At 39.4% G+C, this 71,411-nt stretch overlaps 3 protein-coding genes across 4 annotated transcripts in view; 1 reads left to right on the top strand and 2 right to left on the bottom strand.

The window, feature by feature from the left end:
• Positions 1-19,808: 19,808 nt before the first annotated feature.
• Positions 19,809-50,751, top strand: IL16 (interleukin 16). Of its 2 annotated transcripts, none has more exons than XM_041418667.1 (21): positions 19,809-19,858; positions 23,904-24,309; positions 32,208-32,344; positions 33,013-33,121; positions 34,644-34,737; positions 35,196-35,338; positions 37,151-37,261; positions 37,638-37,752; positions 38,046-38,119; positions 38,212-38,425; positions 39,455-39,572; positions 40,727-40,859; positions 41,610-41,697; positions 42,401-42,876; positions 44,353-44,491; positions 45,719-46,814; positions 47,322-47,505; positions 47,700-47,801; positions 48,491-48,743; positions 49,631-49,756; positions 50,005-50,751. In XM_041418667.1, exons 1-21 carry the CDS (start codon positions 19,809-19,811, stop codon positions 50,196-50,198), a joined length of 4,362 nt encoding a protein of 1,453 aa, XP_041274601.1. In that variant the 3' UTR covers positions 50,199-50,751. The 2 variants fall into 2 exon arrangements, with proteins under 2 accessions (XP_041274601.1, XP_041274600.1); XM_041418666.1 differs by having other exon boundaries at positions 33,013-33,145; positions 44,350-44,491.
• A 1,531-nt stretch (positions 50,752-52,282) lies between these two features.
• Positions 52,283-57,467, bottom strand: STARD5 (StAR related lipid transfer domain containing 5). Its single transcript, XM_041418999.1, has 6 exons — positions 57,211-57,467; positions 57,058-57,107; positions 56,824-56,956; positions 55,379-55,496; positions 54,298-54,391; positions 52,283-53,754 (listed from the first exon to the last, which is right to left on the bottom strand). The coding sequence occupies exons 1-6, from the start codon at positions 57,298-57,300 to the stop codon at positions 53,607-53,609; spliced, it is 633 nt and encodes a 210-aa protein (XP_041274933.1). The 5' UTR covers positions 57,301-57,467; the 3' UTR covers positions 52,283-53,606.
• Positions 57,468-58,344: 877 nt separating this feature from the next.
• TMC3 (transmembrane channel like 3) overlaps positions 58,345-71,411 on the bottom strand; it is a 20,934-nt gene continuing 7,867 nt past the window's right edge. Inside the window, exons 8-23 of the mRNA XM_041418428.1 lie at positions 70,194-70,341; positions 68,871-68,914; positions 68,570-68,717; positions 67,714-67,823; positions 67,483-67,561; positions 67,401-67,429; positions 66,724-66,931; positions 65,046-65,174; positions 64,304-64,371; positions 63,917-64,045; positions 62,988-63,098; positions 62,469-62,594; positions 61,053-61,131; positions 60,813-60,855; positions 59,909-60,206; positions 58,345-59,185 (exon numbers count right to left, since the gene is read on the bottom strand). Coding sequence (XP_041274362.1) covers positions 58,345-59,185; positions 59,909-60,206; positions 60,813-60,855; positions 61,053-61,131; positions 62,469-62,594; positions 62,988-63,098; positions 63,917-64,045; positions 64,304-64,371; positions 65,046-65,174; positions 66,724-66,931; positions 67,401-67,429; positions 67,483-67,561; positions 67,714-67,823; positions 68,570-68,717; positions 68,871-68,914; positions 70,194-70,341 — 2,590 coding nt within the window. The remainder of the gene's footprint in view (positions 59,186-59,908; positions 60,207-60,812; positions 60,856-61,052; positions 61,132-62,468; positions 62,595-62,987; positions 63,099-63,916; positions 64,046-64,303; positions 64,372-65,045; positions 65,175-66,723; positions 66,932-67,400; positions 67,430-67,482; positions 67,562-67,713; positions 67,824-68,569; positions 68,718-68,870; positions 68,915-70,193; positions 70,342-71,411) is intronic.

Genomic DNA, 71,411 nt, shown 5'->3' with positions numbered 1-71,411 from the left:
ACAGTCCTGCTATTGCCAGTTAGAGTCACAATATTTCTGTGGATAAGGCAATGGAGACCTGAACCACACCCGAGACCTGGCCATTGTGTTGCTTTTTCTGGTCCTAATACTCTGTATCATGAAATAAGGGCAGTGATGTTTCCCTCCTTTGCAATGCACTTTGCTTTTTGGAGGTGTATGGCACAGTCATGTATTTAAAAAGCTTTCAATGTTTCTTCCAAATTCCACCCAATATGGATAGCTCCACAAAGTACATTGTGGGAGCATAAAAGTCACTTTGCCTCCATTCCAGACAGCTCAAAAGCTGTTAGCATGAAGCTGATCCTGAGCTATTAGTCCTTGCTGAGGGCCAGGGTACATTAGTCCAAATTTAGTGCAGTGTTACAATAGCCTTTCACAGACCTGAGGCACAGAGAGTGCTCATATCTGCACGTTTTGCTGTGCAGTTGGCTGTTAGCAGCACAATATTGAAGTAAAGAGGAGAATTCAGTGTCAGCAAAGAAAAGCTGACTGGTTAGCTCACACTTAACACTGGAAAATGAAAATCCAGTTTAAATATGCCTTTTCACTTCCCTCTCTTTCACATTCTTCCCCAGCTCATATTTCACATCACATCACTTCTCTGCCATGTTGTCTAGCCCAAATGTACTGATTTACTGTGGTTATAAAGTGCTCTTCCAGCACTCAGCACAAGTTCTTGGCCTCACACCTAATCACATCAGTATCTTCAGAGCTGTTTTTCACTTCAGTGATTGTCACGAAGTATTGTTTTAGCTCAGACAGCTGATAGAGGAGGAAGCCATATGCAGGTTTAGTAACCGAATAAAACATCTGAGGGGGAAAAAAAGGCACAGAGAACATTACAATAAAATTCTACACATCAGTGGAAGAAAATATCCAAGCACTGGAAAATTTGGTGGAGTTGGTAGGTAAGCGTGTGATTTTGATAACATCTGTGCCCACTCACCCATAATTAATGTTGTAATTTGAGTGGGGTGGGTGTGAAATGATCTTTTAAAACTATAGCTGTTGTTTTAGAAACACTTAAGACTTCAATGTATGAAAATTAAACTAAGGAGGCCACAAAATAAAAAAAAAAAAATACATGTGATATACAAAATACATTACAGGTGAAAATTATGAAATCTCTGTGTCAGTTTGTCAGCTACACTTCTAACTATATTCTGTTTTAGACTTTGTCCCAGGTCTTGTATCCACTCTCTGCCTGACCTGCCTTGTTTGCTTGCCTGAGCACAGCACAGAGGGGCAAGCCTTGCTCTGTCAGCTCCCCCCTTCCTGCTGGTTTGACTTTGCCCTGGAAGCTGTAAAAGGGAGTCTAATCCTCAACACTCAATGCTCCTGGCAAAGAGGAGGAGTGGGAAAATCTGTCACCTTGGTGGATGTGGGCTGTGTCAGCAGGGATATGAGCAGCCATAAGGATATAAACTGCAGGATTTGCATGATAAATTAGCATTACTGACAAGAAGGATAACTTGGCATAAAGACACAGGGAGATCCACTTTGGGGTTTTGGGGATTTTTTTGGTCAACACTGTGTGCAGACGGTATGTAATGAAACAATTGACACTTTTCTTCCCCTTCCCCCCCCCCCCCCCCCCCCCCCCCAACTGCTGGGCCTGTACAAGGCAACATTCACTCAATAGAAGAAAATTGTCAGTATGGTGCTAGAAAGTATTGCTACAACTGAGGCACCTCCTCTTGAGAAGTTTTTATACATTCTGGCAAGGAGGACTCAAAGTACAGCAGAATAGGCACAAACATTTAAAAATGCCTGGTGACATTAATACCCACATTCAGTGATGAAATTAATTCATACACATGAATCTCTGCTCTAAGTTTATACAAGAAACTCAGAGAGCTAATTTCCCAACCTCTGTTAAATGCTGCTTCATACAATATGTCAAAACAAAACTAAACAGACCATCCAGTTAGAAGCCAGCTAGAATATATGTTTCTATAATGCTGGTCTTGTTTTAATTATAGCCTCCTTGAGGCAGGGACCATATCTTCATCTTCATCATTTTTTTCCAAATACAAAGAACTACAGCAGAGAACCCCAGTAAGTAATAGCATAAAGCTGTTATTAAAAGCATTTGTAAGACAACAAGAAACTGAAGTAAAGCTGGTGCAAATAACCAGAGATATGGGCATATGAAATCTGCACATAAAGACATAAAGTAGTGCCAAGTAGCAGGCTCTTAGTGTGGGATATGAAGATTCAGCTGCCCAAGAAATTCTGATGTTAGTAGGAGTTGCTAGGAGAACATCCCACAAACCACAGTGCTGTCCCTGTGGGTCTGACAAACCCACAGAGGGGAATAGAATTATCCATGGTAGTATTTATTTTTATGCATATATTTAGTTTTTTAATTATATGGCATACAAGTAAAAAATACCTACCCAGCTCTTAGCACAAGTCCCATTCGCAACAGAGAAACCAGTCCTGAGAGACTGAAGAGCTGTTTCTTCAGTTTGTTCACATTAAAATTGTCAGGAATTATGTTGCACATACCCTTGGAGATCTTGGTCTAAGAAGATAATTTTCCAAAATTGTGTTTAGATGTTCCTGTAAACATTAGTGGTACAATTTATAAAGATATTAAATTCCAAAGCAAAATGAAAGCAAGAAACTAGTGAATAAGCAGAGCACTGAACTGAAGTTTGAACTATCTTTCCTTTATATTGAAATCTCTTATAACTCTTGAAATGCTAATAACTGTGGATTATTGTTTCAGGGTCTCTAAAAGATCAAACACAGAGGTTTGTGAAATCCATGGCAGACAGAGATCTCTATCCTTCCTCCCTGGTTTCCTACCGCTCATCTTGCTTGGACTTTCTGCCTCTTCCATATCCTGAAGAAACAACTGAGCAGTTGTTTGGGGAAAAGTTTAAGGTTCATCAGCTTTTCCGGTCTTTTTGCTGACAATTTTGGCAGCATCAGTTTAGCCAGAACACCCAAGATGTATTATAGTCTCAAAAATAACCAGTGAATGTAACTGTGCCATGAAAATAAACACATATAGAGAAATATAAATGAATTGCTGCTATATACACATACACAGTCTGGGAACTTTTATGCTAGCATGGAAATCACATCCAGTTCAGCCTATGCAGAAAAAAAAAATTCCTCATGAAAGGGAATTAACTGATTTCTTTTGAAGCTACCTGAAATAATTAGTTCTTTCACTGTAAACTGTAGTGGTCAGGGACATATTCAGGTCTGATTATGAATGGCTCCATGGCATCACATGGTGATTCTGAATAACACGCTAGCTATTGTTTCACCATGCACTCTTTTGCCTTTCTGTCTTCATTCCCCTTTCTGCTTTCTCAGGTTCTACTCACAGTGTTACAGAGAAACTAAAAATTTGCCTAAAAATGGCCCAGGATATAGAGCTGTGCTCTTTGGTCATCCCAAGCCAGTCAGGGTGATAATTCTCTCCAGAGCATATTGAGCAGAGGACCTAGACCACTTTGTGGTCAATAATTCATAATTACAACAAAAGCAACTTTTAACCTTGTTGGCATAATTTCTGTGATAAGCTCCCAATTTATTTTACTGTGTTTTGTGAATTTGCTGCCAAAATGGCAGCTGAACTTTACTTTTAAGACTTTCTTATTGAAACACCAGCTTTGGATCAAATCAGGAATTCTGCCAAAAGTCACCATATTGTAGGAAATGTTTATGACCAATAAAACACTTTTAGTTCTTGAATCAAACTAACTTACATTAATAATTTAGTCAGGTTGCTGTAGTATTAGTTGAATACATTTCAGGAGTCTCAAGCAGGCACAGCTGAAACCATCAGCATTCAAACTCTTGGACAGAATGGGCAGCTTGAAAGGCAGCTAAAGAATGCCTCCTGCTTTGTTGCCTTGGAAGGGGAAGCCAATCAGGATAAAAGGGAAGGGCTGAGTATGAAACTGTAAATCTTAAGAGTCTTAATGCAGCTAGCTCTGGCCTGGCAAGCCCTTGAAGAAAGCAGTCAGCCATGGTAATCTCCTAGACAGCCTGCATGGCATTACAAATTCATGTTTATCCCTGCTGTGAAGTAGAATGTCTAATAGGTAATAATTACAAATATGGGGGCTGGGTTCATTTCTTACATAGATGGTAAATTACTGTAGCTCAGGTAAGGAGCAGTAGTTAACTTTGTCTTTTATTTTTATGGCAACACTTGTACACAGTGATCATGGTAGAAGTAAAAAACAGAGACCAGCCAAGCCAAAAATCCCCTCTGATTCAGCTTTGTATCTCCAGCCACTGTTTCAAAGGAAGACAAACCTCTTTCCATTTCCCTATCACAGGTAATGGTGTTCTGCTCTGCATTTCCTCACGTGTCTCTCATGTGTCCTCTCTTCTTTCATTTACCATATCTGTGCATCACTAGCTGGGCATAGCTATTTCATAAAGGTAGTAAGATGTAGATTGTGGATGTTTATTATGTGCTAATAAGAAAAACAAAGAAATATTACACAGATAATTTTTTCATTTCATTTCATTTTTAAGTATGTTGGCATTCCAAAGTTTTCCATAAAATGTCTTCACGTACTTGCTCTCAAATGGCACCAAATTCCACAGATTGAACTAATAAAATTAATAATTTTGATTAAGTTATCAATTTATCCAGACACAAGTTCCCTGGATCTTGTTTTTTTCTCCACATTTGTTTTTCAGAAACAAATTACAATTTGTCTAAAAGGAATGCATGTAGCTATCTCAATAATTACATGACCCCTGTATGGCATCACATGCATGACCTTTGATACAACATGGCTTATTGTTCTCATTGCTTGTTGGAAATTTTGGTGCTTCCAGAAGTACTTGAAATTCAACATTTTTATCTGCCCCTTGCTAATTAATATTTAACCATATATCAACTGATTGTGCCCTGTTGGGTGGTTATGGAATTTTGTCTGTAAGTGCTAACTGATTTTAAACAGTGCCACACTTTGGGACTACTGAATGGTTTCTTCTGAACACTGGGCTTTATACAGCACTCAGAAACACCAACACAAATTCCTGCTTCCTATGAAATTAGCTTAACAAGGATTTGGGGAGTAACCATTTGCACTCCACAGTTGATGTGTGCGACCTTTTCATCCAAGCAATTATTTCTGAGAACAGAATGTTCATTCATCACGGAAAGAATTGAGGCAAAGTCAATTTATACCACACATTTGGCCTGTTACATGACACAACCATTTGCTGTGTGGTTTTAGAAGTTAAGTACTACATAAAATCCAGCAACTGGTGAAGGTTTTTTGATTAGCCCATGTAATCTAAAACAATCTTAGGTTTTCTGCAATAATATCAGATTATTGTTATAACAAAATATGTCAGAATTGGTATAAATGCCTAATAATAATTTTTCAAGTATATTTGAAGGTATTCTACCAAAGAGAACTTTGTATCACGCCAGGGTAGGTCAGCAATTTTTTGCAAATGAGCAGTGTAATTAAGTGAGAACAGTCCTCCTATGTAACTGTCATGAAGAGAGTATTCATCACCTGGAATTCTATGTGCTTCAACATAACAGCATGTTTGGTAAGTTTCCTGAGGGTGGGACAGTGAACTTGAAACTGAAATGATAAGCAATAAAGGAGTTCTTAAAGAGTTCAGAAACCATCCATGAAAGCAAATTTACAGAGAAAGAGAACAACATAAACTAAAGCTCTTCAAAATATATTTAAACTTGCAGAACTACCTTTCCCTGTGGAGAATCCAATGTAATAGTAAGTTTCTACAGGTGAACTTAGGTTATTTTCCCCACAGAAATAAAAAATGATCATTACAATTTAGTAGACAAATATAGCCACAGTTATATTCTTCAAAATCAGTCTACAAAGTTTTGTGTTGATACATTTCTCCCTTGTTCATTGAAGCTAAAAAGTTTGCTTGAAAGAGCATATTAGAGAGCAAAGAGGATTCACCTTTGCCACAGTTAAAAACAGTTTGTCTCATACAGTTCCTGTTACTGCAAAAAATATACTGGTATTATAAAGCCACTGGTTATGGAATAAAAGTGTATTGGGTTTAAGTCTCACATTTCATTAAGCTACGTAACATTTGTATGTTGAGTATAATCAGGACAACACATACTAAGTTACAATTAATAACTTCACTTAGGTAAAGAAAACAAACCATTAGGGAGGTGAATTCATTTCACCTGATCCCGCCAATTACTACATTGCATTCTTCCAGTCCTTAATGCAAAATATGAATGAGTGAGCAGGCTTTTGAAAAAAGAGCTAAACAGAAACGTAGCTCCCAAAATTGATTAGGAGGGCATTAAATGTTGAGATGAAATCAGATCAGCCACTTTTCCAAAACCTGTATATCACTGCTGTGATAAATTGCATAGAGCAGAATAAACATTCCAGGAAGTTCTAATTACCTTAATGATGAACTTCTGTGTAACCATATTTGTGATTCAAATGCATCTGCCTTCATGTTCCCATGCTCTGAATTCTGCCTCATGCCGGTATGTACACGGACTGCAAAGACATCACATTGCAACAAACTGCTGGAAGAAAATAAAACAAATTCTTAGTCTCTTACTGCAAAACACAATCCTCTGACTTCTTATAATGGTTTTCTGAACTCTTCCCACCTTGCTGCCATCTGTGCTAAAATGAGTGGATGCCAGAACTGGACACGGAGTGCTCATTTAATGCTTTATTCAGTGGTAAGGATCCTGTTCTTCCTTGATGCTTTTTGGCATATGCATCCGTTTTCAAGGCTGCAACCAAGACCTCAGTGAAGGTGGGTGGCCTGGGGATATCTGGAAAAAAGAGTTACATCCTCAAACCCCACTCCAGTTCCCATTTCTCTTTGCTTGAGCAGTTTGAGATCAGAACAAGCTGTTCCACTGTGGCCAAGGAGGCCGAAAATGGAGAGGTGACATTTGGTGCACAGAAGAGCAGGCTTGAGCTCAGTATTTAGACTAAGAGCACCTGGGAGCTGCTTTTCTGAATTCAGCTGTGAGAGGATTATTCCACACTGCTCTGGAGAGACTGAAAGAGACTTTTCTGGCAAACTGAGGTTTTGAGTTCTTCTGTCTTGCCATTCTGCTCTTCTAGAATTAATTCTAAACTCTAGCTTTGACTTTAGGTACTCTGGGTGTACTTGACCCTATAGAGTTTCAACAGCCAATTATGATTAAATTCTTTTTAAAAGACATTAGAATAATGGATAAAAGTATAATCTTAGGGGTATAATGTAGTTAGTTATTTTAAATATCATAAAATGTCTAAGGGTAAAGAATAGCAGAGGACTAAGAAATATATTATGACTCAGAAAGTTGTGAAGACTAAATAAAAAAAATACAAGTCAATGGTTATTTTGAACTGGGAAGTATATTAATAAGTAGAGATCCTAATGCCTCCAACAAAAATGGGGTTAATTTAATGTATTTGCTACTCATCTGGAAAGGAAGCATTCAGCAGCAGAGACAGCATATTTGGGAATTATGTGATCATTTAAAAAAGCCATGACTTAAAAAAGGCCCAAGAGCAAACAAAACAAAACAAAAGCCTAAAAGAAGGGACCAAAAAAGATGGTAACTGAAATTCAGTGTAGGCAAGCATGAGGTAATGTGTACTAAAAGGAACAACGTGAACTACTCATATACACTTGATGGTTTGCAAAATCACTCAAGAAAAAGATCTAGGCGTTACTGCAGACAGCTTAATGGAAACTTCTACTCAGGGCACACTAGTGGTCAAAAAAAGCAAACAAAATGTCAAGCTATATTAAAGACGGATTGAAGAATAATACTGGAAAGAACAACAATGCCACCAAATATATCAACAAAGTATTCTTCATTTTAAGATTAGGTTATTTTGCTTGCATTATATGAAAAGAAATAGGAATCGCCTAGAGAAAGAAATTAAATGAAATTTAGGGACATTGATAAAGTACAAAGTGAAAGATATTTATAGGGTATCAAAATTATGACATCCTTCAAATTAAGGGGTTTTTTTCTAAAGTCTCTATTTCTCAGTCCTTGAGTTTGCAAAAAATGTTAGTAGGAGCATATCTGTCTCTTTGTCATATCTACTGAAATAAGTGACATACAGACTGTGGATGAGCTTCTTTTGAGCACAAGGCTTAAATGTAATTTCTGTGCAGCTCTAGAGAAAAATGCAGAGGGTCAGCTCCTCACAGAACCTCCGTGCTCTGCTAAACCCAGTCTGCAGAGCCCAATCCAGCGCTGGGTCTTACCCAGCTTAGGCTCACCTGCTGCCTATACCCAGCACCTTGTGTTCAGTTTTTACCCATTTGCTCAAATCAGCCTAGCACCCTAACTGAATTCTTTCCTCCTTCAATCCCTTCCTTCCCCTCAGTCTCTGCACTTACATCCCCAAATTACCCTTGGCTGCTTCCAGTCTCACACCAGTTACTCCCTGCTCCCCCCATGGAGCACATTTTAGCCCACTTTCCCCTCCTGCAGGCACATTTCCAGCTTAGTTCCCCCACTGTGTGCTGTCAGGATTATCAGCTCTGCCAGACCCCCAGGAATTCCCTCCCCTGCAGTACCTACAGGAACTTCCCAGGCTCTGCAAACCCATGGCAGAAGCCCATGGTGCTGTTAATGTTATCAATTACTATTCACAGTAAACATGAAAAACTACAATCAGAGATTAATTCACAGCAGATGAGCACCCCCTTCTGCCCCTACACACACCACCCACCTTGGGGCTTTATCATGCCCCAGTGCATAAATTGCTTAGATATTAATTAAGACAGGAGATTTCTCTCCTAATTATGTGACATGCCAAGTTGAAAGCTGGCCTGTGGATTAAGGACAATGATATACACCAACCTCTGTGGTTCTTAGGGTAGAGTGCCTGCTATAAATAGATGTTAGAATTGTAAATTTAACATTGTTTAGTCTAAGTGAGGAAAATGGGAAACTCATTTGCTCAGTAGTAGCAGGGTGTGGAGTGTTGTTTTCTGCCCAGGATTATTTTTATTTTTATTACTAAACTCTTGAGAGCCTAGAGATGTCACAAAGTCCTTTTGCTGTTCTGGGCTGTGAAACCAGGAGAGGAAAATATGAACTTACACAGTTTTATATAACTTACAAATGTGTTTAGCATTTTCTGTGACAGTGAAGGCAGTCAGAAAATTTAACTGTTTCCTTTGTGAACTTTATTTTGTTTGTCTGGAAGTTTTGACCTGTTTCATAGCAGGGGCAGGACATTTTCCTACATAAGCAAAATAATGTCTAATTACAATAAAAAGGGGAGAAGAAAGAAAAACTGAAGTTATGCTGTGAAATGGCACTATTACTTCTCTAACAGGAAGCATATGGAATAGTAGCATGCACATAGGTCTGAGAGCCAGGAATAAATCAGTCTAGACATGCTGATTCCAGCTGTGGTCCTGAAACAAGCTGTTAGGCCTAGAACCTGATTAATTCTAATGTCCATCTGGAGAGGATGATGAATGAAGGCAGAGCAACTGTCCCATCAGAGCTGCTGGGAGAACAAGGGCTACCCGCTGTAATCCCTTTTGTCTAACAGGGGCTGGATCCACAGGCAGTATCAGAAATCAGGGTGGTACATCCTATGGAATAGTGCCTTATCACATAGCCCCATTCTCTGCATTATGGAAGAAGAAGCAGAGGAAATGTCTTCATTTAATCCTTTTTTCCACTTCTTAGTATTCTCATTTGTTGTTCTGCTTGTGCTTTCCCCATTGTGGTTATAATTAATGGGGTTAACTAATATTTATAGACACCCTGAAGATGGAAAGCCTATATATTATCTATTTAGGATAATTACCTCACTAAAGGACCTAAATAAATATTGACACAATTTCAGAGAGCAAGGCACTCACTACACTCACAAAAATACCTCCTCTCTCAGTCCTGCCTCTGCTCAAAACAATGACTCCATCTCAATTGATCTCATATGAATAAATAACATTTGCACCTCCTTTGCTATTATCTTATTTTCTCACAGCAAGAGGATCCTAGTTTGTCTGTTTGCTGTAGCCTAAATTCTACCATCCTCAGACAAAACTCTTCCCTCCACTACACAGACTTTATTCACCAAAGAAAAACCTCCCAAAGCCCTTACAGACCTTATGAAAGACGTTTTCACTCACTTGGGTTAAATGAGCACTGTGTGTTTTCTTTCTTCCTTCTTTTTTTTTTTTTTTTCCTGGGGGTGGTGTAAAAAGTAATAAATGAATCATTTCAACTTTGGGCGAGAAGTTTAGGTGTTGTATTTGTACCATGCAACTACATAAACACAGAAGGAGCCAGTTAACCAATGAACTGCAGGAATGAGAAGCAGCGAGATGATCTAAAACGTTTTAACACATTTTCCATATACTGGCGCTCGGATTAGTTGTGTTTTGCTTTCTTACAACAGACACAAGTCAGTAAAAGTCCAAAAGGAAAGTCTGAGGTTTTATATTTCTGTTTGTGGTACAGGAAAAGGGTTACGATCTCAGTGGTTGATTCAGTGAAATAACATCTCTTTTATACACATCTGCCTAGCAAGTAGGGCGGTAGTTGGAAATACCCAATCTAAAGCATTAAGGATTTGCTGGCAAATAGCAAGGCATTTTCTGCAGAGGAAAAGTTGTTATATAGAGTAGTCACTTTGAATGCTTAGGAGTTACAGTCAAATATCCAAACACTGTGGAGTTACACTGCATTTATTATTTTCTCAAGTATTTAACACACTGGGAATGGACTATGCTGCGTATTTCATATCCAAGAAGGCATGATAATAGCAGATTTAAATAAGAAGATACTTGGCAATGTCAATGGTAAGTGATATTTTTATAGCAAATTATTTAGGCATCATGCAGTCAGCTCTTTTTACATGTCAGTATGTATTATTTTCAACTGCTTTAATTTCAGAATTTGAAAGAGAGGAATAAGCAGATAAGAAGTACGGCACAAATTACATTTTTGTCTGTCTATTCACTGTTATCACTGCTTTGTCTTTAAATTCTCTGAGAAATTTGAAGCAAATTATTATTGTTCAATGATCAGCATTATGAATTAAACAAAGAATCTCTTCATGGAGTACCTTAATTTAGGGCACTTCTGGTGTCCTGTAAAATATTTCTCCTCTTTCTCTTGATGTATATAAAAGCCTGCAGAGTGGACCTGAGACCTTTGTGAGTTCACAGCTTTCCTCAGTTTTGAAGGCCCCTGTATACCTGCAATATTATAAGAGGCAGAAAAGAAACAAAATCACATCAAGATCAAATGATTCGTTATGCAGAAACATTTTAAAAACTACAAAATATCTCATTAGCAATTAAATTTCATAAATAAGATTAATTAATTTCAAAACCAGATGGAAAGGAGAAGATATGGGGTTTTAATTAATCTTTTTTTAGCTTCTGCTAAGTCCATTTTCTTCCAGAATTTTCTCTAACCTTTCTACTCATTTCCACTGTGCTGTGTAACTGAAGGCTATATTCTTTGAATATTCTATTTTTCTATAAAAAAGTAATACAGAAAAATTTATTCCTCTACAAGAACTAGATAGGGCCAGTATCTAATAATCTGAAAACAAATTTTCTAATAATTTTAAAATTAAACATTAATATGATTGTCTCCTACAGCTCCAGAGCATAGATCCAAGCAAGACATTCAGATGCAGTATTTACTCAAATCCCTGTATGAACTAGCCTATACAGGAAATCAGTAAATTGCTCCTGAGTCTGAGTCTCAAAGGGAATACATATTTGTTTAGTCATGTATTATAAATAACATCTGTAGACTTGAAATCTTGCCAGCATTATTAATGCAGTGTTCACTTAATAGTATTTGTTATTTTGCGCCTCATTAGTAACTGATTGAAGCAGTGTGAGCCCACAGAAAGAGGTGCAGGCTGGTGTAGCCCAGGGTGTTGGTGCTGGGCTGTCCCTGCTGCCAGTGCAGCCTGCTTGGAGGAGCTGGGGAGCCCAGATTTGGGCACCCAGCTGCTGGCCAGCAGAGCCTGGGACACGCGGTCACTGCAGGGGCTTTGCAGCAGGATTGCTCCCAGGGTGGAGGTGGGGACAAAACCCTCCCCTCTCCTCCCACTGTACCAGCTTGGGAACAGATGACATAAAGCTGTGGGGCTGTCAAATTGCCTCAATTTGTGCTGAAGGACTGACCTGACAGGCAGGGCCTCTTTGCTGCTCTTACAGCTCCTGGCTCTTAGAGAGCACCAGGGCTGTGATCTGCTGCTTTATTTGCCTCCTGCTGTTATAATATTTCTGCTCTCTGTATTACAGCGTGGCACATACTGCACCCTGAGAGAGTTTGCATGCCTTATCATATGGAATAAGCTTTATATGCAAGAGATTCTGCTTAATGGGAGGTGGGTTGAAAGGATATCATTACTTGACAAGAGCAAATTCTTGTTATTTTCTAAGAGTAGATTTTGTCCATTGTCCCATAAAAAAAACAAACAACAAACATTTAATTTTCTTATATTTTCATCAGAGAAATTCTCACTACACATACCCAGAAAAGAAGGTGACCACAAGGCCATAACCATCTTTCTTTGATGAGGACAAGGATTCAGAAGTGAGGAAAGCAAGCCTTGGGTCAAACCAGCAGGTCACCATCAGAGCTGGAAGGAGATCTCCAGACTCAATTAGAGTGTTCAGTCCAAAATGAGCTGGGGCAGATTTTTACTGCTTTATAGTGCATTAGATGTGGTTGGTAAGATTCAGCTATAGTTAGTTTACTTCTTTGCTTAAGATTAATGCTGAGCCTAAACTGATATTGTCAAAGTCTTAACATTTTTCTGATACCAATTTTATTTATTTAGGGTCCTTTCCTTATGACAGAAATAAGACAAAAGCCCCTCAGCTTATGCAAACCTCAAATGTTGGGGCATTCTTCAGTCTTTATTTGAGTCGAGTCTTTAAATATTCAGTCAATAAATAAAAAGACAACATTTATAGTCAGTTTAAAAGGTGTTGAAATAAAAAAGAAAGAACCAGAGAAAGAAAATCCTGGGTAATATTGGTGGTCATATTTTTGTATTGGAACATGATTTTGGACAGTTACTTGGGAGTTAAATCCCAGAAGAGGCTGCTTCTTTTGGGAAATCCAACAGAGACAAAGAATATAGCATCAGTTCTTATGGAAATCATTATTAGGTATTCTCTGGATCAAAAATGAGCATACATAAGAAAAGGACACTGGAAAATTTGACTTCCCTGAGCACATCTGTGCTTGAGGGTCAAGGTCATTCAGTGGCCAGGTGCACCACGGCTGCTCTAGGAGATGGATTGTGCTGAACCTCAGCACGCAGATTCACACCAGATCTTTGAGTGTCTGCAGCCTTTCTACAGAGTCATTTCACAAGTCAGCCCCAGGTCTGCAGGCAGAAATTCTGTCCCACAGTCCAGTTTATAGGTGCTGTTCCATGATTCCTTTCACGGCATGGTCCGTCTACTGATTGTCATAAAAAATGCTGGGGAAGTGATCATAAGTATCTACTGTGCCATAACAGCAATAGTCAAGCTCTTTTGGGCCAACACAGAATAAAGGCAAATGAAGACACAGTGATGTTTAAAAGAAATGGTAACTAAGCAGCATAACAATCTGTCTTAGTGTATAGCAAATTTTCAAGACTGGTGTAATAATGTCTTTACATTCAGATTTGGTGCTTATTTTAAAAGATAAGCTTTACCTGGAGTAGGAATTATTTTCATCAGTAAAAATTACATTTTATCTTCAACAGGTTAATCACACTAGTTAATTAGAACAACAACTTCTGGGCTTGAGAACTGATTCCGTAGAAAAATCAAAACCCAGTTATCAGGAGTCCTCAGCTGAGATGTCTCAGGCACTAGCTCTAAACTACTTAACATTAGATACTGCTCTGGAGGTGTAGGCTGATTTCAAAACATGGAAGAAAAGTAATCTCCCACAGACACTAAATCCTAGAATGGCTGGAATGCTGCAGCTGACCCCAGCACTACTTATCACACCTATGACAATCAGATCTCATGAAGCACTAGAAGCATTATGTTTTGTGCCTTACCAGGGACCTATTTATGTGAGAAATTCTACTGTTTCCCTCATGGGAAACCTGTGAAATACCCTGATTTTTCTGTCATGTGAATGATGTATGTGATGTGCACTGTGACTAAAGTCAGTGTTAAAAGCTACAGCATTGCCAAAAACCAAGAGAGCTGCCCTAGGAACTTTATACTGTTATCTTCAACACCACAAACAAAACCTGTCTGCTCAGCTTCATTCTGATTGTCACAGCCTTAGAGATAAGGTACAGCAGCAGAAATATGATGGGTCCTCAAGATTTTTCTAAGGCAGAGTTAAGAAGCAGCCTTTGTTAAGTAGCTTTGCCTCTGCCAAGCTCTAGGGATGACAAATATCAGAAATAGCTCCTACTTAAACCTTGTGCTTAAAATGACAACTCTACAAACGTGGTAAAGTAATTTTATTAAGACACTAATATCCAAGAGAAGAGGTTGTGTAATTCATCACCAATCACTGACAAAGCTAACTGAAAAAAACAAAGAAACAAACAAAAAAAAAGTCCAAAGCAAACCATAAGAGCACCCCAAAACACTCTGCAATACCTTTTCCCCCTCAAAAAAGCCCTAACAGACAACCTAACCACCCAGAGAGGACCATGCATGTTACCTGTGAAGTGCTAAGGGATGATAAGACTCTGGTGAGCCAGAGATCAGACTGCTGGAGCAAGTAATGCCTGGACCAGAGTGTGAAATATGGAGTAAATTCTGCCACTGGTACTCAGGTGGACTAAGTATATTCACCTTTTCAGTTCTTCCACTCATTCACATCTGTTCAAGGAGTAAAGAAGGCAGCAGAACAAATATGACAAAATCCAATGTGAATTCACAATAACAAGTTAAAAAAAAAGGCAGGTCTAAATATACCTTTTAACTGAACTCATGAAAAATACATAGAAAATTTTTGTATCATTTTTTTCTAGGTAGAGTCAATTCAGTTTTCTTTTGCTGCTTATGTTTTTTTCCTTATAAATCATAGTTTGGCTATTGATAATTCTCCTTTCATTCAGCCTAAAGGGGCCTTTATGTATGCCTACAGTTTAGGGAACTATAAATTAAAGGAAATACTAGGTCAGATGAAAAAGGAGCATTATGTGGAAAGAAGGTAAAGTCATAACTTTTAAAAATATTTGTTTAAATTTGAATGACACCATACAGGAGAGCTCACATAATGCTTTTACTACTCTGGTGCTGCATTAAATTATAAACTGTGTATTGGTCAATGGTTTTTAAAAAAAAGAGATGGACCATTCCTTCAGTACTAGATATTTAGCAACTTCATAGCTGACATAAATATTTAGTGTTTCTCAAAGCCCAGCATAATGTCACACATACCCTATATGCACACTATAAAAATATTACAATAAATTTACAGTGCACAAAATTAGCTGAAAGGGTACAATTTTTGCCTCATGCATCCCTCCATGGCTACAGCCAAAAAACTTTACACTCATAGTGCTGTACTTTTTCAATCACACACTCTTAACACAATCACTTATGTAAATCACATGGGCTACTTTGTAAACAAAGCATTGTATGCATAAAGAAACATATTCTTCATGGAGTTCAAGGATATGTTCTCAAGATGAGGTAAAAATACTTTTTATGGGTGTACACTTAGACCTCTTGCATAGAAATATATAAGCAGTATTTTACTGCTCATCTCTGGGGCACTGCAGCAAGAGAGGTTGGTAATCACAGAGTGGGAGTGCAAGTCATGAAACACAAATGCTTCTGGCAAGACAAGGTCTAGGAACTTTTATTAATTCACAGGAAAGTAATTCACTTGAAAATAGTCTAGGAGATTGCAGAGCTGGATACCATCATAAAATAGTCAGGTAGTAAAGTTCACAAAAGGAAGTGAGTTTTTTCCAAAAGGATCTGAAGCAAAAGGAGGAGTTCCAAACATATGAAAGCAGTGTGAAGCTGCAAGGAGGGGCAGAAGACAAAAAGATAAAAGTATGCAGAACACAGAGGATGACATCAGTACAGAGATCAATGAGAAAAGTATTCCATGGAGATATGAAGATCAGAATATTTTTCCTAGTACAAGAACTGAACAAATCTTAGAGGCAACAAATTTCAAACAATTACAAGGAAGAACATTTATATGTAACACATGAAACACATTGCCTGTGCATACTCTTGAAATCAAAATCTTAATGGGAGCCAGAAATGGATAAATTACAGTTATATTACACAGGATTCATTTCATGTGTAGAAGGGAAAAAAAATGTCTTTGTGCTTCCTGACATAAATTAGGTACTCAGTAATGAAAGGAATTAAAAAGAGATTTACCTAATTTAACATTATGCAATACTTATCCAAAATGGGGCAGCTGTAACTTCTGCTGAAACAAGACTATCATATGATATGATATGATATGATATCATATCATATCATATCATCATATCATGATATGTCCAAGCATTTTGGAATAATATACAAATCTCACCCTACTCTACCAAGGTACTCAGAAATTCTTCCTGAAAGCAAGCTCTATCTTGATTTTTTTTTTAAAGTTAATCCCTTTAAAACAATTGCTGGAGAAGGATACTGGATTAGCTGGGATAATATGGTGACTCAACATGCCATGTAGCTATGTTTTCAGGGATGGAAGAGCAGTGTGAAAGTCATGAAACGCAAGACAGAGATGACTAATCCAGCCTGGCTTAGCAGCAGTGAGGGGATGGATTGTCCTGTGCAACATAACTCTAGTCTGGAACATGGCAAATGTGAAAAATGTGGCTGTGTTTAAGGCAAAAGTAAATTATCAGTTTGCTGAACAATGTAAGGACAGGATAAAAACTTGAACAGTCCAAACTATTGGCTTTCTTTCACATTAACACAAGCAGTATTTGGGGTTGGGTGGAGATCAGGGCTGAGGCTGTTCCATCATTACTTAGATCTGCTTTGCCCAGTACTAATGTCCTGTTTAAATTTATACATTCCTTTTTGGAAAAGGTTATCACCAGTAGCAACAGGCAAAATATTTAATACTGAATAGTCTGCATATTTGTCCTCTACAACCCAAACCTGTGTATGTGGAAAATAATTTGGGGAAAAGAGGGATCAGCTCCTGTATCTGCTATAGTTCCAGACACATCCTGATTTTAGTCATGCAAAAGAAAAGACTTGCCATAACTATTGAGTGCAGTGGCTCTTCTCTTTCCTTTACCCACTGCCAATAGATACTAACTCCAGACGTCAGAAGAGTTACTCCATTTAATGGTAACTATCCCATGGCAGGAGTATTGCTCTGTCTGTAAACTGTATTGTTTGACTTTCATTCTGGAGCAGGAGTTGCTGCCCCTTCTGCATGCGCTGTTCCCTTTATCTATAGATATATATTTTCATCAATTCACCTCTTGGGGTAAAATTTCTGTCTGACTGAAATCAAAGACAAAACAGCTAACTTCAAAGTGCTCATGATTTCTGCTGCCTTCTTGTTCCACACATTCATTATGGTTTAGATTTTAAGTATTTCCTTTTATTTGTTTGAACACTCTTTATTTTACCACATTCTTTTCCTGTCCCTCACATGAGAAGGAAATAAAGAAACCACACTGATTTGCCTTATATTTCCTATTATTTCACAAACTTTTATCAATATAGTTCCTTTCTGCATAGGAAGTCCACATAATTTCAATCTTTTAATACAAAATTACAGCCTCTGATCAGTGTTCATTGCCCTTTTCCTGCTACAATACCTTTGAGCTAAGTAATGAAGATTGACCACAGTATCCAATATCAAAGCATACCATTAACACAAGAGGCAGGCACAGTAGAGGTTCTCCCTCTCCTTGTCCTCATGGCTTCTAAAAACCTGCTTTTCTGTTCACTACTGGGCACTGAACAATTACTGTACAGAGAAGATGGAAAAACTGAAAAGGTTAGAGTAAAGCAACACGAAAAAACAGCCCCTCCTTGTGATATTTATGTTTCTGCTGCTGGCCCTGGCAGAAGCCCAGACTTGGAATGAATAAAACTCCCAGTGGCTTAGGGACTACATTATTCAGCCCATAGTCAGGAAATGCAAAAGCATGTGACAATGGGAAGAAATAAAGCAAGCTTTCCAATGCTTTTGAGCTTCCAGCTCAATCAGCTTGGATCAGAACTCAGGGACTGTTGAGATTTTGTGTGAATGAGTTCTCTATTGCTAAACAAAAACATGTGTGTGTTGTAGTGAAAGACAGTAAAGTGGTAAACAGTCTGTGGCTTTGCTTCCTTGCTGATATTTCTTTTTTACAGTACTAGCACTACATATAAAACCCCATTTTATCTAGAAGGCCACTGTGCTCTCTTTTCAAATACAGTGACAAACTCTTTCCCAAAATACAAAGTCAGCTCCCTGTTTCTCCCCCTTTCCAGGAGAGCTACTTCGTAATTGTTGATCACTAGTCAGTGCCAAGGCTTGGTTCTTCTGAAAGAGTTGGGTAATGTTCCATGTCATTTGTTAACCAGTGAGTCAGGTATAACCTCTGTCTTTTAGAGAAGATTTCCTTTGGGGAAAGAATATCCCAATAACATAATGTTAGGAAAATAATGTCAAATTCTCTCAATAAATGTTTAAAATACAGAATTATCACTGACAGAGTTTTCTAGGACTCCTGTAGACACTGTACAGAGCAGAGATTTCATCTTCCCCGTTTCTCCCAGTATGGAATAATTGTCATGGGACAGATGTTTGTCTTTACAGTCCATGTTTTTCCTAGAAGCCATAGGATCACTAAACATGAGCCCCTATCAGTGCAAGAATTTAAACCTCTTCTGTAATTCCTCTTCCTCCTTTGGAAGGTTAGTAACAGAGCATTCAAGACACAGAACACAGTGGGCAGCAGGTGTCTAAGCACTCTCATATTGACCATTTCCATGACCAGACAGGGTGAGGTTTATGGTTACATTTTCCTGAAAAGCATGAGGTTTATGGTTTGTGAAAACACTCTAAAGAGGCCTGACTATTTCAATAAACTAACATTAACTGTTCCAGGTAAAATTCTTTTATGGATTTTTTTAAAATTTAACAAACACCCTATGAATCTTATCACACAATTTCATTGAGAGCAAGCAGGTTTTTGCAGCAATTTCGTTATGTCTGTCTGAGCACAACTGAGGATCAACAGGTGGGGACTGACATGATCTGTATGATAAACAACACTTTTCTGAGTCCTTGATCAGGTGGGATCACAAAGTTGCAGTCTAGCCCATAAAGGGGAAAGTATTTAAGAACTGGTTAAAGAGATTGTGTTCATGGTGAACAATACAGAGGTCTGGCATTCAAAAGTGGCACCTCTTATGTTTTGCTCCTGGAGCAGAATTTGTCTATGAAACTCCTACTAGCTTAATGTTAAAATATCAGCTGAAAAATACAAGAAGTATGCTTGCCATCTCAGCCTCCAACAGAAAACTTTCTTCACTGGATTAGCACAGACTCTGCTGTTGCCCAACTCCCCTCAGGTGGGTTTAACATGCCTGAATCCCATCAAACCTTGGGCCAGAGAGTGACGGGTGAAAACAAATGACACAAACTCCTTAAATGGTCCTGCCATGTCCGGGTAGCTGGGAGCCTGTTGGAAACAGCTTCCCCAAAACTGCATCCCATTGCTTTTGTTTATCTAGCCTTGCTGACATTTTCTTCAATTAGGAAACAATAGCTCCGTTCCAATGTACTGAGCACAATTACTGAAACTGAGTCACGTGGCACCAGGAGAGTGTGTTTTCAATTATTCACTCTGTCTTTTTTTGCCAGGCCTATGAAGAGGAACAGCCTTCTGCAGGAGTCAGGTTTGTCTGCCTCGCTGTTGTAAGTTCCTCCTTTTAAATTTTTATTTTACCATTAGGTTTTTTTTAATTATAATTTTTTAATTCTGCTCTCTGAGAGTTTCTTACTCTTTATTAGAAAACTTCCAAATCTTTAGCTCTGCCTAGGGTGGGGAAACCCCAGACATGTGCAACACTTCAGTGCTATAAGTACTGCGTAGCAATGAATCTGAGTAAAATGACAAGGTCTAGATTAAATTAGGATGCAAGATCTAGATTAAAAGAGGATGCTGCTAGCACTTGCTAATGTAAAATTCATCTTGTTCTTGCTAGTAAAGTCCTGTGTCTTCTACTGTCTGGTTAACAGCAGAGCATTCACATTCAATCTGGGAGATACACCAAATTATTTGTATCTTGTAAATGCTTGGTTTAATATCCAACCAAAAATTTGAACCAAATGGCTACAGCTCAGATCATGTATTTTGTTTGCAGAAGACAGTCTAAGTTTGGGCTTTTAAGATTTAAGGCTGGAAAAATAAAGCTTGGGGAAAAAAAAATGAAACATAGAAGGAACATTTGGTTTGCATTACAAACCACAGACAGCTTCCATCAGGCAAGCTGGAGGTATAAGAATGGCAAAAGAAAATGACAAGCAGTGAGTGCACTGGAGAAAAAGATGAATCGTTTGGAGAATTGACTTTGAAGTAATTGTCCATGCCATCAATATCTCAAATTAAATTTGGTGGAAGATAGCAATGAATCACAAAGCTTCTCTGGTACTTGTGATATTGTATGCTGTGTAAAATAACATTTCTGGATATTTTTATTGGAAAACTTACAGACTATGTTTTTGATACCTTCTATATTTTTGTCACTTATGCAACCCTGAATCAGCAGCTCTGGAAAGAATGTTGTCTTAGTTAGGACTTGTGATCTAATACTTATAGTAAGAGCAAGTATTTAACTGGAAGTCTTCGGGTCTAGTGGGTTTATTTTCACGTCAGCCCCTGTCTCACTGTGGGATTGGGTAAGTCATTCAGGGTTAAACTTGGTCTTTGAGTGGATGAAGCTCTCATGGGGGTGGGGGAGGAGGAAACAGCTGATGGAGCAGGGCAAAGAGTTCTCTCTGCATAAGATAAAATTCCTCAGGAGCATTACAGCGGGATGGGAAAGCAGGATGCACTTAGACCCGCGTTTCCTTCACTGTTTCAACAGGTGCTTCCATCATCCCTGCATCCCAGATGTTTAGCAGAACCAGAGAGGCACCTCTTGGCCATTTAGTACTGATGGCAGTTCTCCCTTAAGCCCACTAGCTTCAGGCAGAGCAAGAAAGGACTTCATTCTAGCATGCCAGTCTCCAGAGAGCTGCATTCTGACCATTAAGCTATCAAGTCCTCTGCTTATCCAAATGCTTAATAGCTCTTTTAAAATTCTTCCTCTTTGAGAAAAGTAAGAGTGTGTTTAATGTTTGTACAAAATTGAAATACTTGAATGAAAAGTGTTCTTTCTTTTAGTTTCCCCACGCAGGCAGGATTGTTTAGGTCTGAATGTGCAGCTTGGGAACATTTGTGATGGTGTTACCAGTCTCTAATAGCAATTTCCAGTATCACAGAAGAAGCACTGATTCCTATAGCAGATTTTCAAGTGATGCAAATTCCACTCACCTCCAGCTCTGTTGCTTCCTACCCAGGTGCTTAGAGTAGAGACTTGCAGAAATTCTCTTCACCCCAGCCATTCTTTCTTTTTCAACTCCACATTCTGGTCTAATGGGCCAGATTGCATTTTTACATTTAGACATACAGGGAACACAACATCGCAGACTTTAACAAGATTAATTTCCTAATACAGTGGAGATGCTAACAGGGATTTCCAAGTTGAAAAATTTAGTTCATATATATGATGATAGACTAAGGCTTTAGGCTTATCAAAACACTAAAAGGTGCATTTTTAAAAAAGTCACAAACAAGATCTCCAAACCTTACATTCATGTGCTCTGTGTCACAGGAAGAGAGCATGGCTGTGCAGTTCTCAATCACACCAAACTCTTCATTCATAAGAGAGGCTACTCTGAAAAAAAGAAAAAAGTAGAATGTTCTGTGAATTGAAGGGGATGGAGAATATGCAAATCCATTTTGACCCTGAAAGCTTCCCTCTGCCAATGTCAGGGAGGCTGGGATCCCAGTGACTTCCATTCCCCTGCTCCAATCCAATGGGGTCAGACTCCCACAGGAGCAGAGGATCCCCAAGACACACAGAGAGGGGCAGAAAGCACACCAGCTTTAGGAAACTTGACATTTTTTGGCTACTTTCAAAGTTTGCCCTGAAACAGTGTCTTGCTAGGAAATCTCTGGAGTTCCAATAATCAGGGAATGAGTTTCTGGAGAATTAGGGATTTTGTTTTGGGAAAAGAGACATAAGGGCTGAGCAATAATAGGACTGGTGTGACAGAAAACATGATGGAATGCTGTAGAATCATTACCTATTCAAAAAGCCATCCTTCTCCCTGGGACATCTCTGCTGCACCTGAAAATTGTTTTATTTTTACAAATTCAAGCAAATTCAGATTCATTCTGAACTGTGCATTTCTCCAGCAATGCCATATAGCTCCTTTAGGCAGATGCTCAGTGGCATAGTGTTTATCATCTGCTTTTGTTTTTCCTGTTTAATTGTATAAGAAAAAAAACCCAAGAAAAATAATCCTGCAGCTTTCTTACCATGCTGACTTGGATTTATTATCCTGGCTTGGTCTGAGTTTGTAGGCCTGTGTTTATTGTCATGGCTGTAAGGAGCCTTTAGAAAATCTGCCTTTCTTTCTGTATCATCAGTGGAACTTCAGGTACAAAGTGCATATATATATATATATATATATATATATATATATATACACTTAATTCTGCATAAAAACAGGGGGAAAAAAACCCCAAACCAAATGCAACAACCCAATTTAGAGCACAACGGACAAAATTTTTCTCTCAATAGGATACCTGAGAAGTGCTTTTCAAATTACATTGATTTTCAGTTTTGTGTATAACCAGCATCTTTGATTTATGCAAGTACTTACATTTCAATTGTTATTTTCTCTAGAATGGCAACATTAGCATCAGTTGGGTTCTGTGAGGAGAATAGAAAAGTTTGTGTAGTAAATATTATGATAAAACTTAGGTGAGAGTGTCAAAGTAATTAATTTAGACATCCTCTTGTCGAATTTTTAGTGCTGACACATACCTACCAAAGCATTTCTATAAGGTTTTTTTTGAGACTTTTAACCCCTTTGTTATCTTAAAATGCTCATTATGTTACTCATTTTACAAAAGCTCCAAGTTTTGCTGTATTTTGATTGTATTTATTTTTTCTAATTTACCTTAATTTTATATGTTGAATCATGTGCTGAAACAAACCATTTCTGTAATAGGACACTTTTTGATTGATGTACTGGAGCTGTATTCCTTTATAGAATTCAATCCCTAATCAGATATTCACATCTTAAGTGCTTCACTGGATCCCTCTGTTACTCTTAAATGCACAGTCTTAAGTGAGTTCTGGTTTGAAAAGGTGGAAGCTTTATGGCAGCCTGACATTCCTTACTCTCTCAAGGCTAAGATTGACTTTTGCTAAAGCACTTACAACTCGGATGTGCCAGGCAGAGAATTTAGAGTTGACAATTTGATTAATCTTCTTTGAATTATAGTGGTTTCATGAATCAAACTTCAGAAGGAGCTTCTTCTTTCCAAATAATATTAGGAGGATAGAGTAATGCTTTTAAAGTATCTTCCTTTTCAATTTGGGATTTCAACATGCAAATTCAGCAGATGCCCAAAGCAAGCAGACAATGCCAGTATCACAAACATTTATTAAAAGCACTCCACTCTGCTTGGGTAGCATGGCAAGAGAATGAAAAGGTGAAGGAGGATCTAGGAGAGCTCTGCACAGAAGCAGAATTAGCAAGTCATGAGATATCACGTGGCTGTTCTCAGACTGAAAGGCTCTGTTGATTTGATTTATTCATTAGGGCTTTCCAGTAGCGTAGGTTATTAAGTGGGAGAAAGTAGGGTATATTACAACTTACTTTTATATTTCCTTTCCTGGAGGATATTTAGCACCACAGAAGCAGAGAAAACTACTGAAAGTATCATGCCACATAAATGGGAGAATGACAGAAAAAAGAGCAGCAGCTCTCTGAAGATGGATCAAAAGAGCAATGCTGGGAACAGGAAGTCAAGAAAGTTTCGCTCCATTTCAAGATCACTCATACTCTGCAATGCCAAAACCAGCGATGATGGGTCAAGTCCCGACGAGAAATGCCCTGATCCCTTTGAGATCTCTACCAGCTGGGGTCAAGAGGATTTTGACTGCTGTCCCAAAACTCAGCTGCCATGCACATCAGAGGCAGAGGACAGCCCACCTGATCCTCCACGTGTGGTCACCAGCATTCTCCAGTCCAAAGCTGCAGCAAATGAGAACTGCAACAACACGAGAAGAAAGTTCCTCACCAAGGTAGGCAACTTGTGCTGTGTATTGTAATGTTTCCTGCTGCAGTAGTTCCTAAGTTTCCTGCTGCAGTAATTCCTAAATGGATTAATTAATATTTCTCAGGAACTTAGGGTTCTTCTTGGCTTTTTCAGAGCCTATGAATGGGGTCAAGAGGATTTTGACTGCTGTCCCAAAACTCAGCTGCCATGCACATCAGAGGCAGAGGACAGCCCACCTGATCCTCCACGTGTGGTCACCAGCATTCTCCAGTCCAAAGCTGCAGCAAATGAGAACTGCAACAACACGAGAAGAAAGTTCCTCACCAAGGTAGGCAACTTGTGCTGTGTATTGTAATGTTTCCTGCTGCAGTAGTTCCTAAGTTTCCTGCTGCAGTAATTCCTAAATGGATTAATTAATATTTCTCAGGAACTTAGGGTTCTTCTGGGCTTTTTCAGAGCCTATGAACCTGCAGTGTTCCTGCTCTGCATAAAAGGCATGAAAATATACTGGCTTCCCTGCTGTGCTGTTGCACTCTGCTGATGCACAGTCTGCTGAAATCAGTGCCTCTAGGCCACTATCAGTGTTCAGACAAGTACATCTGGCATATTCTGTCTGCAAGAGACTCTTCAGCTCAAAATATAAACCTGTCACTGTAGCAAAGTGCTCTTGTAGTGTGATACCATGATATTTCCCAAGTCATGCAAGCATGAATTACATTAATACTGTGTCAGACACAGGAGATTCAGTAGGCAGATGCTCTTGCCCTCTGATTCAGGAAGAAGGTAGTGATGGCTTTAAAACCACCAGAGATGTCACATTTCCTAGAGATGTAAAAAGTCTAAGAGCCTCATATTACAATGCTATTCTCTAATCAGCTATGTGAACCCTAACAATCTGAACAATTTTTCAGTCTGAGCAATATATTTTAGATGGCTTTAGAAAGTTCTTTCAGTAGGATAATTTTTCCACTTTCTCTCTACCTGTTGCTGTCATGTGTAAAAAGGACCTCACTGCAAGTATCATCTTGGCACCTCCTTTATTACCTTATGCCTTTTATCTGTGCAGATGCATGCTTATCTGAAAGAACTGATTCTTTCACCTAAACAGTTTTTCTTGTATATTCTAATTTATTTTATATAAAATAAAATATGTATTGGCTAAAATTAGACATCTATGTCTAAACACACAGTGGCACAAGTGGTACTGAAAATCAGAATTTCCCCTTACCCTTGATAATGACCACAGATGCCCAGCATCACAAAGACTGCAGCAGGATGAATGCAAGGTGTTTCCACCCTTGGCAAAGTCCCAGCAAGAAGACAAAACCAAACCAACTTGCTATTGCATTTTGACAGAAAACAAGACCCAAGCCCCAAAACTCAGTCCCCTGCAAAACCATGCCAACTCCTCCTTTTTGGAAACAGTCCTTATGCACCCTGCTGCTGTCTCAGTGAGTGAAGGAGCTGGCCTCTGTGCACTCCCCCATCTTTTCTTTTCAAAAGCTGAAGCACTTAGGTATGTGTCAGCTGCCACAGTCCATTTCCTTGCACATCTCCTGAGTGTGCAGGGCTCCAATAACTGCTGTGATCCATACTCACTTGCAACTCCTCAGTATCTTATCTCGGACTGGAAGTTTAGATTGTCTGCTTTTATAGCTGGCAAGCAGCTGGATCTGGGGAATAGAGTAAGTCCCACAATGCCTTTGCACATATAAAATAGAACTGCTAAGGGTATAAATCCACCCTTAGGCTGAAGCATCAGTGTCACTGAAGAACGTGTGTCAGATGCTGACATAAATTAGACAGCAGCTCAGTCCCTCACAGCAGCATTTGGGTTGCTTAGTGCTGCTGTAGACTATGAGTACCATTAAAATCCCACTCCAGAGCTCTCATGGCAATCTAAACCTCTTCAAATGCTACTTGCTAATCTTCCATACCTTTCAGAGTCATGGATCAATGAGGGATTCTCAAGTCTTGGCTTGCTAAGTAGGATGAACATGGTAACAGCCATACCAACCCTGTCCTGTGCTGCTGAGGCTTTCCCCCTGGAGTATGAAAGCAGTGATCTCTACCTTCCAGGCAGAAGCCTGTCAGAACAATTTTCCTGTACCACATATCTTACAAAGCTTAAGCCTTCTCTCTTTAAGAAGTCAAACAGGCATTTTTTCATGTTCCAGTGTAATTCTCTCTCCTCCATCTAAATGTGACACTTCAGAAATTCATGATGTGTGACTCAGAGCTGAAGAATCCTTGCCTTTGTTCAAGAAAATTGATTCCATTCTTTCTGTGGTGTTCTTGAGGATATTCCACTATTCTTCTGCTTTCCAGCACCTCCAGCCCCAAGCGTGACTCTGAAGGTGTTAATAACTCCCACAGAACTGAACAACTTAATATTGCTGTCACAAGGAAGGAGAGAAAAATGTGTAAAAGTGCTGCATGATTTAATGCTCCCTGCGCATTTCTTCTCCAGAGCAAGGGGGAACCTGTAACACCAAAATGCATTCAAAATGCAAATTCCTTTTTTTCTGTTGAAAACCTTAAGTGCCTCTCTGGGCCATACTCTACTGACTGCATGGGATTCACCACAAGCAATAAATTATTAGCAAATCAGTGTTGCAGGACTAAATAACAGAGGGGTTTTTCCCCCTCCTTTAATGTTCTGTCAGCAATGAGAGCAGATGAACAGTCTTTTAATTAATTTGGCTTCTGTGACCCACTATTCACTTACACTGACTATTTCTTGCTGTGTCTAGAGGCCCAGGGTTACCCTGGTGTCACTTGTTCAGACACTTTCTGAGATGAGGTGTGCTTGGTCTGGTATGGTATGGTGGACTGCCAGCTGGTCTTTGTATAAACAAGAGATCTCCTTTACAGTTTGCTTCTCACAAAATCAGCAATTTCCACAAGGCCTGAAAGAAAAGAAACCAAAGAAATGGTAAGCAGTATCTGATATCCTGAGCACAGACACAGCAGACACTGTGGAAGATGTCTTTGCCTGCTCAGAATGAAATCACTCCAGTTGGAGAACTGGGCAGGAATAGATGATATCAGCTCCTTTAGAGAACAGCAGGCTGTGCTGAGTGTGAGAGCTGCTGCAAGAAGCAGTTCTACTACTCCAAGAAGCATTCCTTTACATCTTTCCAACACCCCCAAAATCCTGGGAAGCACTGAGAGCTACCAGTGGGGCTGGTAGCAGGGTTGAAATAGCATCTAGAATAAACTAGAATAGAAAAGGGCTGAATTCAGATGAAATAAATATGGGAACTAAGCTGACCTGACTGCATGGCTCTACTTGGTTCTAGAAACTTCTGCACCTTTTTTTCCTTTAGTCCCTGACTCTCTGCTTGAAGAAGAGAAAAGGCAAAAGGAAATGTTTCTACTTTGGTCAGCAGCAGAACATGATTTTATTAACTTGCCTTGATGCAAACACCAGTTAGCTGGCCCTTTGGTACCAGGACAAGTGCTATGGCAACAGACTGTAATGTCTCAAACACAAGCCCACGGGCAGGATGGAAAACCAAAGCCAGGATAAGAGACTGCATTTATTTAGATATTTGTGTTCTCCTCAGTTTTCACACTTCTCTCTTTCTGTCTGCCCAGCCTTCTTGCTTTTGGTGCACATCACCAGGTCATCCTGGGAAAGGAGCTGTTCCATCAATACAGCATATGCTGCAAAATGCAGGCCAGCAAAGGCTCCCAGGAAAACACACCAAAGGGCAGATGATGGGGGAAAGGTCCTTCTGTAACATCAGATGTGCTGAATTGTCAATCTAGGACAAAACTTGGTCTCATGCCCTGCTCCTTGCCTCATCCTGGCTTTCTAGCTTCTGCCATTTTACTGGTTTCAAAGGGAATATGCTGCTGGGAAAATGAATTACATCTACTATAAATATTTTTAAAAGACCAAGGCATTGGTACATCAGAGCCAGCAGGGTGAGTTTATGCCAGAGAGACTCTGGCCCTTTCTGTCAGAAGTGATGCAGAAAAAAATTACTCCTTGAAGAAAATCCCCAAAGACCATATTCTCACAGAAACCCCAGCCATTTCACAGTCATAAGACTGTGAAAGACCAGAAAAACTAAATATTTTAATACATTATTGTACTGCTGTTAGATATATTTTTTCTTTTTATTTTTCCTTTTATTTTTTTTTTAACCAGCAGTCAATTAGCTCATTGTCATGCACTTGGTTAACTGAGTCCAAGACCTTATTTGAACTAGCCTTGTATAACATTTCAATTCAGACAATCTAACTACTGTGTCTTACTTTAAGAGTGCACAAAAGTTTTTCAGTTTTCCACAGATGCCATGGTTACCCTTATTTCTAAACAACATCTGGAATTAGACGTTTTGAGATGGGACTCTGGGTTAGAAATGTCTAATGAAAGCATGAAGGAAAAAGGAATCTTTTAAATGGCAGATAAAAAACATCCTCAGAAGCTTTGCATTTTGGATGACAAAAAATGGGAACAGGAAGAGAGAGTTGGCTTGGATGTAAAAATAACTTTTCCAGAACAAAACACAAGAATCTATTCTCACCTGTGGAAAATTCAAGAAGGCTCTTAAACTCCTTTAATTTTTATCTTTCAGCCAAGCAGATTCAGTTTAAATACAAATTTTGCTTTGAGTGGAACTTACAACGCAGATAAAAGTTTCCTCAGTGTCCTGAAGTTCTGGAAGACAAAGCAGAGAGTTTTTTCACTGGCTGAAATATATGTTTAAATATATGTTCTAATGATGAAGAGACTAGTTTGACCTAGGATCCACCTGCCCCCATCTCAAACCTGACAACCTTCTTTTAGCAAATTTTCAGTACTCAGTGTATTCAGACCTACAAATCACCTTTCAAAAGAAACAGAACACTTTAAAAAGGATGTAAAAATAAATACTGTCTTTACTCTTGGAACCATCAGCAGTATTTCTATGCATAAAATAATCAGAGACAGGAAAAAAATATTAAAGAACTAAACCCAAAGCAAATTGACTGCGGGCACAATAATTGGTCAAACATTTATTTTTCTGAAGAACAGCTTTTGTTAATTTTCTGTCATGTTGCAATAACTTGGATATGAATATAATGATCTATATCCAGGACTCAAAAAATACAGATGTTGACAACATACAGATATTTACCATATGTCCATAGACCAATAAAAACTTATTTTTTTAAGTAATTCACCTAAATGAATTGCAGCAATGATTGAGACACGGAGCTAATTTGAAATGTAGCCCAACTGGGTAATATGACTACAAATCTAAACAAAAATTGTTCCCGGGATTTTTCTGCTGTGTACAAGGGATTTAACCTCTACTTTCCTAGTGACTAAGTACATGCAACATACAGTTCTTAGAAAAACCTTCATATCAGTTTTGATTTGGTGATGTTTCACATGGATGTCCTAATACAACCCAGATTTCCAGCCTGGCATGTGTCCCATTGTACAAAATACAATCTCTTCCCCAGAAGATTTTCATGGTGCTGCAATGAAAAACCTCAGAGCCAAACCCACTGCTCTCTGTGATGTCCTGTGAAACTGGGCAGAGACACAACACTTTTGGACAATTAATTAGGAGGATATTTATAAACATGATGAACACAGTAGCTATATACTGTGAACAAGCCATAGGACTCAGCTTTTAACAGAGTTTAGTTGGGGAATCTGAAAAGGCCTATGAAAATCAATAAAATGAAGTGTGGAGAACAGTTGTGCAAAGTTGTGTGTGTGTGTCTGACAGGTGTCTATGGGAAGATATGTGTCTCTTTCAAGGGAGCATCTCACAAGAGTAGGGACACCTAAGAAGAGAAGCTGGCAAGTTCAAACTTGAATTCTGACTACAGGGAAAAGAAAGAAAATTACTTTTTTAAACACTGAGTTTTTAATACCATTATTCTTTCACAACAGCCCCAATCCACAAGCAGCTGACATCTCAGAAATACTCAGCCAAATGGCAGAATAATTTCCCATCTTTAATATCTATCTTACATTTCTCTTGTTTTACAACAAGCATACCACCTTATTGAAAACCCTGTGAGTTTCAATGGATGCTCCATGTATGCAGAATCTGACCTGCAATGTTATAATCCTACCTGAAATAAAGGACAGTGCAAATAAACAGAAAAGGGAACTCACATTTTTTGCTACTCAAGATCTCAAATTTTAAGGCATCAGAATGTTAATCTTTATTTTGTTACTGTGCCGAAGACCTCAAAGAACTGCTATAAGATTAAAAAAAAAAAAAAAAAAGAACATAATGTAATCCTGATTTCAAGTAAGTATTTCCCAAGATATTTATCTTGGGTGAAAATAAATATAAAAGCTCCAAAACTAATATTAGAGTTCAAGTCAACTGGTTTAAGATAGAACTCTGTCCATGCTTATATCCTTACCAACATATTACTCACCAGAAAAATTCTTCATGAACAAAAAAGGCTTCGTAAAATTCAGACACTCCTCATCAAAGGCAGACAATCTGGAATGTAAGCAAACCCACAGAGTTAACGAGTCAGTCAATACAAGTATAGCTCTCATCCATTACCTACTGGATTCAGCCTAGGGCCCCAAGTTAAATATTTCATTCATTCACAGCCTTAGATTTACTCTGGCAGGTTTCAGAATGGGAGCCAGGCTTCGGCAGTCAGCCTGAAAGATAATGACCTTTATTGACACTGCTGTAATTTGCATTTTGTGTTTGCTGTCAGCTAGGAATGATGCAATGCCTATTGATTTTTGGTGAAGCAGCACAATGGTTCTCATCCTCAGGGCTGGATGAACTCTACCTAGGAAGGAAATTAAACCCTACTGATGGTGAAAGTGGCTACACAGCTTTCCTTGGGCTCTCAGAGGACTACAGATGACTGGAAATAGTTGATGCCACTTTGACCAGGGGCCCTGGGAGCAACACAGACAGTTGACCACTGTTATGTTTTGTGGCCTGTCCTAACATATGAAATTTGCCTCCCCTTCAGAAATCTATACCTCAGTCACACAAATCTCTTGGGAACAAGCCTGGATCCAGGATACACTGAGAGCCCTCTTCACTTTGTGGAGTATGGAGAGGCTGGCGAGGGCAGAGGAGGTGGGTTCAGTTGGGAGCAGAATAAGTGAGAAATGAATGATTCTCTTGAATCAGGAGAAATACTAAGCAAATGGAAAAGAAATTGTGCGCTAACTTTCCAGCTTTCCTTGTCTCTTAAATTTTTAGGTGTTCGCATTTGTGCCACAGGAGTGTATTTCCCAGTCAAATATGTTGTGCCTAGCTGCTCCATTCTTTGCTTTCCATATATGTCTCAAAGCACTACTTCTGCTTCTGAATGGCCCTGTGTTAATGATTCATAACTGCATTAAAGATATGCTTACAATTAGTCCTCCAGATGCAATGCAGACTACAGCAATTTCAACCAGTCTGGAGTGGACAAAAAATTTTCCACTTCTATAGACCTCTCTGGTCCCCTGCCCCCACTTAACAAGTCAGCAGCAGGGGTGGAGATTCTAGTGTTTTGTATACACTTATTTTACTTATTTTCCATTCAGACCTCCTCTGTTTTCCAGAGCATTTAATTTTCTGGCATGTGTTTATTTTTCTCCCTGTCTATTCTTACAATAGTTAGCATAGGCAAACTTTACCCAGTTACTATGAAAAGTCTGTTATTTGTTCTGTTCCCCCCCATGCAAAGGGACACTATATTGTAATTCTTCTCTCTTGTAGCCAGAAGCTACTAAAGTCCTAAGGAAAATAACTTCTGTAAAACACTGACTCTATAATACCATTGTTTTTTTCTCAAATGGACAGTGTTAAAGGCTCCTGCTCTCCTGGGAGGCAACCTGGTTCAAAGCCTTTCTTGAAAAGGTTCAGAATAAGTGTAAGTAACTTTTAACAGCTTTAGTACATTTTTGCTTATGCAACCTTTCATCTTCTGGATCAGGACAGCTGCATCTGCAGGCTGTGTTCCACATCAGGGAACAGCAGCTCAGGAATCAAGCTCTCCAGGAGTCCGAGATGTGCATCTTTCTGGAAAGGGTTAACAGGCAGCCATGTGCCTGCTGAAGGCCCAGCAAACAGGTACAGTACATGAGGAGTTAGCAAGTTATTACGGAGACATTTGTTTGCACAGAGTTTGCACAACCAGCTTTTTGTGACAAGCTATGCCTTGAAGCTCAGTTCCAGAGAAAAGACATGATGTCTGGAAATCCTTCCTTACCTTGCTTCCAGTTGGAGACAGGTCAAGATTGTAGAAAAATAAAACTGTGACCACTCAGGGATCTATGCTGCTCAATTACACCAAGAAATAAAACCTGGAAGAAGAGAGTGTCCACAACATCAGGTACTCAAATGATGATCCCTTGTTAAAGGGCAGTGTAGGCTGGCATCAGTCCCACAAAGCTATGGAAAGCAATGTGAGCCAAGGTTCCTGTCAGGAAGTAAATGTAGTTTTTGATCAATTTTTCAGTGCAAGATAGTGAGAAGGGAGGAATATCTTGCCTGATTGCCAGCTGTGTGATCATCAGGCAGCCAGTGATCACCAGGACTAGCCAGAAGAGAGCAGCAACAGGGAAAAATCCTAGCAGGAGATGGGGTGTACCACACACCCAAGCACCTCATGGCAGCCCAGGTCAAAGCAAAGGGAGAACTGCAGCTGACTCTTCAGATAGTGAGACAAGTAGCACATGGAACAGGGACATATTATTCTGTGTGAAATAATACACAAATGTTTCTTTTCTTCCTTTAAGGGATGGTTGCCTGAGCCCAAGGGATGAACTGTTAGCACTAAATGCACAATCACTGAAAGACCTGTCCAAAAAGGAGGCTGAGTCTCTCATTCCCCCAACAACACGGCTGGTGAACATCATGATGGCTCACAAAGTAAGCATGAGCAACTGTGGGGTGACTGGACATTTACTTTAGAGAGGAGGGGAGTTTGTTCATCAGACATTTGAAGATGGTTTTGCCTTTCCTGACAAAACCCAAAACCTCTTGTGGTCAGACTCTGGTGACTTTTAGCACAGCTTTTTCCCAGATAAACAGAGGCTGTGAGGAGGCTAAGGTCCTGGGAAGCTCTAGCAAGGGCTGTTCAAACCCTTCATTTAGAAACACACAGCTTGCCAATGTTAATTTTCCATTTAGAAGTTGAAGAAAGGCAGAAATGGATTTAAGGGAAGATCCATGAATCCCAGAGAAGCCAGAGAGCAGGCCCTGTAACAAAGTAGTTCTGTGAATCTAGGATCTATAGTTAATAGCAAAGACTTTTTAAGCTAGCTGGCTTGGCAAAAGAAACACTGCAAAATCATTTTCAAAATTCATTTTTAAGGATCTTCTCCGTATTTCTTACTCTGAAGAGTTCCCTAAGGGAATGGGACTGGAAAGACTTAGTAGGATTTTGCTACTTGGCAATACCCCCACCTGCTGTCCAAGAGGAAAATTAGCATGCCGTAGGTGGTCTCCAAACAGAACTCCTGAATGTACTCTGACACTGCTCCTGTCTCAGCTCCTAGAGAATAACACAGAAAAAAATTGGCATTTTGTTTTATTTATATCAATTTCCATATGGTGTCTATATTTAGTAATATTCTTCCTTTAACTGGGATTCCCTCAGGATCAAAATAATTGTGTCATGGAAACAAGATCAGAATCAGGACTTGCAGGAATCAACGAGAATTATTCCTAACATCAGCTGTTATTCAGATGTGATCATGTACTTATTTTCCAAAAGTTCTGCATTTAGAAAGCTGAATGTTTAATCTACAAGTTTTTAAATGCCAGAATTAGGGGCCATATTTTCACAAGCAACAGGAGATTCCAGCTGGAAGGTACTGATTTTTTGAAAGCTGTTAAACTTAGTCCTCAGAGGTTTTTAAATGCTCAGATTGTATATTGACTAAAAAATATCTCTCTGAATCAGAAGTTAGACACCTATCCTCCATTGCACAGATGGGATTAAGAATTTTCCTCTTGAATTTAATACCTCCCTAAGGTGCTTGAGTATCTGAAAAGTATGAGCTACCTCCAGAAATGAGACAAGCATGGCTATTTCTTACCCATCCATCAAGCTATTGATCTGTCTGGACCAACTGGGGGTGTCCAATTAATTTTCTGTTCATTTTATCTAAGGACCTGAATCTATTTCTATCTTATTACTTTGTAATAATCATTTTCATAGCAAACTTTTGAGCTTCATTCCCCTTTATCCTCCTATTTATTTTAAATAATGAATTTTGCTCCATTTTTTTTTTTTTAATAAATTTAGGCTGAAATCTGTGCAAGCCAAATTAGAAGAAATTTGTTTTTTAAGAATAGATCACTTTGGAAATTTCTTGCATAGCAATGGGTTTCATTTGTTTGGTTTCTGTTTGTTTTGTTTTAGGAAACAACAACACGTAAGGAAAGGCCTTTGGAAATACAGAATGGTTTTCTGCACGGTAAGGCTGCATGCCAGCGGACTCGCAGTAACTCCACCAGTAAGTTGCAGAGCAATAATCTGTTTTCTTGCAATACTCAGAGGGTGCAGATCACAGGCCCCCATTGTGTGATGGTACTACAGCGCTAAAAGAAATGTTGAATGTTGTCCAAATTTATTCTGGGATCCTTAGCTAAGAATTGCTGATGCATAAAATCATCAGCTGCTGTATGCACAACATCCTGCAGCCAGGTTTGGTGCATAAGGTTTGCATTTTATGGTTTGGGGCTTTTTTTTATGGTGTATTCTAAACAGGCCAACACTTTTTTGGTAGGGAATGCATGCTTTTTACTATATTTAACATTAATTGCTGTCGCCAAAGTGACAGCTGAAAACATCAATCCCTTCACAAAGAGATTTAACAAAGGGAAAAAACATTTCTGAGTAACATTTGCCTAAAACGCCTGTACAAGGTGCCCAACCCTTGAAAGTAACGCGGCTCTCTGCCCACCCCGGCAGGTGCGAGCCCGCTCTGGGCCGGGGCTCTGGAGGGCCCGGCGCCCCGCCGAGCTGCGCCCCTCAGGGACCGCCAGCCCCCCGCCCTCCACGCCGGCCGAAAATCGCTGTCACAGCAGCTGGACTGCCCTGCAGGGAGAGCCCCGGTGAGTGCCACGGAGCCACCCGGGAAACACACGGCGCTGTGCCCAGCAGGGCTCTCTGCATGACCATGGCACGTCCTGCCAGATCCCCTCTGCCCCGCAGGCCCTGCCAGGGCGATGGTCACTCTGCCTCCTCTGCTTTCTGCCCCCAACATCTCCTCCGTGAGGGGTGGGAGAGTGGGAAAGGCTTCGTACCAGCAAACCTCCATTTCTCCAGGTTCTCCCTCCCACTGTGTGGCTAAATTCCCAAGGGTGGTTTACACCACCCTGCTCTGAGCCCCAGTGCCACTCAGTCTCCCCAGGCACCTGTGCTGGCCCAGCCATGGCCACAAGAGGGTACGGACTCACCATGGTCTCCACTGAAAGGGACAGATTTAAACACCTGTTAAAGGAGGCTGGAGACTGGCTCCTGTGCTCTCCAGATGGATGCCAAGTGACCATCAGAGGCTGGGAAATGTTTGGGGTATTTATGGCTAAAGGTCCCCAGGCTCAGACCTGGAGGAGGAGATGGAGGCAAAGCTGCTCACACTCAGCTCCCACCTCCCTCCCTGCTGCTCCCTGCCTTCTCCTGGCCCATCACGCACCCTGAGGGACCCAAGGCTTTAACGGGAACAACGAGGCTGCAAACCAGAGCACAAACCCCAACCTAACCACACCCCAGTGCACAGACAGGTCCTCAGGGATTCACTGGGTTTCCTTCTCCTCAAAGCTCCTGCGTGGCACATCCCGCTCGTTTGAAGAGGTTCTTCGGCAGCATCCTGGCTTTGGGTATTGCTAGCCCCCAAAAACAGAAATAAAAAATACACCTTCTTACACAGAAGCAAAAGAAATTTGAAAATTTCCTGTTTCAGATTCAGAAGACCTATACCAGAATAAACAGTCACCCTGGTCTGACAGAGGGATACATTTTGGAGAGTGTGTTTTTGGTGTTGCATACCTGTTCAGCTCTTAATCCTGTTCCCAGGCCCATGTTGAGTAGATAATCTGGTTTTCATGTCAAAATTGAGACTCTCACATATGCAGAAGCCATAATTTTGGCTGATATTTCACTCTTCAACACCTGCTAGTTTCACTTTGCTGCATAAAAAAAAAAAGCAAAAAAACAAAAAAAAGCGTTGAACTCTCTCAGATGTGTAATGAGTTCAATTAACTCTGACCTTGCTGAACTTCATGCATAGTTACCTTTGGGTAATGACTTCTGTCAGTGCTTAAATTATCTTGTAATACCCAATTCCATGCTGAAATAGGAGATTTTGTTCAACATTTCACTAAATATTTCATTAAAATTTTATTAAAATGGGGCAAATCTCAAAGACTGAATTTAAGAAATCCAGCACAAATTCATATTTTGAGGAAAATGCTAAAAACAGGTTTGGTATGTGCCAAGATAAAGTTTTTAGTCAGAAGATGAAAGAAAGATTTTGAATGTCTTGATTCTAGTTCAGTTCTTGAAGGCAAAAATGATAATACTTGTTTGTTTATGTCACCTAATGACCACAATGGGGTTTTGGCTTGGGGACTCAAGGCAGAGCACAAATATATCTTTCTACACCATTTCACCACTTCAAGGACCAACATCCTAATTTTTCTCCGATTTAATCCCTACAGGATAAATTCAGTGAGCAGCAATTTTCTGAATAACAAATGGCTTATGAAAATTAGAAAGTATTTTTTTTAAAAAAAGAATTTTTAGTACCATCAGTTATAAGGAAGAAAATTTCAAACAAACAAGTTGCTGCAATGTATGTTCGAGAATTTCTGCTTATGCATAAAAGAAAATTGTGGATTTTGTTGGTTTTTTTTTAATGTTCACAGGCAATTTCGAGGCCATCTAGATCCCTAAGTACAGCACAACTTGTGCACACATCCTGTGGCTCACAGGCTTCAGTGATTTCAAACATTGTACTGATGAAAGGACAAGGGAAGGTAAGACTGGCTCTCTTGGTTTACTGTGAGTTTTACTTCATCTCACAAATGTGACCTGCAAAGTGCAGAGAAGTGACTGCAGGTTGCTACTTTTGGGCTGCTAATTCATATCCAAGAAAAAAATTTAAAAAATAATTTAGACACCTTCCTATGTGCATATAATAGTGAATTAATAGATTGAAGCAAATAAAAAGCAAAACATGAGAGGATTCTGCTGAAATTTCCATTTACTCTTACTACAGGAATATGATTGACTATTTTTCATGTATTATACTACTCCACTGACAATACTGCCCATGTAGGTAATGCAGAAGAAACTACAAATGTTATGAGAACTGAGCATGGGTTCTCACACGCTTTTTCTTCTATAAATTAGGGTTTGGGCTTCAGTATTGTTGGTGGTAAAGACAGCATTTATGGACCAATAGGCATCTATGTCAAAACCATCTTTCCTGGTGGAGCTGCTGCTGCTGATGGAAGGCTACAAGAAGGTGGGAAATACCTCTTCTCTCCCTTTTCCCACTTCCCAAAAAATGACACTGAATGACTGAAGCTGATATGAGCCCTAAGTGACTTTAAGGTGGGAAATACCTCTTCTCTCCCTTTTCCCACTTCCCAAAAAATGACATTGAATGACAGATTGAAGCTGAAATGAGCCCTAAGTGACTTCTACACCTGCATCTATTTTTGCATTTGCAAGAGTCCTTTGGAGTGCATGTATGTTATCATGTAACTTATTGCACAATATAGTAATAGTAATATAATTTTTTCTCTTTCAAAACAGGTGATGAAATCCTGGAACTGAATGGAGAATCCATGCATGGATTAACACATTATGATGCTTTGCAGAAATTTAAGGTTATGTACTCTCCTGCCAAAACAACCTCTGGTTTTAGACACAATGTGCATGTGAGCTCAACCCATTCACTCACTGTCTTTCTTTCCAGCAGGCCAAAAAGGGTCTTCTGACTCTTACAGTCAGGACAAGCTTCAGCACACCTCATTCTGCTTCCAGCTGTCAGTCACCCCTCTTGTGTCAGTCACTGAGCTCCAGCACATGCTTAACCAAGGAGAACAGCTCTTTCAGTTCAGAAAATGCAGCATTCTCCTTAAATCCTACAAAGCCCAATGACAGGGTCATAATGGAAGTTACCCTAAACAAAGGTGAGTGTTGACATTAACTGAGCAGTGCCAACAAAGCACTGACTGACAAAGCACTGTTCATTTGCTCTCTGAAAGTCTTTCCTCACAAACCTGATTCTTTTCCTGAACTAAGGTTTTTTAATAGACTAAATTAGATCTCGGTACCTGTCAGTGCTAACAAGTATCTATCAACAGCAGGATTTTGAACACCATCTGTCCTCAAGAGCCAATCATTGAGGATTTTTTGCTCTCAAGCACTAGAGTCACATTCATCCTTCACTTGAAAGAGTAAAGCTCTTGCCAACAAATGCCTCTTATTAAGCAGACTGTGCAGCTCTTACCCATAATTATGCAAGCAGTTAATTTCACTCTTGAAAAGGCTTAAAACCAAATAAAATAAGTATCTACATCTTCTTGTAGTTCTTTCACCTCCTCTCCCAACTGTCATCATCTGTTTATAAACAACCACTGGCACAGTGAAATAAACTTTTAAATATAGGAACATCAGAGCAACAAACAAAGCAAAGCCTCTATGAGGTACTAGGGACTTACCAAACACACAGGATGGGATCTGACATCAGTGACTGTCGAGAGCAAAGAGGGTAAACTCACAAAATCTTTAGGTGTATTAAACAGAGGGAGGACTGAAATGATATAGCTAACAGCAGCCATATATCCTTAATTTTAGCTTGTTTTTCATCTTAATTTTAGCCCCTTAATTTTTTTTCTATTCTGTCTCCTTGTAAAGTCATTTGAATTCTTCTAGAACGACAGTTATTTTGCAAAATAAACCTGCATTCCATTGTGTCTGTTACACTTTAATCATTATGGGAACAAAAGCCCCCATAACAACCCCATAATAAAACAATAGAAAGGTATAGAAAAATGCAGTGGAAGCTGCAACAAATACTGAATGTGCAACACTCATGACACGAGACTTTTGTTCTGGTTTGTGCAGATAAAAGAATTTGATTAATTTTTAAGAAGGTTCTTCAATGGTTTGCTTTGACTGTTTCTTATGGAGTTTTTTATTATTATTGATTCTTTCAGAGCCAGGTGTTGGCCTTGGAATTGGGTTATGTAGCATCCCTTACTTCCAGTGTATTTCAGGGATCTTTATTCACACCCTCTCGCCAGGCTCAGTGGCACATATGGATGGGAGACTCAGGTAGGATGAGAAAGGTTGGCTGTCTTATGCCACAAGTTCCTCATTGATCTGTTGTATGGGTTTATTTTTGACCTATTTGGGCAGGAAGAAATACTGATTTCTAAGAATTTGGGGTTTAAGGCACATGTGCTATTCTCAGGGTTGGAGCATGTCTTCAGGATATGTGGGATTTCCAGAAATACAGCAATCCAGTGAAATCTCTGCCTCTTGTCCAAGCTGGGCTAACTTTGAAGTTATTAGACAAGCCTGTAGCATTGCTACTGGAGGAGATCTCCAAGTGAGAAAGTATTTGGAAAAACCTAAACATATGGCATAATTTGGCTTGTTTGAGCATTAGATTGTTTTCGTGCTACAAGCTCCTCCTCCTTCTATCAGTTCTTGTCCAATAGAAAAACAGATTTGCTGAAATGAGCTTTAATGAGAGTGTAGAAATTACTTTCGGAGATTTTTGACCAACTAGTAGTGTTGAACATATTGAGAATTGAACAGTCCACAGCAGTTTTAGTGAAGTATTTTTGATTTAATTTTAGGTGTTCTGTAATCCTCCTCTCTAATACTTTAGCTGAAAGAACTGTAGTTTTATATTATTTGAATATTTGCATGATACAAATGAGTGCCTTCAGTCAGGCTCTTAACGTGTGTGAGAACTAGAGCAGAGCATGGCAATTTCAGTTTCCATATGAGCCAAATTTGGATTTTATCTATAAAGATCCAGTTTAGCAGATTTTGGTAGTTTGTCACTGGAATTTTTCTTTTAACAAGTTATTCACATATGTAGCAGAAACATAACATCCTTTCTGACCTTAAATAGCACTAACATAATATAAAGACATGAGATGTGAAATGTTAACTGGAAAGGAAGGAAGGTGTAGGTGGAAGCAGCAGCTGAGCTTCAGAAAGAACACCAAGTGTGCACAGCTGAACATGCAGAAAGCTCAGAGATTGCATGCAACATGGCAGATCAAAACCCCTTGACATCCAGCTCATTCCCATTCTATTTTCTGTAACAGGACAGAAAGACAGATTTAATCTGTAAGAAAATTAATTAGGTTGACCTTATGAATTTGCTTTTTGTATGTTTTCACATGGGTGAAATGAGGTCAGGAGAAAATCTCTTTTGTTTACATCCTCTCTTTTTTTTAATATCTCTCTAGGTGTGGAGATGAAATTCTTGAAATTAATGAAACTTCAGTACAAAATACAACCCTTAATGAAGTTTATGCTGTGCTGAGCCATTGTGATCCTGGTGCAGTACAAATCATTGTCAGCAGACACCCTGAACCACAGGTAGCACAGTCTGTATTCTTTCTGAATTTCAGTATAGCTCATATTGAGAACTAAGAGGGAGCAAGTGCTGATCTAATACAAGTGGAAAAATGTTGACTACAAAGATGCTGATATCTTTATGATCATCACTGCACACACACAAAAAAAAATCTGAGATATGCACTCTCTTAAGTATAATCATTTAAGATTTGAAGATCACTGGTGACAGACTTAACAGTCTTACACAAGGTTCTATGCAGTGAATAAGGAAACTACAGAAATAACATTTAAGGAATAACCCAAAACATAATTCTTATGTAAGAAAGAATTGACAAGAATAAATAAATAATTTGAAAGAGGGAACATACCTCCCCAAAAAGAAATAAATGTTTATACACTGTCTTTCAGTAATTGAAATTTAGGTCTTGCCCTGCCAATATTTATAATTAAATTAATATTGAAGTACAATCTCATTCTTGCAAGGTTTTTCAACAAAATGCTTCCTAACACCAAATACTGTATAAATTATTATTAAGTTTAAAGTGTTACATAAAGTATGTTGTATTGAGTTACCTCATCTGTTAAATCCAGGACTCCACTTCTAGTGAAATCTGCAAAAGAATGTTTGTCTTTGAAAGGTCCCATTTTACCTAAACAGCCACTGAAAAAAGCACATCCATATAGATACTTCATATATACTGGGATATATACAAATATAATGGTGTGCAATTAACTCACCTCATGAGACTAAAATGGCATAATATTTCCTAGGTGTCTGAGCAACAGCTAAAAGAAGCTGTTGCACAAGCTGTGGAAAGCAACAGATTTGGAAAGGAGAGACACCAATGGAGTACTGAAGGTAAGGGAATAAATGCATTCACTGAGACATGGTCATTTTGACTTAAAAGATGTCAAAGATGACTACATACTGTATTAAACTCCTTGAAAAGTCAAGTAACCCAGAGCAGAAAGAAAGAGGAGGAAACCTCACAGGACATCCCTCCTAATATGTCTCCAATGATATGTTACAGAGTGATGGAAACAGACCAAGTCTGTCTGATTACCAACAAAAATTTCTTGTGCAAACTTCCTCTCACAGTTGCTCATCCTCTCCAATTCACAAGCTCTGCTTAGAGCTTTTCAAACCACTTTCTGCAGGTGACGGGACTATGGTAACAAGGAACTATGAAGGTGATGTCCTGGGGGTAAACCTTGTTAATTCCTTTTTTGTGAGGAAATGCAGTCATGGCTGGAGCTATTTTCCCAGCTCAGGTATGACATGCTCTCCCAGTAATGATACTGCTTTGAGTGTCTTCTAAAGGACCAACAGGTAACAGTCATCATCAGTAAAACTATAGTGCTGACATATCTATATATAGGAAAAATGTTATTAGGGTGTTTAGGAACTAGGCTGTTGACCCTTGACCCTACAAGCCTTCAATGCATAAAACACACCTTTGCATCCACCAAGGATGATATTTAGCTGCAGATTTCACCAGCTGAATCTTAGGAGAGCACTTTGCATGAACAGAGCAGACATTTTGACCATGTTCCTGCTACAGGTGTGAAGAGGCTGGAAACGAGCTGGCACGGGAGGCAGCCCTGTGAGAAGCACATGGACAGGAGCGTGGGCTGCTGCAGCCGCAGGGCACAGCGGCTCATGACCCGCTCCAGCAGCGACAGCAGCTACAACCCCCGGGCCTCCTGTGCCCCTGCTGCTGTGCACCAGCTCACAGACTTGAAAGCAAGAGTACACAGTGTAGATGTACCAATCACCCAGCAGCCTGGGCTGCTGTACTCATTCTCTGCCAATAATTCAGGGAGAAATTCCCCTCCAACCTGTAGTGAAGGTGGTCGAGCCTTACAAAACACTAAGAAGTCATCAGAGATCCTCGTTAGAAAACCTAAATCATCAAAGCCCAAACCTCCACCAAGGAAATACTTCAAGCAGGACTGCACGTGTGATGACCAGAGTAATGCAGCTAGAAAAGAGAAGCCTGTATCAGAAGTGACTGCATCACCTTCTTCAAGTGTTCAGGTAAAGTAAAATTTACAACATTTTTCTTGTGCCTGCATATTTGTGAGGCAGGGGAAAGAGGAAGGCAAAGTGGCTTTGCACAGCAGCAGAAAGAAGAGTAGGAAAGAAATAGAAAATGTATATACACATGAGAATTGGGGGAAGGAGATGAGGCACTTCTGTTTTGAAAATACATCTTAGTGAAGCCAGTTTAGCACAAAATGTTCAAAGTAACATCAGAAGGCAGAGAATGATCTGAAGAAAATCTTCCATACTAAGGTATCTGAGTCGAAATCCCAGTGAGAGCAGCTGCAAGAATGAATCCACGTCTCACGAGCATGTGCCATTGGTGGTAATCAAGCATGCTCTGCCTCAGATGCCAGCTTGGTGTGGCTCACCCCAACTACCTGTGTCACATCTACCTGTAGAGTCATATAGTTTATGAAGTAGTCATAAAACAATTTCTTTGTTTCAGTAGTGGATTTTTATTGGAAGAAAGCACTAATATTATGTGCAGTAGGGAATCTTGGGCTCAGATACATTTCTTGAAACCAGGAGATATTAAATAAACCCATTTAAATTGTGGTGCACATACATCTTTGTTGATGAGCTACAGTATTTGAAAAGTGTACATTTCTACATTACTAAATTTCAGTTCCCTCTCTCATCTAGGACAACAGTGTTTCACTTTTGCATGAGTATGAAGGATTGTGAGATCTGCATGTTGAAACAAAATTGTGGTTTGTTTAAAACCGAAACTTCCTCAGGTTTAGTAATATGGCAGTAGAAATTAACTGCTCTCAATGCAATGCAATGGAAAAATACAAAAAACGAAACACAGAAAAAACTGAACCAAAACAACAAATAACTAAACCAAACACAAAAAACTGCAATCCCCCCACAACCAGTTCCCAAGCTGCAAAGATCAATACAAAATTATATAGAGCAAACTGAAGTCCACATATAATGTTAATATCCAAGAAAATTTCAGCTAAGCATCTTAGGTAAGGTCATTTTTACCATCCCCTCAGTAGAAACCACTGCTAGAAAATCAACTCTCAGAAGTAAAATTAAGGGTAATAAGTACTTGTTGAACTTATCACTCCCTGCAACTTCTCATTCTTTGTACTTAGTCATTCTAAATGACGGTGAGAAAAACCTAAATCTTAAGATCAATAAAATCTATGAAAAATCAAAGTCTGTCCAGGAAGATAACTTCCTCTATTAAGAGCATCTGTATATCTGTATATACCCAAGAGAGAAAGTTTCTGGTCAGAATGTATTTCAGCTCATTAAGAGAAGGTTTTATTAGTGCTTTTAAATTTTTTTTAACCCTTATTCTCCACAAATTTTGTATTAGTCAATCTGAGGCCTGCCTACCACAGTTTTATATGGGGTTTCTGTTTCTTTCCAGATTCACTATTTTTTCTGATTCATATATAGTGTGGTTGGCATAATTGCATTCTGACACACTTCTCTTTCCTGTTTGTTCAGCAGGAAGTTGGAGAAGCAGTGTTAGAGAGACTTCAAACCGATGTAACCCAAAGTGTATTCACCACTTCTCCTACTGCATGTGATAAGGAACACACAACTGCTGCTCCAGTGGGCAGAGATCAAGAAAGAAAAGAAAAATTAGGTATGTTTCATTCCATGAACTTTTTTCCCCCAACTAAATATCTAGTATTTAGTTTGGATTCCAAAATGGGCATTGAGCTGACTTCAGTTTCTCTTTAAATGTAGTCTTCAAACCATATCTCTAAATTTTGGGATGAACTGATGAAACTTCAAATTATTGACTAATCTGTAAAGAAAGGGAAAGTAGATCAAAATAAGCATAAGAGATGATTTCTTGTAATTTTTAAAAATTATAATTAATCTTTGTAAAAAAGAGAAACTAGATCAAAAGCGGCATTAGAGATGATTTATTATAAAAATTGTTAATGGACAGGTACAGTATTTCTGTATTGCTTAAGATGACACTGCTTAGTTATACTGAATATCTCATACTAAAGCTTAGTTTTAGCATTTCTAAAGGATATTTTTGCACAATTTCAAGACCCTAGGTGTTGCAATGATACAAACCACTGATAAGTTAATTTTCTGCTGTACTAGTTAGAATTAAGGAAACAGTGTTAAGGGAACAAGACAATCTCAAGAGGTCTCTTACAACATACAGACTTATGTAATTCTGCAAGTTATGTCTCAGATCATTAAAAAAAAGTAAAAATGTTGCCTTAAAAAAAGTTCACACTGAAGCAGAAAGCAATACATCTGCAGCAGCACAAACAGAAGTTTGCTGCCATTCAGCTTCGCCATGTCTAACATTAAAATGCTTAATTGCTTTCTGAAGTAAAAAATAGTCCCATATTAGAATCAAGTTTTTACTTATCAGAAAAGTCAACTGGAAAAGCCTGAGGAAATTTGAGGAAGCATAAATATAGAAGATCTTCCTATGATAGTCTTTTTAGAGTAGGATATACTTATAAATGTAGAAAATAATTGTTTGTAAAAAGAATTTACTGTAACACCAGCTTTTTCTCTAGACTGCAAACAACATTGCAATTTTAACTTTCTATTTTAGCTGTTACATCCTGTATCAAGATTTCAGTACCCCAGAATTTCAGTATTTGTGAACCCTCTAAAAAAGCAATCTCGTATAAAAGTGTGCAAAAGCCTTGTTTTTCAGTTAATTTCAGTGTCTGGATTCAGAACTTACGGATGAAGAATTAAGAATTTTTAAATGTTTAAATTTTTTAGAAACTTAAAAAAATATTTATCAGAGGCTTGAATGAAATTCAACATTAATGAATTAATAATGATGCAGCAAGAAGTGTTGTTTATAATCGATGTCTTTTTATTACAGGCACTGCACTTTCATCAATACAAAGGCCTGTACTTAAAAGACAAGCACGGGTAGATTATAGTCTTGATACAACAGAAGACCCCTGGGTTAAAATTTCTGACTGCATAAAAAGCTTATTTAATCCTACCATGAGTGAAAACAACGTCCACTTAGATTTGCAACCTGGTATAGACAAAAAAAAAGAGAATCAAAATCGAAGCAGCTCAGAGACAGTTATGAAGAAATCAGAATCAGAATTAATCGGTTCCAAAGTGCTAAAATCAGATGAAAATGACAGTGTGAAAAAGGGTCCTCCTGTTGCACCAAAGCCCACCTGGTTCCGCCAAAGTCTGAAAGGATTGAGGAAAGCAAATTCAGATCTAAAACCACAGGCAGACCAAAGTCCTCCCAACCACGACAGTATTTCCAGTAAAAAACTGCAATCCAGCTTATCACGTGTGTCTCCTGGAGGATCATCAATAAAACAAAGAATAAGCTCATTTGAATCCTTGAGTGCTCCACAGTCACCTGAAAAAACCCCCCGCAGGTTGAGCCTAAAACCATCGGTGCAGAAAGAACCTTCTTCCCCTGCAGCAGGGGCAGAGGCAGCTGCAGCCTGTTCAAACCAGCCCCTCCTCCCACATCGTGAAAACAGCCACCAACAGCCACCTGTGGCCATGGCTACAAAGAGCCTCGATAGATCATCCTCTCGAAGGGAGAGTGTTGCCAGACCAGAGAAAAGCTGCTCAGAGCAAAGCAGCAATGCCAGCACTGGAAGTTCATCAAGTCTCCTAACTCCAGGAGCGGTTAACTCCCATCTTGTGTCAGTAGCGAAAGCACACAGCCTAAGATCACGAAGCTTCCCTCTCACTGCTGCCCAGGCTTGTGAGATAATGAAGCCATTTGATGAGAAGTGTAGCAAAATCTATTCCATCAGCAGCCAGGTGTCATCTGCTTTAATGAAATCATTGCTTTGCCTTCCTCAGTCCCCTGCCTCCTCTGGAAACAGTGCATGGGAAACTCTGGACACAGTGTCTCAGTCCTCCATGGAGGAGGATGGTACTTCCACCCCACCTGCAAGTGAGAACCATCACCTGGACACTGGCTTTTCCCTAAAGTAAGATACCATATTTAAAATTCAGATTTACAAATCAGCACTGGTGAGCAGCTGCACTGATTCACTCACAGATTAAAGTTCTAAGGTAGAGCTTTAGCACACAGAAGTAAAGCACAGGCTAAGTTAAGAACCTTTTAGACCATGAAGGTTAAATGACTCATGATTGTTAATCTTGGTTTTGATTTGTATTATATCCGTACATGGACATTTCAAACATCCTCCTATTTAAGGAGCATTATTTCTAGTATCTCCATGATAAAGCAAATTTAAATGCAATTGCCTAAGGCCATGAAATTTTTCTCATTCTTTTATGCAATGGATTCTACTTCCTTTAAGTGAACATGATTAATTTCCATTTGCCCATATTTATAACAGTTGTAGGAGTTACCACCCGAGTTACATGCTAATGAGATGAAAAGATGCCTGCTCCAGAATTGTCTTTTTCTTTAGTGGGTATGTTCTCTTATAACTCAATGTTTCTTTTTTGTTCTTGTCACAATGGGACAGCCTCTCAGAGCTGAGAGAATACACGGTGAGCCTGGCAGACAAAGGGAAGGAGGAAGACAAACAGGAACAGGGCTCACCTCAAGCATCCGGTGTGCTGGGGCAGTCAGTCATCTCTCTGCTTTCCTCTGAGGAGCTGGCAAAGCTTATAGAGGAAGTCAAAGCCTTAGATGAAGACACCTTAAAGGTAGACCTGCCTCTTTTTTTTTTTTTTTTGGTGCATGATTTTTGGAAAGCTGTAGAGTGAATGTGTCTGGTAATATTTGCAACTTATTATTATGCTTTCGCTACTAAGTCTCATTTAAAAATGCACAACAGACTCTCCAGTCACTGTGACATATCTTCTGGGAAGTTTTTAACTTTACTCCTTTCTCTGCCTAGGAACTTGATGATATTCATGTTACAGTTTTGCATAAGGAAGAAGATACTGGGCTTGGATTCAGCCTGGCAGGAGGCATTGATCTAGAAAACAAAGTGGTAACAGTAAGTAGCATCTTAAAAATTACTCTCAAATCAACGCACTATATAAAAATACATACCTTTATACGTGTTTTTCTACTACAGTTTTTGGCTTTTAGATAATCAAAGCAGGCAGCTGTATTGATAGGTTTGGAAGGGACATTGTGGGTGAAAACAGGTTCCTTCTGCACAGAGCTGTCTCTCCAGGTGTCTGGTAGCAGTTTCCTGCTTCTTTGGGCACCTCCTCCCCAACAGCTCTGAAAGCTGAGGCAGGACACACAGCCCTTGGCAGGAAATAACCAACACCTTACTCACCTGCTTATAGAAGACCATGCAGGATGGTCTGGAGGAAAGGTATGGGTGAAAACATGTCAGGGGTCTGGAAGCTAGAGATAAGTGTCACACCACCTTCCTCTCACGAGCAGCAAGAGGGTCAGGAAGTAGAATATGCAAGGTACATAGCACAGGTAGCATGGCTGTAGCCATCTGGTACTAGGACCAAACTGCTCCCCGTGCTGCTTGAGGAGGGATGTGCACAGGAAAGCTTCTCTGTGCAAATTTATTCATCCTCCATTCTGAAGTGTGATAGAAGCAACTTATTCCTGGCAAAGAATAAAAAATGCACATGGTGTAAAGTGTTAACTAAGGGATTTAGTGATGTTCTTTTTTCCTCTTCCCTTGTGTGTGTGTGTGGTGGCTGGGCTCTTCAATAGGTTCACAAAGTATTTCCCAATGGACTGGCCTGTCAGGAAGGAACTATTCAGAAAGGAGATGAAGTGCTCTCCATTAATGGGAAGTGTCTGAAAGGTGCAACTCACAGCGATGCCTCAGCAATCATGCGACAGGCCCGGCAAGCCAGACAAGCTGTTGTTGTCACCAGAAAATCCAAAGATGGAGGAAAAAATCTCAATGTTTCAACCAGCTCTAGTACATCATCAGTAGCAAGTGATGCCTCACAAGAGTCTGGTAAGTTTAGTGGCATTATCTTGCAGCCCCCACTTAGTAAGTGTTTACTCATCACCTGAAATCCAGGTGCTCATAAAACCAGCAGTGGCCGCATAAATCTGTGAAGCCAAATTAAACACAGCACAGTTAATAAAACATTCCTGAAACATACATTGAAATATTTGAAATAACTTTACTGAAAAGGGAAAGAATTAATGGATTTCTAAAATAAAAGGCCTTAAAAACCCAAGCATGATTCTTTTTGTGGATTTCTGTAGATGTACAAAGATGGTTATTGTAGCACATCATCCAATTGAAGGTATAATGACAACTCAGTGAACAGTGATTCTTTATCCTAATATTGTTGCAAGACTTGTTCTCCATGAAAGAGAATTTCAGTTTGAACAAACAATATGCTATTGTTTGATATAGCAGGTGGCTACATCAGCAACACAGCATGCTAAGAGTTTTGCATAATATTTCACTTTCAGAATAGTTTTGTGTTTTGATTTGGTTTTGTTGTTTTTTGGTTTTTTTTTTCTAAAGCAGGAACTGGAGTTCTGTAGATTTATTTCCATTTCCAAAATAGCAGCATAATAGTCAATAACAACTTCATGACTAATATGAATCAAATATTTCCCTTAGATTTTGTTAATTTAACAGATTTTTATAATTCTAGTAAATGTCTTATGTTTCCATTCTCCCATTAATTCAAACATAACTTTTTTTCCCCAGCTTCCCAGAGGGCCTTAAAATGACATAATGAGAAATTAAAAGCTTTAGCTTTCTCTTTCATTTGGCAGTTTATAGGACCTTTGCAAACAATCCAAAAGTTAATTTTTTGTAAGAGATGTTTGAGCTTTTTAGACTGTGTGCTGTCCCTGTGGTAACTTTCCATTTGTTTCCAGCCACTGGGGATACAATCTGCACTGTAACTCTAGAAAAAACATCTGCTGGTTTAGGATTCAGTCTGGAAGGAGGGAAAGGCTCTATTCAGGGAGATAAACCCATCATCATCAACAGGATATTTAAAGGTAAACACACTTAACATGTCCCCAACTCAAGTAGATTTGTGGGGTTCATAACTGACTGCTGATATGTAACTGTGGAAATGTCATTTTTTCAAATGCAGCATTATATTGTTTGGTGCCAGTAATTTGTTGCCTGCTGGGACCGGGTGGTTTATAGCAAACATGCTGGTGATCCATTCACTAGTAAGTGAAAGATCCATTAAAGTTTCCTCCACAGAAAGAAATAAAGGAAATTCATTTTCTGTCTGCAGGGACTGCACTGGAACAGAGCAGCCCTGTTCAGCCTGGCGATGAGCTCCTACAAGTGCACACAACTGCCATGCAAGGACTCTCCCGTTTTGAGGCGTGGAATGCAATCAAGGCATTACCTGATGGGCCCATCACAGCCATCATCAAGAGGAAGAATCGCAGCTCTGTTACCAGCAAGTCATCCAAAACTTTGTAATAGGAGGGATTAGACTACTGCCAGTATTCAAACAAAGGATTTTATTGCTTGCAGGCACTTGGCTGCCTCAGCAAGATACTCAGAAAGCACCCAGGAGGAGTACACTGGATCTTACTGCCAGTTACAGAGAAAGCTGTTAATCTGGGATTAACTAAAACGTGCAGAAAACGGGCACGATTCTTATTTCAACCTTCAGAAACTGATGTTACAAAGTGTATAATTAGAAAATAATGACTGTTAATAATATAGTGGTTGTAATAAAATATGTCACAGCTATAGTACTCTCCTGTTTTAAGCTATTAACTTAGCAGGTGTCACAAGCAGATCCTGTGCTGAATTTTCAGTGCTCCCCTCCCAGTCCTGCTCCTTACCTTACCATCCCAGCAACAAGAAATGTGTCTATGAGCCTACAATTAAACACTGCCTTAGAGAAAGGGTAGGGCAGAGAAAGAGGCTGCAGTTGTGTGTGTCAAAACAACATTCCCTAGAAAACTCCAGCTTTCCTATTAAAAACACAGAACATTCAGGACAGCCAAAACCTGTAAAAGTGACTTTCTACTAGCAGCTAACAGAGCCATCTCAACTGCAGCAGTCAAACACAGGGTGGAAAGGAGTTCTCATGGTATTTCAAGGCCCAGGCAGGAAGCTGAGGGTAATGTAGAAGTTTTCTCAACCTTCCTCTGGCCAGAGGTCTCAAGAGGACTACAGCAGGAGAATAACAAGGCTGTTCAGAACAAAATCTTACCTTCTAAGAACACTAAATGTCTGTTAATTTTGTAAGGGAAAGTACCAGTGAGAGTAATTGTGAATTTAAGTACTGCTGAACTGAAATATTTATTCTGGAAAGGCTGAATAACTTGGAGACAAATCTGTACTTCAAACACTGCTTCCTATATGCACTGTATGGAACTCTACCAGCAGCACAGGTACCTATGACAAGATGGTGCCTCATGCACTCACTTGGTCTTCTCTGTCCTGCTTCATTAAAGGGAGAGAGATGCAAGGGCAGGATGGAAGTAGTGACTCCCCAGCTGAGAGCCAGATGGCTGATATGGTTATTGTCCTTGGCTGCTCACCTTCCCAGAGATGGGAATTTTCTGTACCCTTCTTTGGTTATCTAATTTCACCAGGAAGAAGTTAAGGAGCTCAGAAGCTGTTTTCCACTTAACACAATGCCTCAAAAATAGCAATTAAGAGAAAGGGAAGGAGGACAGGCAGGAGAAGTTATTAATTAAATCCAGGCATTGAACTTGCTGTGGCCTTTTCTCACAAGACGACTGTAAATTAATCCTTGAAAGAACATTCTTGACAAGCCATCTGTCCCCACACTTCCAAACACTTACTCAGCTGAGCTCTCTTTCCCAAAAAAAAACCTCTATGTCAAAAAAAAATTCATTAGTTGGGTAGAAACTGAAATAAGAGAAAAATGTGAGAGTAAATCTTATACTTTTTTGAACTGGTACCTACATAAAAGTCTTTGCCAAAACGTTTCCAACTCCAATTTGGCAGGGCAGAAGGCTGAATATGAAGGGCTCTCAATTTCTGGATAGAAGGTGATGGACACTCAAAAAAGAGATTCTTAAGTTATTCCATGAAGTGTCTCACGACCTTTATTGCTAAAAGCAATAAAAAAATTATAGCTAATAAGAAGCCATATTTTCTGCAAAAATGAGTGGTGACCTCAGCTGCACTTCGTGACCTTTTTGCTAATTAAATTAATTATAATCCTGGCAAGACTTGCCAAGATATTATAATTCATGCCTGAAAACTTCAGTACACTTACAAATATGTATAAGCCTCTGTAGTATCAAGGCCCACATCTCTTCTCAGTGAACTTGTTATTCTTCCTAAGTATAGAAAGCAGCAATTAGAAATAAAGAACAACCAAGGGCAGAGAACCTTGAGGGTGAGTGTTCTCACCAAAACACCTCTTCCCCAGGTAGTAGACATCATCAGGGAAGGATTTTTACCTCTCTTTGTCTTAAATTCAGAGAGATGGTGGAGGTCAAAGCAGCTGTTTGGCTTCCCTGATGGCCAGAACAGTGTATGAGGAACCATTTCAAAGGATGATTCAGGAAAAACAGTAAGATGCAGCACAAAAAAATATTTATTTCACCACACTCACACAGGTTTTTACATCTTTGTATACAAAGGAGACTGGACTAAAAACTATTTCCTTGAAAAACCAGTCCATAGGGTGAGGTTTACAGTGGGAAACTTATTGTGCAAGTCCATGCCCTATACCAAAGATAAAAAAATACAGGGGCAGAAAGCAAAGCATATTCACCTTATTAAATAATCGAGTCACCACAGTAAAATCACAACCTGCATTTAACTTCCTCACTCAGCAATTATTTTTACTTTTGCAATTGTATGTAATCCATCGCAATGTCTGATGTTCCTGCAGCAACCAGCACTATAGATATCTCTTAAAATGGACACACCTTGGCACAAAAATCAGGTGCTGATTTCCCAATGTAATGTTGGGAGGCAAACCAGTCTTAGAAAAAAAGCAACATCCTTATGGCCTGTCAAGGCAAAGCTAATTAAAAGATTATTTACCCGTTAAAACCTCTCCCCACAGGAAACCAAAACCATTCAAATACAGTTCAAAATAGTCATTTCATATGCCTTTTAAAAATGGCAATTAAAGTGCTTAATCCTCTTTATTTATTGCCTCTACATTGCTGCAGTTTGTGTCATGAACCACTGGTTCTGGTACCAGAGAGGGGAAAGGGAGAGTGTGTATGTGCCAGCCCACACACCTGTGCATTGATTAGCACTGCTGGACCCTGACCTAAAAAAAAGCACTTAAGGCATATTTACCACCAATATTGATGTCTGCTGGAACAAACAAGTGAAATCCTCTACATAATCCCGTTTGCTCTGGCTTTCACAATGTGCTGGCTGGACCCACTGAGGCATTTTAGCAGCTCCAGGAGTGCTGGCTGCAGGAGGGATACATCTCCTTTCGGGCAACATTTTTCCACAGGAATCTACTGGGAGTTTCAGAGACCAAACAGAGCTGACCTGCACCTGGCTGTGGTGCTAAGTGGATTTTAGCAATGCTTCACCTCACAGACACTGACAAAGAGTGGGCAAGAGCAGATCCAGTATGTCTGTCTTCTCCCTGCAGAGTCACCACTGCCGCCTCCAGGATTCTTCCAGCCTCACAGGTGGTATTTTTCTAATCATTAAAGTGAAGATTTTCATATTACATAAGAATGCATTGTTCTGCATGGAGTCAGATAGAAAACGCTGTTTTAAAATGTACTCAGTTCATTGTTTCATGTCATCTTTTTTTCTATCTTAGCAGATAGAAAAACCCTGAGACCAACTTTGTATTTTTACCCACGAGCTGACAGGTTGTTTCCTACCCTCAGCTGGTGATGTCAGCAACTCATCTTGTCATGCTTTTAATGCCTTAACAGCTTTGGTCAGGTTGCTGTAAAATCCAGATATGCTAGATGGAAAAAAGGAATCCACCACTGTCTGGGGAAGATAGCCACCAAGATCCGTCTGAAAGAAAGTGAGGAGCTCAGTCCTGTTTGGCTCTCTGCAAAGACAATTAAAGTGATTTTATAGACAGTGGTTTAAGAGTATTAAGAACTTTTCAGTGACTCTTACTTGTATTAGAACAGATACTTCCAAAAGCTTTTCTTTTTTTTTAAAGAAAACAGACATATTTCAGTGAATGTCACTACAAAATTATCACTACAAAAAGTTTATCTAAGCCCTAATTAGTTACATGACTCTGTCCATAAATTATGGCAAATCAACCAGATAATAATTTATCAAAAATTAAGAGCATACTTGTATGTTTTGCTGAATTTCTGAATTTCAAGAGGTCAGGGAGAATTGCACCGTGATAACAGTTTCTGTAATATTAAAGACTTCCCTCCAGGAAATGAAGATAAACTAATTTGTTGCACAAAAATGAGAACAAGAAGAACACTCAGTCATCATGATTATTGGGAAGGCAGAAATATACCATTGCCAGGAGGTTACAGGTCACATGTGGCCACATACACATGAACACACCACACAATGCATAAGGAGTGCTTAAGAATTTATAACATTCAAGCAGGATGTTTCTTACCCTGGAACAGGTATGCAGAAACAGCCACAAGGATAATTAAAACCTCTCACAAAATTTGGTTGAGGAGGACACAGCGGGTGTTCCACATTGGTGGCTGAAAGAAAAAGCATTGAAGGAAGTGTCATTCTTCCAGAAAACAGGAAAGAGTCATTGGTAGGCAAAACTCCAGATGGGAAGCAAACTCATTATTCAAAATGTATTTAAAAAGAACTGCAGTACAACCTCTTCAGTGTGGGGCTGAGAAGTAGTCAGAAAAGACCATTAAAAGGAACTACTCTGGCCTTATAATGGGGAAATCAAAGTGCTGAATTTAGAAGCAATTGTTACTGAACTCTGAAGGAGGAAGCATCGACATTTGACACAGTTTCATCGAGCCCTCAGAGGTCATTTGAGCTGCTTCCAACAAATCCAGGTCACATAGATACATCACTTGGCTGCTGAAAAGCTGCACTCTAGCAAGTATATAAATTCCTGACAAGGCTTTTCTGAACAGGATAGGAAAATGGGACACCCCAACAGTGGTCAGACCTGTAATAGTTAAACAACAGAATGAAAGTAAAAAAACAAATAAACATACTTCTGTACAGTGGCAGCCCCTTAAATATCAGCACCTTTTTTTTTTTTAATAAAACCAATTATTTTCACATACAGGAGTGGTATATTTATTCAATGGCTTCACTGAACCCTGTGCAAAAAATGTTAAAACATGATTTAGCCTAAATGAGGCTCCTTTTAAAAAGTTCTGTAAACTCTTAAAACAACAAAAAAAACACACTCAAAATACCCCAAAATTTAACACTAAATTAAATACTTATTCAATCTCAAAAGGATGGGAGGGAACAAATCATAGACAAGTCTTATCATTATCTGAGTGTTAAGATGATTTACATATTCTGGGAACAACAATGTAGAGAGATTACTATTTTCTCTTCTGATCAAGATCAGGTCAACAACTACTGAACAGCTTATTACTTAGTTTTAATTTTATAGGTTTTTTTTCTGGTAGCTTTATTTTATAGTTGTTTCCAGTAGCTGTTGATTATCTCCAAATGTAACATGAACCTGTTCACAAGTGCCTCACCAGCAGACTGCATCGTCCCATCTTCGTATTGCTTCATCACTACTACATCCACAAATTCCCTGGGTGAAATAACCCTCATGCAAGCTGAAGGGGTTGTGGTTCTGCATATAGAGACAGTCTGGAAATCACAGAACAGTTATGTCAGTTGATGCTTTCAAAAGTACAGCAGAAAAATCCCTATACTTTCTGGCACTCTTCTAGTTATACTTTCTAAATTCCATCAAGGTGTTCCACATACTTTGTTGAACAAACTGTAAATCAGCACAGTCAAAAGGCACTACCATGATCAATCAAGGACAGGAAAAAAACAGAGTGACAAGGTATTGCTTCCATGTTCAGAGGCGACACATACCACAAGGGATGCTGAAATGCAAATCTGGCACATCTGTGCTCCCAGGAGAGTTAAAATCCTTGTCCTCCCCAGGACACTAGCAAAGATAACTTCTTTGTGTAGGATACAACTTGATAACCCAGTTTGCTACACTGCACAAGCATTAACCCTACCATCTGCTTCCCTGACTGGCTCCCAAACAGAAGTTTCTACCACACTGGTAGAAACTGGCAAGTCTGTGAATTTCAAGTAGCAGGCTGCAGCATTCCTGAACTTGTCTATAATGAATACTGAATGCCTACAGGATTTCCCCAAGAAAAATAAACTTCCTGAAACTTCCACAAACATTTCTGGGACTGATTGTGTTTGCACCTGGCTGCCTCTGAGCACATACAACCACTTCAGACTGGGAATCTAAATCCAACGCCCTTTTAATTTTCCCACATGCTTTAAAAAGAAGGAATTACACTGTACAAGTGTGGCAGCAGATGCTGCTGGCTCACACACAGCCCTGCTCATCTGTCTGCTCAGAGTGCAACATCTCCATTTTAATGACAGCTGCAAAGCAGTGGCAGCTGAGGCCAGCCAAAGGCAGGGTGTGATGTGCAGGGCAGAGCGTCACCGCTGCCATGGTGAAAGATGGGGCCTGAACTGATGGCTGATGACGTGAATGCTTCACTGCTTAGCTAAGTCTGTGTACTCTGTAAACCTCCTCTTCCCTCACACTGAGCTTGCTAAAAACAGTCGTGCTTAGCTTGGTTTGTAGCATCAACAATGTGGTGCAGGAATCTTTAATGTCTAATATTTAACGTTATACATATAGATATATATGTCATACATTTGCATATTCACAGTATTTACCCAAGAATGATTTTCCTTTCAGAAAGATAAGCTATTGTGTGTGTATACATATATATATGTTAATAAAATGTATAAAATTTATGGGAAAGTATAAAGAAAAAAAAACAAAACCAAAAGAAAAAAGGTTTCTTAACTCAGCTCCATTCAGCTGATCCAGCCTGAAACACAGTACAACTTAAGACTCACTACCTCCCTGCACATAACACTGGCTGTCTCATAAGGCCCAACAGCGCAGAGTTTTTAAGGAACTTACATCACTGATGGCTTCGATGACCTCGAAGTCCTTCACGTTTTGGTCCCACTTAGTCCTGAGCCCGCCGGCCACCGGCTTGATGCACTCCCAGACATTCTGCGGGCTGGCGGGCAGGATGCCCTCTCCCTTGTACCTGCGGGGGACCAAACGAAAGCGAACCGCGCTGCTCCACCCTGCCCGGCCCCGGCAGCACCTCGGGCAGGACCCTGCGCCCCGGGAACGAGCCGTACTCACAGATTGCCAGCGAACTCCGCCGAGGGTCTCCAGGACACCGCGACCTCGCCCTGCGGGACGGGAAGCGTTCAGTCCCCGGGCCGGCTCCCGCCCGTCCCCGCCGCAGCCCCCCGACCCACCGTACTGCGGCAACCCCGGCGGCCCCCGACCCACCGTGCTGCGGCAGCCCCGCCAGCCGTCGGGGTCCCGGCGGTAGAGCTGCAGCTGCTCGGCCGCCGCCTCAGCGCGCCCCGCGCAGTCCATGGCGGGCGGGCGGGGCCGCTGCGGCGCCGCTTTGAGCGCCCGCGCCGCGCCGCCCCTGGGCCGATGGCGGCACCGCCCCTCACCTGAGGGTGACGCCGGGCCGGCCCGGCCGCGCCTCACGGGACAGTGAGCGCGGGGCCGGGGACCGGCAGAGCCCCGACAGCGGGCAAGGCACTGCGGGCATGTGGTAAATATGTGCGGGATCGGAGGCCGAGCAGGGCTTCCTCGGAGAACGGGCCGCCCCGCGCTCGTCACTGGTGCAATCCCAATCCCAGTGACGCGGAGAGAAACAAGCGAAAAACCAACGAAGCAATCTTCAGTATCTAAAGGAAGTGCGAAATTGCAGTGGTGTGTGAAAGACGGGATAGAATTTGGAAACTGCGAGAAATGAAGTGAGCCTTTTAAAGACCACGGATAGAAAGTTTACCACTGAGAAGTTTACCAGGCTGGTGTGAGGCTCACCAGAAAATTAATAGAGGATCTAGGATTTAATCTAGAAGTCTGATTTATGTTGTCAAATAACTCCCCTGCCCATGTGATACACTCTAAAGAAACTCAGTTAACATTTTTTCCTGATTTGTTTGGGCCACAGCATATTCAAACAAGGCACATCAAGATCTACTCTAAGTAGCAACTCTGTTTGCAGGAAGCTGATTCCCTGCTGAATTTATTCAGGAAGCATCTTCAGCTCTGGCTGCGTCAGATAAAAAGAGCCTCATCTGATGTATTTTTGTATTGGTTTAATTGAAGAGCTCCAAGTACATGGCTTTTGATTTTCCAGTAGGCAGAGATTTGGGGTTTTGACATCGTAACAGTAGGGAATAAATTGGAATAACCTTCTTTTCTAAAATTTGCGACATACCAGTTGTGATATTAAAGCAAGGTACAATAAAGAGTAAAACAAAAGGCTTTCCCCACCTCGAGTGGCTTCATACACTATTCTTATAAAAACTACGTTGCAGTTACTGTGACAGACCTCCAACAGCAAATAAAGTACAACTGCTCATACACTGGCTCAAAACACAACGAGGCTGTGGCGCTTTCTCAGACATTTGAGCACACCAGTTCACTAGGCTCAGACATACTTAGATCAACACTGTTTTTAGATTTCTTTTTGGTGAGTTTTGCCCCGGTTTTTGGATACTTGTCCTTGGTATGAATGACCTGGATGTACTGGTCGTTGCTGCTGTTCTGCGGATCGCTGCTGGATTCAATGGAAATGGAATCAGACTCTGTTAGAGATTGCTCCAGCTTTTGCTTTGATTTTGGTTTCACACGTGGCTCCGGATAGTTCAGGTGTACTTTCTTGTAAGCATATGGAGGCCTGTCCAGGTCCAGCTCAAAACCATCATCCCAGGATTTGTAATGTACTCTGGCTAGATCTTTGCTCATTAGAACGTGGCCATCAGCGCGATCCCCAATGTAAAACCGTGATGCTGGGCGCAGGTCAGACAGTGAGCGAGGGCGATGGGATCTGTTCATGAATTCTTTCTCAAGTTCTTCTTCATCCTCCTCATCTTCACTGGGATGAGGGGAATACATCTGGTGTGGTGTCCGAACCACATATCTTCTGATGTGGCGTGGATACAACTCAATAATGTCTCCTGATTCCTCCTTTCTGAAATGCCTTTGGAGTCGGGAGGTAGAACGGAGCGATTTTTTGCGGGGCTCGTTTTCATTAACCAGAAAATACCTGGTAGCATACGGTCTACATCCCAGAAATACAGGAGCTCGTGCCCCAAGGGCATCCGAATTTACCTGCCGAATGGCTTTTCTGAACAGAGGGTCAGAGTGAACATCTTCAGTGTGCTTTTTGAAAGTCACTGGTGTGTAGGGCTTTGTTTTGCACAGCTCACTCGCACTCCTATGAACAACACTTGGGTATCTTTAGGAAGGAGGAAAAAGAGAAGAAGTATTGATAGACACACTTATCAATTAATAAAATTGAAACATATAAAAGAATTCACTGCTCTGGAAGTCAAAGGCTAGGTTGAAAAAGTGGAGATTATCATATCTCCACTCTTCCAACATTTAGAACCATTTTGAGAAACATATCCTAGAAATTTGGAGATATATTTGTTCTTCTCTAGGAAAAGGTAACCCAATTGTCCTCTCACGTTATATTCCCTTTCTGTTTTCTTATTGTTCTGAGAATTGTTCTTTATCCACTTGGAAAAAAACCCAGCAGATAGTTTAAAGCATCCATCTACTGATATGCCAGACTGGCTGTTTTACAACTAAAGCTACATAGACATTCTGCAGAGTTCCTTCACTCCATATTTGTTTTGTTCATGGAGATGGTATCCTGTACAAAGTATTTTAGTAATGTGCCTGAGAGCAAGTCTAGTATTTACCTTTGCTTGAGCTGTGTGTAAACTCCATCAGCTACATAATTTCAAAAGGTTTGTAATCCCATCTCTGTTAATGGAGGGTTAAGGATGTGGTATCACAACGATACCAGTAGTACCCATGAATGAATCTGCTTTTGAAAAATTCCTCTGCTGTCTTACAGCTCCAGACAGTCTGAATGCACAGCTGTTTTGTAAATAAACAGGTATGGCATGGAGCTGCTGGAATAAATACCATTTCAAAACCAAAGCAGTCTTACCTGTTTGTGACGTGATCATTTCTTGCTTTCTGTACACTTGACACAGAGGGAGCTGGTGTTAAAGAGGTCGAAGTTGTGGGAGTTGCATTGGCAGGTCTCACAACATCAGTTGTTGGCACAGCTTGGGGCACAGACTGGGAAATGGTTTGTATTCTGGTGCCTTTGCTCACGGGAGATTCAAAGTTCAAGACACTGCCATTCTTTCGGGGTGTTGAGGACCGAACAGAAGACTCCTGGCTGATAATATCAGTTTCTTGCTCTGGTCTTTTGTCATTAGCATCCAGATTTTGGATTCTGGCTAGAAAACAGAAATTAATATAGAAACTTTCCAGGTCTCTACATTTAGAAACTGTTATGCAAATTCAGTGGCTTGAATTCCCACTTCTGTTAGGGATCCAATGCCAATATAACTCCCTATGTTCAGAAAAGAGAAACTGGTGTCACACTGGGAGACTTGGTGATAAATGGGCAGATCTTCATACTACAGTACCTAGCAGATGGAGTACTGGGGACACAGAAAAAACACGGAATATTGCACTGTAGGATCCCAAAAGACACAACAAGCCAATTTTTCTTCTCCCTACCAGCCTCTGAATTACACGCAAAGTCTGAGATTATTTGAATCATAAAAGATGCATCCCAGGTTCTTCCCTGGTTGGTGATAAAAGCACAAAAATACCCAGCCTGAAGATTCCAGGTGAATTCAGGTTTAAGCTATGCACAATGTCTTTCAGTGTTGCCAAGATTAAGTCAAAGTGAGCTCAGAAACCATCTAAAAGGAGGATTCTACAGGAAATACAGCTTTAAAAATGTAGTTGTACTTCCCTATATGTATGAGAAATTAAAATCGGTTTACATCCAAATGATTTATTAATAGTGGCATTTCTAAAGGTTGCCAACTTACCTACTGCCATCTGAACCACCTTCTTCTTATCTTCAGTTCTTTCCTAAAATACATTCAGAAGAATGAGGATATGTAAATTATTATGGATTAGAGAATAAATCCCCTGCTCTGTAAGGATGAAAAATATAGGAATTGTTTTACATTGTGAAACACTAGAAGTAACTTTGGAGATTTAATTAGGCTCATGGTTTACTGAAGACCCCTCAAATTACATGTAAGAGTGCTTTGCACCATACTTACCGTTTGTATCTTCATTCTCAGTTGATTGTTGGTGAATTTTAATGATCTTGCAATACTTTGTAGGTAGTAGATTAGCATGCTAGAAGTGAAAGGGGTGATATGAGTCACTTCAGACATTCTTGACAGTTTCTTTTTGAGGGTTTATAGGTCAAAATGATGTACAAGTTCAGCTGCTACTCTGTAGCATTTCCTTATATTGTAATAATGGATTATAGCCTTCTTTCAAGCAAACATAGATGAAAGAAATGACACTGAAAACAGATTTAACAGCAGTTCTAATTTCACTTGTGTTTTTTGTAGGTGTTTTCATTGTGTGTGTATCCTGGAATGCACTTCCAATTGGTTTTGTTTTGGTTTTTTTAATTCTAGACAAATAATTTTGACAGACATTGTTTTGTGGTTTTTTCCCAGTCCAAGGTTACAGAACAGGGACACCATAGTTACAGCTGAGTTTGCACAACCATACCAATGCAATTTTGTTGGCTGGCTGAAATAACACCTTGTTTACCATGGCACAGATGAGATCAGATCCTGGCAGATGATGGCCTGACATAATAGATTGCACTGGCTTTCAGACAATGTCTTATAGCTAGATTTCATGCCACAAACAATTACATATGTGCTTAGCTGTCAGTTTGAAGCAGTCAAAAGGAATACTTAAATTTGTAAATACTACATGCCTGGGACCTTAGAGGAAAAAGTTACAAATAAGTGTTGCTTTGGTCTTTCTGATTTGAAAAGCCACTGGTGGGACAAACTCTGCCTTTGTCTGCCGTTTACACAAGAAGAAAATTGTACAAAGATACAAGCAAAACAAAATAGATCTTTTCAGAGAAGCAAAGTGAATTTCAAACAGCTCAAAATCAGTATTATTTCCCAACTGTGAACAATTATTTCTAACCCAAATAAGAAAAGACTTTCACTGGAGAGTCTGCAGCAAGTTATATTAAATTAACACTTAAGAGCAGACCTTAATAATTGATTTATCTTGTCATAAATCAGGACGACTGAGTAGCTTCTTTAAACGACAGACTGAGCCCTGTTCACTGTCAGAAACTGAGCTAATGACCATGAAGAAATGGAAAATTTATTTCTGAGGAGCTCTTAAGAGGGAAGAGGTTCTTAAACTTCCTGGAACCGTCAGCACCGCAAGCCTTGACACAATGCAGTGAACATGCTCTAACAAAGTATCCCAGAAGGAGGAATTCCTTTTGACAGTCTTTTTCATACTCTTTCATTCCTGTCTGGTCTATATACCACACATTCAGTGAGGTGTTGGAATTGTTGTTCCAGTTACGCTTAATGAAACTACAAGAGTGCAATGTTTGTTCCTCAGTATCTACATCTGACTCTCCAGAGATAAAGCCAGTATTAATACAATCAATTTAACCTGCCTAGAAAAACCAAAGTACTTACAATAACAGTAGTAGTGCAGGGAGGACAACCACAGGACTGCTGATGTAAGTAATCACTGTGTTGAACCATGTGGGAAAATCATTTTGAATCGTTTCAGAAACAATATCATATATTTTTTCTTGACCACTATAGGAGGTGTGGGAGGAAAAAAAAAAGTAAAATTAAGTTGTAAGGAATCCTGAGTATATTTGTTAAGCAGTGTTGCACTGAATATTAAACAAGCTTGGAGGGTGCTTGGATGAAGAACAAGACAGTGACGTTTGGGAGGTTGCTCAGTGACACATTACGTTATGTAAATATAAACGAACTAAATTATGTATATAAAGCAGATCAACTAAGAACTTTGACCTATTCACCTTATTAAACCATAAACAATAAAATATTGGTAGCAGAAAAGCATTGTCCTCTCGACTTGTTTTGAATTTGCATCTGTAATTTGTGTATTACTAAACATGATAAGTTTATTGTAAGAAGGGGAAAGAGAATCTTTGCAATTTTCATAGTTCCATTATACCTTACCTGAAGGGGCCGCAGCTTAAGGATGGCTTATATCGGGCAATAGCAAAAATTGTTGGTAACATGCACAAGAACAGCATAAACAGCAACATGGCCAAGTAGAAATTATTGGATCTGCAAAAGGTGTAGCATGTTTCAGATTATCCTTGTCAGAGAGAAAACCAGAGGCAACATAAAAGGTACAAGTCTGAATCTACCTATCCAGTTCAAGATCAACATGTCTGAAAGATTAAAATCATTCTGCCATAATTAGAAAATCTGAACAGAGATGGTTTAAACAGACTCTTAATGATCAAAATTCTATTTGCACTGCTTTCCAGATACCACTGTTGCAGCCAGAGAACTGGTTACTGCACCCTTTGACAAAAACTGCCTTACTGCCCAGTTGTGTTGGGGGAGAAAAAGAACAGCATCAGAAGTCAATTAATCTTAAGAAAATGTTAGAAATTACTGATTATTAAGAATTAATGATGCCCAAAATTATTTCCATTTTGAAAAAAACAAAATATTCATCATGATAAGAAAATGAGGAAATGTGTTGTGCAATGCAATGGACAAAAGTAGATATTGCATAGCTTTTAGAGAGAAACATCAAGAAATAGGACTTGCAACAGGTAACACCTATAGGTTATTGTGCTCTGCCAGATTTGTATGGAAATAAAGCATTTTTCTTAGGCCATAATAGCTATCTAGAAATATTCCCTGACATATTTTTTAGTTCTTGCACATCTTCAACTACCCTGCTTCACAAAGCCTCCAGATTCTCAGTAACTATGTCTTTTTTCCTCAGACCTTTGCTATCAGTGTTAGTGTGAAATTTGATTGTCAACTTTTAGAGCTAAAATCTCCTGTAGTTTTCTTTATATTGATGAAAGCTATTTCTCTTGCTTGCATTTGATTTTTCCTTCTCTTTCGTTCTCATTTTGGCTTACCGAGATGCTCTGAAAACCTGCTGGTGTGGTACATTGCATGTCAGCACAGCCCAGCTCCTCAGGTACATGAGTCCAATCAACTTGAGTACATTGAATGCTGGTAAGCAAGGTGAAAAGAAGGCTCCCATCCTGGAAAAATCATATAATATCATATTATGGCAGTGCTCCGTGTTGCCAGAAGCCATTTTGATAGCAATAGAATAGACTAAAAAAACCCCCAAACCTCACACCAGGTAAACACTATTATAGCTCACTATTAACAGATGATCTCTTAACATAAAAGATTACCCTGTCAATATCCTAATTAAATAGGTTTCATTTAAATAATCCGGTTGACTTAACAATCAGCCAACAAAGGACAAGAAAAAACACATGAGGACTACATACCAGATCATTCCTTGGTTGTAGACCAAATGCAATACGTTCTCTGCAATTTTGAATTCTCCATATTCTGGCTACAAGAAACACAGTGTAAAATGAATACCTTTATCTTAATCTTGTTTTCAGGCCATTTATTAGGCACATTTGACTGAATCAGTTTGCATGAGAGAGTACATGGCCTGAAACATCCAGATCAAATACCAGCTGCTTTCTGGCAGTGGGAACACAGCAGAACCTACTCTGCAGCCAGGGATTAAACAAATTTATTCCTCTCTATTTTACTTCACATCTTTAAGGACAAACAGTCCACAGCCTTTCACACCAACAGCTTCTTGCTAACCAAGTATTACCCACTGTAATTTTTTTAGAGGGCTGTGTGGTGTTGGTTACTGTTTCTTGGACCACTGTCTGCATTAGGTAAAGATGTTACAGCTGCAGAAAAGAGGATGTGGGCAACAACTACATGCCCTGTGTGTCACCTTAGACTGTGGGAATTGCTCTATGATATTATTTTGTGAAAACCAAAAATTTTTGCATCAGAGCCATGTGAGTAGGCTTGAGAAAAACATTAATCTCAACATTTATTCTGTACCCTCCAATTTAAACTCAGTGTGAGCTGTGCCTTTCTAGACGTGTGCTACCAAGAAATTATTCATCTGCAAGAAAGACTTTAAGGACATTTAGTACTGAGGGAAGGAGCCTACACATCTTCAACATCTTATCTTGATAAAATAAGGATTATACTTACAAACTTGCTTTCTAGATCCCAGCACCAGCAATCACTCAGATACCGGACACACAGTCCACGGAAAAAATCAATTAGCAGGATGCTTGCGACTGTGAAAATCATGTCGATAATTGAAAGCTTGAGCATCTCCTGAAATGCACATTTTTCACACATACTGAGTCATTCTGAAAGCAAATGGACTGCATATGGCTCTTTTGCATTTGTAGTTGTATTTTTGGCTCAAGCTCAGTATTCTGATAAAATATGAATTGAATATATGAATAATTTCCTTTTTAAATTTTCCTGTTTAACTTTTCCCTTTACTTGTCTTTGTTCTGTTAAAAGAATAAATATAATCAAGCTTCCAGGGTGCCTTCTATTGCTTGCAGCACCAAAATTCTGGTCATGATGGTATCAAACTTTCTTTTTAATGACTTACTTTTTAGTGTTCTAAAAATGTATCTAGCTAAACTGAAATGGGTTGTTTTTTCTACTGCACCCATTCTTTTATTAAGCTGACTCTTGTAATACACATATACAAAGTGTCTCACAATGAGAAAAATCTTATTCAGACAAATCCACAACCCAATGGCACAAGATCATCAAACCACAAAAGTAGTTGTTTCATGCTTACAAAAGAATGTTGTCATCCTATATTTAATTGAGCTTTAAAAATATACAATTAAAATAGGAAAAATTCAGTTCTATACTTCTCTAGGCCATTCTGAGTAAAAACCAAACATTCAAACCCTCTATTTTCTATGAGATTGTGCAGAATGGATATACAAGAAACAGAAATCTGGCTAATAAACTTCAGAGGGGTCTTTTCCTCCTGATATTCAAACAAGACCATTAATATTCTTCATTCTGGAACAAGAAGCTCAGAAAATCAGGAGCACACTAACATGGGTCTTAATCCAGTGGCCTAGACATGACTGTGACACTGTCAGAGACCACAGTGACATCTTCGGCATTTTTGTGGTTAAAATTTCTCTCTGAATGTATTAGTGTCCCTGGAAGTCACAAGCAATGTACCCTTCACATGTAGGGAAGCAAGAGGTGCCATATTAAATCTGGAGATTTTCTGCACCCCAAATGTGGAGACACTGCCATCCAACTGTCCCCATTCCCACAAACTGATGGGATTTTGAAACCATTTGTTGTTCTCTCTCCCTCTGAAAAAGTGAAGAGCACTTGATTGTCTAGAGATTTATTGAGGCAGAATGAATAGAGACTTCTGATACTGTAAGTGACCAAGAGCACAATCTCTTGTTTGTTTCAGGTCTGCATCTCCATTTCTTGAAGCAGAAATCTGAATCTGCACAGAGTGCATGTTGCTGCTTATATGTCTGTATAGTCTTGCTTCTCTGTAGGGCTTAGAAGGATGTACCCTGTTAAAATAGAATCCATATCACAGATCTGTACAGATCTGCCTGTGCAGAGCTAAAGACAGAGACCAAACCTGGCAAAAGAGCATTTGGACAGCACAAAACATACTGTAGATATTGAACAAAACCCAAAGCTTGTATCTGTGGGCATAGCACTTTGCACAGTCTTTACTCTTCCTCCATCATCCTCAGCTAAATTCTGGAATTTATACAAAGAAAAGTTCTAAACTCAAACACAGCACAACATGTTTTTAATTTTTTCAGATGTGAATTAAGTAGAGTAAGTTGATGACAATAAAAAAATTACATACTTGACCAACATATGTCTCCCAGCACTGATCCTGTGGGTTCTGGGTGTTAAAGGAAATTGTCTGGTTAACCAGTGAGTCTGTCAGGCCTTGGGTGCGATGCTCTTCCAATGTGACAAAGCCATTTCTCTTAATTTGTACACTAGGAACGGTTAAATTGTCATCCTTAGAAAGAGTGTTGGTTGCTAAGGAGGTGGTAGAATTACTTGCATTGTTGTTCACATCAGAGTCCTGAAATAATAAATGTCCCAGAAGCTACTTTTTAACTGTACATTGGTGCAGATGTTTGGACCTTCTACAGCATAAACACACACACAGATATATTTTCATATATTTCCAAGCAGCAGTTAGGCAACTATTAAACAGCTGTCAATGGACAGAGTCAGATGGAACACCAAAGGGCAGGACTTAAAGCTAATTTAGGTAGGTGAAAAATATTTGACCTACAGTGGTGAGTTTGTTTTTTGTTTTTTTTTCAATAATTCAGAAAAGCACAGATATCTCTTTATCTCATTACATCAGCAATCAAATGGATCCAGTTATCCGTAAAAACTAATTAAAAAGACACTTTAGTGAATAAGAAGTAAGAATAAGTAGTTGTAAATAAACATGACTATCTAAACTTTATAATCCTATCAACCCATAATATTTTTAATCAATTTCAAACAAATTTTCATCTAACTTCATATACTTCACAATAAACAGAATTCTTCTATGAAGTCTACTAGCTTTACAAATCTGAAAACATCAAGTTAAACTTACAGTGACACTCATACTGTCCACTTTATCCAGGAGGGCAATGATTAAACTGTAGAGATTTCCCAGGTATAGGACAAGAACCCTGAAAAGAGAATAAAATACAATTACCAGCACTGGTAACCATTGACTTCTCATACATTATCTGGTTTGGCTGTACTGAAACATGAACCACAACACAGCTCTCCTTTCCTCCTTTTGTCTCCACATATTTTTTACACTGAGTAATGCCCATACCTGGCAAGCTGGAAGCGAAGAGTGGTCCTTGGATGATACATCTCCAGAGCTGCCACAAGTTCAAAAGCAGAGGGTGCAATCATTGTGATCAGTGACACAACCACGCTGACCTGTGGAACAGAAACATGCAGTGTTTGATGATGGTCTTCTGTGGAATCTTGGACTGATTGAAATTCTGCTGAGGCACATGCTTTGGTGATTGCTTTTCTTGGAGGAGATGCTTTAAGAAATTATTACTGACATTAGTAAAAACAGTAGTTATGATCAAAAATTATAGATTTGGAATACCACTCGTGAGTCTTTACTCCAGATATTGTAGCTTCCAAGTTCTACTTTATTAATTGAAATTAAAAGTTATCATGTAGGAAGTATGGTGCTAGCATTTGCCTCTGGAATGGGTGAGTGGCTTCTTCATGCCTATTCACTTCCTACTCATTCCTCTGAATGGAAATAGTCACAGAACATTCAGTATCCCCTGATACTGAATCAGTTATTCTTATCAAAGTCAATTCCTTTCTAGTCCAACAGCCCAGTGTTTGGTCACCTCTGTCCTGGGTGTAAAAATAGATTTGTAAGTGACAGGAGAGATTAAGCTTTGTGCTCACAAAATAGGAACCTGCTAGACCTGCAGTGTCTGTGGAAGTAGCACCTGCACCCACTCTGCCCAGTTCAGCTGCACTAACACCTGGCTGCAGAGCGGAGGGAGCAAGTGCACCAAGGCAGATCCAGGTCTGCCAATTCCTCATTTCTCCTGGCTCATCTCTTGCTGTTTACACCTCTGTGCACACTATTGCTGCAGAAAGCCCCCAGACAGCAATCCTGCTTCTAACACAGAGGTGGCATAAAGACAGTATACCTCATTTTTTTCCCAGAGAGTCAATTCCTTCTTGGTGCGCTCTAACCTTTGGGATCGATCCACAACAAAGTAGATGATGTAAATACTTCCCGCAAGGGACAGGAGCACGAGGATGTTTGCAATAATTCTTAAGCTTATGGTCACTGCCCTAGGAAAAACAGAAGGTACAACCAATACAGCAGGTTGTCTTATGACACCTGGGTAATTTCTAAGAGGGTTTGGAAGTACAAGACAGGAGATTAGCACTGATATCTGCATTGAAACAGTGCTTTGAAAAGTATCTCTTATCTCATATACATACAAGTTTTTGCTTTTCTTCTTTTCCTGCTCTTCCAATATCGCTTCCTTGAAAGAAACACAGCATTACCATTTTAATAATGTTCAGCAAAAATAATGCACATATATTTCACAGAAATTGAAGCATACTAATAAAAAACCATCACATCCTGGAGGTGCAAGCAGATAAATACCACTGTCCTCATTAATTTGTAGCATAGCACAGATATGTGATATTAAAAAGTGATAGAGATTTCTGAGAAACAAATACACAGTAATCAGATACTCGGGCACTTTCAGCCATGCATGGTTAAGGAAATATAACAAGAGCATTACTCTTCCAGATTTTTTGGCAGGATATGCCTTTAAAACCTGGGTGTCACTAATAGAATACAGTACTGTCAAAGGCTATTCTTAGTCATTGAAATAACTAAATATCATACCTTATTAATTTACCCTCTGCACAATTTGAAGTAATTTTTTTTTCAATGATAATGAGAATATACAAAATTTTGGAAATAAGTTATTTTTTATAAAATCACATATGCTCTTAAATTCTAGATGGAAAATATCTATATTTTTAACAGTTTTCTAATATTGAGAGATCTATAATATGTCCTTCCATTTGTTCTGGAGAGATGAAATAAACCATAGAACCATAGAATATCTCAAGTTGGAAAGGACCCATAAAGACCATTGAGTCCAACTTCCTGATACTCAGAGGAGTACTTAAAACTAAACCATTTCACTAAAAGCATCATCCAGATGCTCCTTGGAGTCCAACAGGCTTGATGCCATGACCACTTCCCTGGGGAGCCTGATTAATAGCTGATAAAATAAAGAAGAAAGAACAATAAATGGTGTGCAGAAGGTTATAAACCAAAGAGAGAGATATAAAACTTATTATCATGTAAAAAAGCATCTTGTAAAATATGAGCTGTACAACCTGGATGCCCTGAGGCATAAAACTCTTCCTTTGCATAAAAACAATTATACATTCTATAAATTTGTTTATTTTCCTGCCAAATCAATTTGATTCCAACATTCAATGAAATTTCATCACTAGCACATTTGTTTCTGGTTATCTAAGTTCTTGTCACACATACAGGCACATTAAATAAAACTCTCCCAAAAAAGGACACAGTGGCTTTGCTGGGATGGCAGCAAATATGATGTGTCTGTAATACCACACAGATGTGATACTAGCCCTCCCCTAGGCAAAGAAATATGCAAATAAATACAAAAAACCAATAGGAAGTGCAAGGGGATGAGTGGACAAATTTACATGGCTTACAGTTTAACAAGTAAATCAACTTGATTTTAAGTAATTCAAAGGTCAGTTGCTCACCCTGATGCTGTTGACTATGGCTGCAGCTTTGCTCTCTGCAGCCTCAGGGTTTCCTATCAAATAGTCCCAAGCACAGAAAAGTCTCCAGCAGAAAGTGTAATTTTCATCAGAGGCACTTGCTAAACTCATTCTTGAGTTCTTTGCCATTCTGTAAAATAAATAACAGGTATTTGACTGCTTCTGGTGTGTGAAGATGGTAATGAAGGAAGTCACTGGTTTGGTTCATGGTTTTCAGAGGTTTATACATTTAGAGCTACCAAAGGTTGCAGAAATTAGTATCACTGAAAAACATAAAACAGGGTGAGGCGCAGCTCATGAACTTGGCTTTACATTTAGAGATAAATGACTCACTGTGGAAGGGCATTTCAATATTTACAGTCTTTACAACTGACAAATAAAGCAAATAAATCTTACTAACTGTGGCTTACACCTATTTCAGTTTTACAACCTCTAGGCAGGATCCAGCTGAAATATATAATCACTAAGATCACTGTTACAGGAATTAAATCTAGTTTGGCATAACTAGTGATTGTGCACAGGGTCTGTTTTTTTGCTGTACTGTTTTAAACCTCAAAATATATATTGCTGTCACATAGAAACCCAGGGCCATTTTACAGACCTTGGAAAAAGAAAGAAAACTCCTCCTACTCATGTCAGGTGAGCAAGGTGGCAGAATATTGCAAAACATGGGAAATGAAATGAAGATTAATAGCTTATGAAAGAAAGGGCACCTGAAAGGACAATGTTAAAGGGAAGCTGCACACAGCTAAGCAAAGGATCACTGAGCTAAGTCAGAAGAAAAGCTGATGCTATCTGGAAATTGCAGATGTGTAGATCGGTGTCAAATATACCAGTGACCCTTGGCACAAACCAGCACGTAGATTAAAAATAAATGAAAAGGGAAGGTTTGACCTCAAAACTGAGAGCTATTACAGACAGCATTGGAAACATCCCTGGACTGCACTGTGCCAGATGAATAGGTATCCAGAAGGGAAGAGAAAGCAAATCAGGAGAGGATAGAGTGACCTTGCCCCTACAAGCATTGCACATCCCTGGATTTATGTCAGTACAGGCAGTCTTGCTCTCTCTGCTAAGTAACTCCTACTCCTTCCCTTCCACAGTAAAGAAATTAAGCTTACATTCCAATGGGATGCCACGTACCCACTAAAGCAATGCAAATGATATTGCACCTAGGATGGCACTTTTATATTTGTATTT

Source organism: Onychostruthus taczanowskii, unplaced genomic scaffold, assembly GCF_017590055.1.
Source record: "Onychostruthus taczanowskii isolate IOZ18803 unplaced genomic scaffold, ASM1759005v1 scaffold6, whole genome shotgun sequence".
Lineage (NCBI taxonomy): Eukaryota > Metazoa > Chordata > Aves > Passeriformes > Passeridae > Onychostruthus > Onychostruthus taczanowskii.
Note: the sequence above shows the minus strand (reverse complement) of the source record. Positions and strands in the feature narration are given on the sequence as shown.

Bases quoted from the DNA above. Each gene is read 5' to 3' on its own strand.
- IL16 (XM_041418666.1), top strand. From the start codon at position 19,809: ATGAAGAGGAACAGCCTTCTGCAGGAGTCAGGTTTGTCTGCCTCGCTG. The intron at 34,738-35,195 runs GTAAGTTGCAGA...CCACCCCGGCAG, and splicing joins GACTCGCAGTAACTCCACCA to GTGCGAGCCCGCTCTGGGCC. The intron at 42,877-44,349 runs GTAAAGTAAAAT...CTGTTTGTTCAG, and splicing joins CACCTTCTTCAAGTGTTCAG to CAGGAAGTTGGAGAAGCAGT.
- STARD5 (XM_041418999.1), bottom strand. From the start codon at position 57,300: ATGGACTGCGCGGGGCGCGCTGAGGCGGCGGCCGAGCAGCTGCAGCTC. The intron at 55,497-56,823 runs GTAAGTTCCTTA...TGTGATTTCCAG, and splicing joins TCATCGAAGCCATCAGTGAT to ACTGTCTCTATATGCAGAAC. The intron at 53,755-54,297 runs GTAAGAAACATC...TTGTCTTTGCAG, and splicing joins TTCTGCATACCTGTTCCAGG to AGAGCCAAACAGGACTGAGC.